Below are 72089 nucleotides of genomic sequence, written 5' to 3' on the forward strand. Positions count from 1 at the left end.
CCATAGACTTCCCATGGGGGTGAAGCTGTAAATGTTATTTAAACATGTAGAGCTCTATCATGAGAATCGGTGCAATATATTTCATGTTTTCTTGTCTTAGGGTTTAGATCACATTTTCCAGCATACAATTTATAGAAAGGGTTCACCCAAAAATACATTGTCATATTCTCATCCTCATGTTCCTCCAAAACCATGTGACCACCTTCTGGTGGAAACAGAAATAAATTGTGAGAAATGTATTAATCACACTTTTGCAAGCAATGATAATTAGCTTTAAAATGGATGATCATTGGACTTTATTCAAAGTATGAAGTGTTCCTTAAGTCAAACAATTGTTTTGTGTGAGAAACACTAAAATTCAATTAGTTTTGGTCTGTTTATCAGATGAGCTATCATATGACTTCAGAATATACTATAGTGCATGAGTCGTATGGGCCACTTTAGAGACATTTCTCGTTTGACCGCCATGGTCCTCTTCACTTCCATTACAACGAAAATAATGACCGACATGTTCTTTCAAAATTCACCCTCTGTTCCATAGAAAGAAGGTCCAACAGGTTTAGCACAACATGAGGATAAGAATTTTCATTTTTGAGTGAACTGTCTTTTTTAAAAGAAAATGAATTTTGTACAATTTTTAAGGTACCATTACAAAGCTTCTGTGGTTTAGCTAGGATGTATTATGACATGATTCTAATGACAAAACTTCCATCTAAAAGCCATTTGGGAATTGTTTGATCGGTATACAGTGCCCTGAATGAATGTGTAGGTCCATGCATTTCAGTGCAAATTCTCCCTTTTCTTTGGCCTCTGTTGTTCAGATCTTTTAACGTGGACGATGCCTCTCTTTGGACGGTGAGTCACTGCTGTATATTGGTATTTGTGAAAACACAAGTATCATATTCACACAAGCTGTTAAAGAAGCATCAATTCCTTCAATATTGCTGTTGTCAAAGATAAAAAGATTAAGAATTAAAAAGGTGTTTTGTGTTTTTTTTTTGCTTAAGTGAAAACTGAAAGAGGGACCCTTGACTAGAAGACAAGTGTTGAGTTCTTCACAGTCAAGACGTCTTTGTTCCAGTCGTTTATTTACAATGTGCTCTGGACGGAGAGGTTAACCCATTCTCGTTTTCACTTCTCTCAGAGCTGTTTTCTCATTCTTATGTTACAAAACAAACCTGAGAAGATGCTAAACGACCAAACATGTGGTCTTCAGCTGTCGAAGAGACTCCACTATGAAAACATTAGCTTTGTTAGGGCCTGGTGATTAAAAAAACAAGACAATCTCATGGCAATTCTTAACCATTTTGCATTTCAGAGAATTGGTCACTATTTTTTGTGTGAATTCGTATGATCTCATTGATACGATGTTGTATGATCTGCTGACACTCCAGTGATGGTTATGTTTAGGGGTGGATTTTCATGCTTACTTTTTTTTTAATCTAAAAATCTTACATTTTCAAATTTTACAAATTGGTATGAATGGCAAACCATTTGATGTAAAAATTCACATCAGATTGTTTGGTTTCAGTCATTTTTTTTTCCTGTGTTGTTGGTAACTAAACTAAAACTATTAAAAATAATATTTGTTAATTGAATTAAGGCTGAAATAAAATATAGCTGAAATATTAGAAGAAAAACAATCTTAAAGGTGCAGTGTGTAATATTTATGAGCATCTATTGACAGAAATGCAATATAATATACATAACTATGTTTTCAGATGTGTATAAAGACCTTACATATTGAATTATTATGTTTTCATTACCTTAGAATGAGCCATTTCTACATACACTGCGGGTCCCCTTACATGTTAGGTCGCCATTTTGCGCCGGCATGTTTCTACAGTAGCCCTAAACAGACAAACTTCTCTACAGAGCGCGTTTGCTTGACTGGCCACTCTCTTCTGTCTCAGATGATGACATGTTTGTCTTGTGTTGGCCACTGTAGCTTCTCTATATTGCAATTCGTAATCTCACCACTAGATGCCGCAGAATAGTTGCCTTGCTAACAAACTGAAATAAAATAAGTACTATTACTAAATTTCTAAAACTGACATAAAAAATAAAGCTAAATAGAACTGTAAAAATCTAATAAAAATGACAAAGCACAATTAAAATGAAAACTGAAAATATAAAAATAAAAACTAAATAAAAAACAATTGTATAGACTTTATGCGCCAGAGAAACAAGCGCGCCGCCATCTTTATAATCTCTGTATATTTCTATGGCATCGCTGTCATAGAATATTTAGCTGGTGAAGTGGATTTACTTGTTGTAGAGTTAATGAAAGTTATCATGAGCATTGTAATGTTTAAAGCAGATGTCTTAACAAATGTCAGTAGACCGGGAAGATTTTAAAATCAGCCGTTCATTCATAAATATGTAAGATCGCTGTGGAAATACAAACCTCAAGACACAAGACAACGAGCGCAGCGCTGAAAAGGGGCGGGGCTACATACGGTCTATATAAATATTAAAACAGACCTCACGTAGCCCCGCCCCTTTCAGCGCTGCGCTTGTTGTGTTCTGTGTTCCGGTTTATATTTCCACATCAAGACGGTTTAATGAATGAACCGCTAGTTTTAAAATCTTCCTGGTCTACTGACATTTGTTATTACATCTGCTTCAAATATTACAATGCTCATGATAATTTTCGTACAGCTGTACAATAAGTAAATCCACTTCACCAGCAAATTACTCTTCGACAGCGATGCCATAGAAATATACAGTACTGTTCAAAGACAAAATTCTAAAGATGGCTGCTTGTTCCTCTGTCACATAAGGTCTATAACACGGCTTGACCATCAATGACAGACCACTTACAGCATATTTAATCTGCACTCCATTCAGGAGCTAAGATATGTGATAACAGCAAACACTGAAAGCACAAAATGATACAATGACTAAAAACTGACACAAATGCCTTACCATTTCGTAATCCGAAACAACTATTAGAGGGCACAGTTCCTGACTGAATATGGTGAATTTATTAGGATTTTTTTCTTAGGAGGCTATGTAAGATATGTGAAGTAAAGATTTTTAAGAAGTTAACCTGATGAGGCCTGTTGTATGAAGCCGGTTTCAGTTAAGTTTGAGAGTAGTTTGAGTAAACTTTCGGGTTTTTTTTGGGTTTTAGCAGTGTTCATCGCAATGGTTTAAAAAGTTTAAAATTACTATTTGTATTCTTATGAAATGAAAAAACTATTTATATTTGATTCATATTTATATATGAATGTAAAGAATTCATAATAAATAATCATAATCATAATAAACTGTTAGATGCAGATATACACACTACACAGGGATTCTCTTTGTGCCGTGAACTTTTCAATGCGCAGCGCAACTGCGCGCTGTGACTCCATATTGGTTTAAGCACATCATTCTGCACCCGGGATGCGCATAAGCGGTTTGTGCTGCTGTTTTGAGACGTTTCATATTATCATGGTTTTGCACACTGAAAGATTATTAAAAGCCTGTTTTATTCTGTTGTATCTATCATATTTTGTTGCCCCATTAAAAAGCTGCACAATATATTTAAAATAAACGTCTTTTAATCTTAGATTATTATAAATTAAAAATACCGATTGGCTCTTATTTAGAAGGCGGCACTTATTCCGCCATATTGCGCGTTGCACTTTCTCCCATTCAAAACAATAGGAGTGACACGTCTTGTGTTATTCTATAGTCTTTGATAAAACACAGCTATTGACCAATCAGAATCAAGGACAGGAACTAACCGTTTTATATATATATATATATATATATATATATATATATATATATATATATATATATATATATATATATACACACAGTTCAACAACACACATGGACTGAGACGGATACTCGCTTCTTATTTGAGGTATTTGCATTTCTCAAAAGCATTTTAGGGACACGTTTAGTTGGAGTGTGCAGCTAAATTGTTGAAGGAATGGATATGCTTAACGTTTGATAAAATCAGTTTGGCTTTATACTTAGAATGGTTATTATTTTAAATACAGAAATTATGTTAATGAATCGTTTGAGCCTATCGTAGGCTACATGGCCTGAGGGAGACGCTAGTATGACTCACTTATACTTACACATAAACCCTTGTGAAAAAGAACTGCACTTATTTGTATTAAAGGATTAGTTTACTTTAAAATGAAAATTACCCCAAGATTTACTCACCCTCAAGCCATTCTAGAGTTATATTAATAAATATCCTGACGCATCCGAGCTTTATAATGGCAGTGAGCGGGATCAACGAGTATGAGCTGAAGAAAGTTCATCCATCCATCATAAACGTACTCCACACGGCTCTGGGGGGTTAATAAAGGCCTTCTGAAGCGAAGTGATGTGTTTGTGTAAAAAAATATCAATATTTAACAAGTTATGAAGTAAAATATCTAGCTTCCACCAGACTGCCTTCCGTATTAAGACATTTTAAACTAAAATGTATATTTTAAACTGTTTTAACTGAAAGCAAATTGTACTGACATATCTTAAAATATGTCAAAGCCATTGTTTTGTCTCAAGATGCACACCAGTAATGTTTTTTATTGAAAATTTATAAAAGCTACTTAAATGTCCTAATTGATCTAAGGCCTAATCCTGGCTTAGTCTAAGCCCTGTCCGTGAAACCAGGCCATAAAGTACTTGATTATAATTTTAATTCTTATTCAATATTTAAAATAAATTGCAACTTAATCAACAAATGTTCAAATATATATTTAAATACATGACATAAGTTTGAGTAGAAATAACATTAAAGTATATTTTAGTTTACTGTAAATGTTTGTCAGTACATTCAGCAGTATCCTTTAATTTCAAAGACAACAGATGTAATTATGAAATTAAGATGTAATTAAGTCCTACATAAGTGTGTCAGAAAAGCACACTAAAATTCAGCTAATTACATTTAATATAAATTTAAATTATAATATATTTTCATTTAATTGTAATTAACATGCAGTTATTTGTCTGAAAACATTAGTTTGCACTTAAGTACAATCTTTATTTCTGTTATTAGTATTCTTGTTAAAAGTACGTGTACTTCTTTTTCACAAATGAAAAGATACACATGCACTATATTTTGTTTGTTTAATTTCTGTAAATGGTGGTAGAGTTGTGAAATGAACCCTTCTTTAAAACGTAATTATCCCTAGTTCTCTATAATCAGGAGTGAGTCTTGATGTAGCATAAAACATTTCTTTACAAGGAATTTCCGTCAAAACCAACGGTCATCATCAAAAATCGTTTATTCCCCAACTTAAAAAGTTTTGCTAACTGAACTTTGCACTTCCTTAATGTTAAGCATTTTCAAAGGTAATGATGACACTTCACAAGTAATTTTGAACAAAGAGAGCGTGTCTGAAACAAACGTTATTATAATCATATGAAAGCATCTGAGACGCAGGCGTTTCTCGGTGCCGCCCTCTCATTCCTCATTACAGAGATGTTCTTCAGAGTCATTAAGCTTGGCACCAAAATACACGTTGGCCCCTAAAACATCTCTAAGTGAAATACAAACTTCTTGGAAGATACAATGAAATGCTACAGAGCCTCATGATGAATTATTCAACGAGTCTATTCAAAAACAGAAGTGATGTACTATGTATACACAAGCCATATACAGACACTAACACACTAGTTTGTTCTCAGTTGGAGGGGTGTCTGCGAAACTGGTTGGATACACTGTGTACCAGCGTTTAAATGCTCTGCTTGTTTGCTTCATGTTTTCTCTTGCAGGCAGTGGCTGAATCATATGATCTGCTCACATGGGCTGTGATAGGAACTGATGAGGCTCATTGCCATGGTAGAAGTTATGTGTGTAGGTTTGTGACTGCTCAAAAGCCAACAATGTTATTTAACTAATACTGTAAAGTTGTTGATAATTTGATACGTCACTGGGGTAGTGAAGCATTAGGCCTTGCTACTAAGTATTCTGCCTACCCTTGTGAAAAAGAAGTGCGCTTAATAGTATTGAATATGCACTTGTAGTGCACTTCAAATCTTAAAAGTAATTTATTTTTTAAAAAACTGTACTTGCAGATAATAAAATATTAATTAAATAAAAGGCCCCTTAAAGGGATAGTTCACCCAAAAATGAAAATTATCCCATGATTTACTCAAAAATATGCATCCATCCATCATAAAAGTAATCCATACAGCTCCAGGGGGTTAATAAAGGCCTTCTGAAGTGAAGCGATGGGTTTTTGTATGAAAAATATCCATATTTAAAACTTTATAATCTAAAGTTACTGTGCAAGTCAACTTGCACCACAAGATTAAACCTTTGACGCAATGGATGTAGGAGTATCGCAGGCTTAGACGCCTCTCGTGGTTCAAACAAATAGGGCTGTGCAACAAATTTAAGCTGCTCTTCTCTTATATCAACATACTCCGACATTTATCTTTAAAATTCTTGTTTTAGACACTAATTTGTGACCGGTGTTTTGTTTTGCTCTATCCTCTACGCTTCCGCGCTCATCATTACACCATGCGTCAGGTCAGAGGTCACTCTTCTGCTGAAAATCGATGTGTACGGCCATCTGCCGGAAGCTAGTTATTATAGTTAATAATGTTTTAAATATGGATATTTTTCTTACAAAAACCCATCGCTTCTTTATTAACCCCCGGGAGCCGTATGGATTATATTTATGATGGATGGATACATTTTTCAAAACACACCCCCCATTCACTCCCATTATAAAGCTTGGAAGAGCCAGGATATTTTTAAATATATCTCTGATTGTGTTCATCTGAAAGAAGATAGTCATATACACCTAGGATGGCTTGAGGGAGAGTAAATCATGGGGTAATTTTCATTTTTGGGTGAACTAACCCTTTAAGTATACTTAAAGAGACTTTCATGACTATGTTTCTCGACACACTTAAGTACTCTTTTAAAAAGGGCGTCTAAGCGGCTTTGTAATAATGACAAATTAAACGTTTTACTTTAAAGTACATTTTAAATCATTATGTTTTAAAAATCTTTTGTTGTGCTTTAAAAGTATCATTTATTTTGATGTGTTGATATACTAAAGTAGTGATTATGGTTTTAACTGTATACTGAGTTATTTGAAATTACAATAAAAGTATTTTAAGTGTGCTAAATTACAACATTACAAATGTGTAATTACAAATATATTTAAATACCTGACATACAAGTTTCAATAGAAATGATATTAAAGTATATTTTAGTTTACCATACATGCCTGTCAGTACATTCGGCAGTACACGTTTACCATATTTCAAAGACAGAAGTAATTATGAAATAACATATAAATATGTATCTGTCTTACTTAAGTGGGTCAAAAAGCACTCTTGATTTTAATACACATTTAATCTATAATACATTTTCTTTTAATTGTGAATAACACGCAATTAAGTGTCTGAAAAAAACATTTAATTTAGTTTGCACTTAAAGTATGTTATTTAAGTGCTCTTTTTAAAAGTATGCTAAAGTGTATTTTTCACAAGTGTGATTCTTTCATCCCTGAACTCATTCTTAACTGCTAAGGAGCACCAATGGGACTGCCATTTTAAAATGTTTAGTGTGTTTGTGTGTGTGTGTGTGTGTGTGTGTGTGTAAGGTGGAGTTAGGAGGACATCTGGTGAAACCCAGATTCCCTGTATCATATAGTCACAGAGTGAGCAGATAAAGTGATAAAGTGAACACTGGTGAATTGGTCTGTAGATCCATTCTGAGAAAAGACGCACCTAAACTATCACACGCTCACAGATGGATCCATCTGGCCAATAATATCTACAGATATCATATGCGAAATGACAATCACAAGAGCTGCAATTAATATCAATGAAATGCTGAATAATTACAGTCTTTCATTTCAGCTTTGTTTAGGAAAGAAAAGATCTGACTCTTGAGCGAATCATTCTGTTGAATTGGTTCTTTTGAATGGTTCTCTCAAGATTCCCTAAATGCCTCAAAACAAACACAGGAAATCTGAAACACATTCATTAAATACAACAACAAAAATCTTGTTAAAACCAGGAATATTTCATTAACATTTATTTCATAATAACAAATGCTGTGTGAGTGAGTACTAATGAGTGAACTTATGAACACTTATGAGTTTTGACTCAAATAAAACAATGAATCATGTTCAACCCATTCACTGAAACGAGCAGTCCGAACAAACTGTTTTTCTAAATTCATTTCGGACTTGCCAAAAGTATTAAAGGGACAGTTAACCCAAAAATGAAAATTCTGTAACCATTTACAGTCAATGGGGCTCATCAACTGTTTGGTATATTCTTGAAAATGTCTTCTTTTGTGATCAACACAACAAAGAAACTCATGCACATTTTCTTGAAAGTGAGAAAATGAATTTTCATTTTGGGTGAACTATCCCTTTAATTCATAAACCTAATCTATGCAGACCTGTTACAAAACAGGATGTGTACTAGTAGAAAACCCTCCTGAAAAGAAGAATCACCAAAAAAAAAACTTTAGCAGATCTTTTTACTGTTCATTGGTAACATCAGCTTTGAGCCCCACCTTCTCTTCACACTTTACCGCTCTCATCGTGTGGCGCGGGACCGCTGCGTCACGGTGACATCACGGCGTCGCTGAGATGACGATGTCAGCGGTGTTGTAGTAATGTGCGCGCTTGAGTTGCCGTTTCACATCTCTGCGTATCAGCCTTGGGTTTAAACCTTTCCAGCGCCGCCCTTCACGCATGGAGTTGCGCACCCAGACGGTCCTGGCGAGTCTGGAGATGTCGGAGGTGAAAAGCGACGGCGGATCATCGGAGGGCGACGAGGATTACGAGAGTTTGCCCGCTCATGCGTCCCTGGGCACGCACATGACAGCGGGCGCCGTGGCCGGAGTGCTGGAGCACACAGTCATGTACCCCGTGGATTCAGTCAAGGTAACTCAACACAGCAGAACATGAAAACATTCACTAACATGGGGCAAATGTGCTGTCCAGCTTACGCAACGTAGCCTTCAAGCTTACTTTTCAAACAAAAGTTAGTCTATATCAGCATTGCAAATCACTTGATGACTCAAACTTTCTCAAATTGGTCAAAAACAACAAACCAAGTTAGACCAGCACAGTCGGCCATGCTTTTTGCTGTTAAAACGCGCGAGAATTACCACTTTACAACATTACATCGCTCCTCCAGACAGCAGTTTAAAGCATGCTCCAGTCGAGGCGTCACTGACAGCTGCTTAAATGACCTTCACTGCTAAACAAGCCAAATATTTCTCTCTAGACTCTGTCATTTCAAGTACAAGTACCATGTGCTACAATAGTGTCTTAACTCTCACTGTAATTGCTGCAAGTCAGTAACAAACTCATGCTTTGTATATACAACAATGCATTAATTCATGCACAAGTCATCTTGGATGTGCATTTATCAACCTAGTAGAGACATTCATTGTGAAAAATAAGTGTGCTTAATGGAATTGACTGCACTTGTAGTTCACTTCAAATCTTAAAAAAGTAAGTTTAAAAAAAAAAAAAAAAAAACTATATAAGTTTACTGAAATAAATGGCCACTTAAAGAGAGTAGGCTACTAGTGATGCGCTGATACGATAACTGATAATTCTTCATATTTGAAAGCCGATAACCGATATATTGGCCGATAAATCTAAATCAAATTTTTTATATAATTTTTGAGAGCCTGATTACAAAAACAAAAGTCTCACCATTAAAAGCCATGTCCCAAGCACACAATTATAATGTTGTCATTATAATTTTATGTAGCTTATATGACAGACTTGCGCTGTACATGTTGCACTTAACTGTATTTTCCTTTTTGAAGTGATTTCAATCATATTTCAAGCATTTCCAAACTATAATGGTGAACAGTGCGCATCTGAAGTGTCTAAGCTGAAGAAAATAATCCATTATTTATCGAATTATTTATGAGCATATATCGGCTGATACCGATATGGTGGCCGATATATCGTTCATCCCTAGAGAGTACACATTAATCACTATGTTTAAGTAAATTTTTATAAAGGGCACTTTGTAATAATGTCAAATTAAAAGTTTTGATAATCTTTTGTTGTTCTTTAATGAAGTAATTGATTGTAATTTTAACTGTAGTGTGTTATTCGATATTACAATTAAAAGTTAATATATTTTAAATGTACTAAATTGCAAATTTGTAATTTTTCTTTTCAAATATATTTAATAGAAATGACACTAAAGTGTATTTTAGTTTATTATAAATGCTTGTCAGTACATTCAGCAGCACAATTTAACTATATATTAACAATAGAAGAAATTATTAATTGTCAAAAACACTCTTAAGTTCAACTAATTGCATTTGATATAAATTTAAACTACAGTACTTTATAATTTAATAGCATGTGTCTGAAAACATTACATTCAGTTCAGACTTAAGTATTTTATTTCCGTATAAGTCCTAAAAGTATGCTAAAGTATACTTCACAAAAGCTTACGTCCTTATTACAGAGACAGTTTACGCTTGAGTAATCTGGGTGTAAGTGTGTCAAGAGCATAATGGTGGTAGTTTATGGATCACCCCTTGCTGGGGTGTGAACTTACAACCTTCTAGTTATCAGACTAGATCTTTGACCACTAGGCCACAGTGTCCTTGAAAAGAGGAAATTGATGAGTTTTAAATTAAAGTGATAGTTCACCAGAAAATAACAACGTTGTCATTATTTCCTCAGCCTTAAGTTGTTTCAAACCTTTATGAGTTTATTTTTTCTGCTGAACACAAAGGAAGATATTTTGAAGAATGTTGGTAATCAAACAGATGCTGGTCCCCAATGATTTCCATAGTATGAAAAAACTTATGGTTTGGTTACAAACTTTCTTCAAAATATCTTCCTTTGTGTTCAGCAGAACAAAGAAACTCATACAGGTTTTGAACAACTTGAGGGTGAGGTAATGATGACAGAATTTTCATTTATCCATGTCAAGTCAGCATGACGTTGCCTTTTCATATTCATTTTTTCAGGAACAAAAGGTAATTTCTGTTTCTGCCTTATTGTACATATGTTATCGGAGGTGAAAGTGTCATCTCATGATGTTGAGTTGAAATGCCAGGGTGTTTTTGTGTGCGAGTGCAGCACTAATCTTCGGACTAGCCTCGCTCCGGCTTTAAAACAACAGTTCATTCAAACGCAAGCCTGCCAGCTAGTTCACTGAACAAAACAGTCCTTTGCTTCCAGTTCCTTATTGTAGGTATTCTAGCTCTCTCTTCACAAACGGGTACTCTTGTTATGGTGACACAAAAGTGTCCTAACTTTGTCTTTTTGGGAAACTTGCAAGTGAAAGTGATCTGTCACTGTGCCAGATTGCTCTCTGCATCTATTCTGTTGGACTTGCGTAGGCTATTGTCATTGTTTCCTTAGTGGCTGCCAGATTTCACTCACTCGCCGCTACGCATTTGAGAGCCGCATACTACGTGTCTGGAGAGCACATAGTCACAGAGACGCTTCTGATGCCTAACGAACCAGAGGCCCGGGACTTTACCTGGAAGGAACTGGGCTGTAATTGGTTTGTGTGTTCATGGGTGTGTGTTAGCCAACGGCAGACACTGAGAAAGAAACTTGGTCAGAGATCACAGAGGGATATGCCGTTAGTAGTACAAAGGGTGAATCTTTCTCATGATGATGTATAAAACAAACCCTGGACTAGAGTTGTACAAATGAGTGAACTTTCTAACCTCTTCGCACAATCTCTCGTCTATGTAGGCCTTCATTGTCGCTGTAGCTTGCATCTGTTCCGGTCTGTTCAGTTTATGCAGCTTTTCTTTGACTACCTTGTGAATTGACACCGCATGTTTGCCACCTTGTGGATAAACTAATTACTGCAAAAAAATTAAATGCACATGTACGACCTGCTCATACAAGTACGTGCGGTTACAAAAACCCGGCGGTGCGTGTACAGTACGCGTCAAAATGTAATTGTCTCTGCATCTGAAATAACCCCTCTCTTCGTTTGATGTAACCATCCTAAACCATGTATGCAAAGAAAAATGTGCTGTTTTTAAGAATAGTAAAAATTGACCAATACGTTTTCAAATAAATGTAAATCCAAACTATTTAACTATTATAACTACCAAAGTATTTAAATATGCATTCCATAAATGCAATAATGCACCTCTTCTATGGTAGCATGATTTTAATTTCTAAATTAAAATCAATTTTGATATTCATATATGGTTAATTAAGTTTGTAAAATGTCATGTGGTGCAACCCCGCTAAAACCTATGATATTTATAAATTAAAAATTCATGACTTAGGAAGCAATATTTAAAACACTATAAATAATGATTATGATGTGTACATTCACATGTATTCAAGGTAGGGCTGTGCGATTTGGAAAAAATAATACTATCATGATTTTATTTTATTCGATTTTAATCATGAGTTTGAAACTATTTCCTTAAACGCTTTAGCTGCGCGATTAATCGTTAAATCATCGCAATGTCAATTCACAACGATTATTATAATTGACAACGATTCACCTGTGTCACCAATCACAGCAAGTATTCAAATCTGCATTGGTGCTGCTGCTGACCCAGAAAAAAGGTGTTGCCAGGTCTGGGGTTTTCCTGTGGAATTGGGCTACACTGACGGCGTGGGTTGTTTTTGTAGTCCGTGGGTTGCAGCGATATTCATATTATCATAGAAGTATTTGAATAAAAGTTTATAGTTCGGATATAAACACTGATGTCGATTGAAATAGAGTAAATTACCTTTTGAAAGTAACTTGTCGCTTCAAATAAAGATTGTATTAAGTACATAGTAACACCAGTAGGTGGCAACAAGTGACTGTTAAAATGTATGTGTCATTGAATCATTCATTCAAGAGATTCTTTAAAAAACGCAGATTCATCCAGTAATGAAACAAGTGAAGTCTTTATGAGCAAGTCATTGAATCATTCATTCAAACTCAAATTCATTTTTTTTTTTTTTTTTTTTTAAAACAGTTCATTCAGATTAATTAAACATTTCAAAATAGACTGCTGCAGTTAACATTTTATTAGAACCTCTAGTAAATTTCATGTAAATGCGCTAGATAGACGTCTTTAACCTTTGGCAGCATCTCGCATTTGACACGGCATGCTCAAGATAAAAGAAGTTCAACTTTTAAAAAGGCATCCCTAGATGTGTTTTTAACCGCAAAAACACGTTTTCTGTGTGAATGGTCCCTACTCTGTTTTGCCACAATGATAGTTTTTACCCGGCTCTATGATACATCGTCCCTCCTGTATCCAAAATATTCCCAAGCCCTGGATGTTGATTATTTTTTTGGTGTCATTTTTCGTGGTCATTTAGTACTGTATTTAAATTTACAGTAGGCTAATATTTCCCCAGAATGCATTGAAAATCTACAGTAACATACTGTACATCACTTATACAATAGGAAACTATTGAGAATACAGCAATATTTAGAAATCGGTTTAGAAATCACGCATGTTCACATCATGATTTTATTATGATTTCGATTCATCAATGGCCCTAATTCGAGGTGCAAATATGTTAATGCCTTTAACTTGATGGTTATACCGCATGACATCTTTAGAGTAATTAAATTGAAACGTTCCTTTAAAATGGCACAAAAGTTTTTCAAAACCAAGTTGAATACAAAGAGTGCATTTCAAGGAAATTGGCATGTTTTAAAATAAATCTTTCCTTCCTTACTTTAGTCTTCCTTTACATTACCGTATACACTTTAATGTGTCATATCATGTTAATCATATCATAGACTGTTTGAGTCAGTCAAATCCAGCTTTACATTATCTACTGTTTAATGTTTAATTTTGCTCAAGAATACAGCACAAGTTAAATGTTGCAAAACACATTCAATGTCTTATTTTTTTGTAAAGATGAATTAAATTAAATTTGAGATCAGACTTATAAAAGTAGATAATATCATCCCTCTAACACTCTAACAGAAGATAAGGTGTAAAGCTTTTAATGATTCGTGCGACAGGCCTGTAAATCATTTGTCAAACATCCAGAAAGAGATTAGCTTAAAATACTTCCTCTAAGCTTTTGTCTGCTGAAAAAAAAAAAAGTGTCTTAAGGGACAAGGGAAACTGAGATTTGTGTTAGCGATGGAAATGTTGATTAGTGACTGCTTATTTTTATTAGCTTATTAGCTTTTATTTTATTAGCACAAAATCAAATGTAATGTTGAAACATCTACCCATACATGATGTTGCAATTCAGTTACCAGAGCACATGTGTTTATAGTAAATCAGGCTGTAGTGTTGTAATGATTCAGGCTGTTCAGTAAAACAGGAATTTCCAGTGTATAAGAAATTCTGAGGGACTTGCCAGCTGTAACAAGGTTTGTCACTTCCTTGAAGCACCTCTGAGGAGCATTTCAGGACACTTGGCTGACACAGTCTTGCTTTTCCATACATGACCTTTACTCACACACACACTCCCTGTGTCTATCTGGTCATTCATGCTCTTGAAAATGAGAATGGTGCTAGGGTTGTCACGATACCATAAAAATGTCTTGCAATACTATACCACTGTAACACAGTTCGTAGATACGGGAAGGAGGAGGCGGGAACCGGCGAACGTTCAAACAAACTTTAAAATATAAAATAAACAAAGAACAAAAGGAAAGTAATGCCACACAAACATTATAAAACACAACATAAAATCCAGGCCTGGTCCTCTCTCGTCCTTCACTGTCGTCGCTCCCCTTTTATGCTTCTGGAGCTCCTCTGTGAGAGAGTCGAGACCGGTGCAACGCGCAGCTGACACTCGTTAACACTCGCGCTTCCGGCCTTGCGGCGTTCCCTTCGCGGCTCTCGCCCACCCTGCTCGTCACAACCATGATACCAAGTAGTAGCGTTATACCATGCAGTACTGTGTTCACTTATAATACAGATCTACAAAATGAACCAAATTAACATTTTAAATAGTGTACTTGCCGCACATACTACCGTACTGATGATACTACCGTTTAAAAAATACAATGGCATCACCAGTATTTTGAAGCTTCAGTATCGTGATACTACCGTAGTACCGGTATACCGTGCAACCCTACATGGTGCTTCTTTTTCACAATTAAAATGAGGTGCCTCTCCATTAAGGCTTTTATTCAACATTACATTTTTCAATAATATTTACTAGGGCTGTACGATATATCATTTTAGCATCAATATCACGTTGTGCGCATCTGTGATAGTCACATCACAGGATATATGATGTCAAGATAGGGATCATAGTTGGTCTGTACGGACCAGGCACCACGGTTCAAAACGCATGTGATTCCATCATAGAGTGAACATTTTCATTCATTTGCACGTGTTTTAGGTCTTATCAGTTTAAACATTGAAGTGATTTTAAACCATTCAAGCATAAGAAGACGCGAAAGAGAACTCAATTCAGTACTCACACACTGTTTCCTGTGTGCGTACAGAGCCGTACAGACATTATGCTAATATCTCTTTAGCATATATTTGTGCTTGAACGGACACATACACGCAAAATTATGTCAAAATGCCTGTCTTGTTGAGTATCCTCGTAAACACAGTCACTTATGGCTTACGTAAACAATTGAGAAAGAAAATGCATATTGGATTCGTGCATTTGGTCTTAAAGTGACAGCAGCCTAATAAACCTGCTGCTGTCTGTGTCTTTAATGTTAAACAACAAAATACAAACATAAAGTCACTTTTGTCGCTTTAACAAAAATTAATTATATTTAATTTATACAGTGAAGACTATGCAGTGTTATTTTACATTTGACTATTCAATTTCTTCCCCTCAATACTGTTAGACTTATCTTAAAAAAAAAAAAAAATTATCTTTGTTTTATTGTATTTATCTATGCTTGTAATTAGTTTATTATTTTCCATGCAGATTCACTCCTCCTCTACAAAATCACCCTAATCATTCTAGAATGATTCATTATTTCCAAATAGGGTGATTCAAGTCCTCTGGTGGAATTGTTTTCATGTTGCAATATAATATTTACTTTGTTTTAGCAAATATATCACACCTTTTTCCTGTTTCAGTGTGTCATGTTCTGCCCAACATTTTTTTCCCCACAGAATATTTTGTTTTAGTCTAAATTAAAATGTCACGTTATGGAAGATTAATGTATTGTGAATACCATTTAATGTAGTCTTTAACACCCACTTAAATGTGTTCGTAATCTGTAGTTTTTCCACATTTAATTATTGAGTGAAACTCAAGAATAGCCTAAATCTCATGCCTCTGAAAGACCTTTCTGGATATTTTCCTTATGGATGTGTGTTTGTGTGTCACTGTGTGACAAAGTTCTTTAAGGGATCACAAGTTTCTGTATGCCAGAGTTTGCTAATATTGTGAATGAGATGCATGTACAGTAAGAGGCAGAGTGTGATTCAGAGAGATGCAGCAATACTAGAGGAGCCAGAATAGAGAAACAAGAGGAATAACAGTGTTTTTTCCTCTCCATACACTGACCCCCCCCAAAAAAAAACATTACAACAACGCAAATGAACCACTTCTTTGTCCGTCTTATGCACAACCCAAGCTTTATGCTCTTTGTGCATTGTATTAAGTGAAGATTGAATTCGTTAATGTTTATATTGATGTTTGAGTTTAACTGCCGGACAGATGTTTAATAGAAGTGGCATTGGTGCCACAAACTTATACAGATCCTAATATTTATTTTATTACTATTATTTTTATAATTGTATTGCATTATTACATGTAATTAGCTATTATATTGCATAATTTATACCATATGTGATCCCAAATTTAATATTTTGATTTAGAGTTCACTATCAGAATTTATAGGCATATGTTGGAATGTTTTAAGGCAAATTAAAACAGCATTTATTTAAATTTTGTATTTTTTATTTTCAATCTAATATCACTAGAACCAAAGGAATTTTACATATCTCGGCCCATAATTCGGACTTTAAAGCTCTTCTTGATTCTACTTTGTACTTTTGAAAATTGTCCATAGTTATTGCTTATTAACCATAGTTTTTGAAAAGTAGCATTGTAAACGTATAGAAACATGATAAAAATGATTTGTATCCCCTTGCTCCACATGAATATTATATATCATTATATATTATATATCAACACTGCTGTTCAGAAGTTTAAGGTCGGTAAATATATTTTTTTAAATCGTCCCTTATACTCACCAAGGCTGCATTTATTTGATCAAAAATACAGTAAACAATATGGTTATGTGTGTATGTATGTCTATTTAGCCCACAAGCTTATTATCTATTTTTTAAAATGGTATATGGCCGATTTGCATATTAAATTATTTATATTTTCTGTATTTGAAAGTAGAATGACTACAAATAAAACATGATTAATCATTATAATCTCTTGACAGCTATTATATATGAATATGTAGGCTATAAACTATAGTTTTAGTTTCAGTGGCAGGTGAAAGTTTAGCTGATTCACCTAAATGTTCAGGCTGATTGTGGTAACTCCAGTAATCAGTGTAGAATGGGTGGGCCGGGGCAGAGGTCGTAATCTCACGCATCCAGAAGGGTGTGAATGTGCAAGAGTGTCTCTTGCATTTGGGACGGGTTGATTAACCGGCAGTTATGTACACACACGCACACATACGTGTACGGTACATACTCACATTCCTCTCAGGACTGTCACCTCTCTGTTACGACAGACGTTTGATAGTGACCAGTTCAGTTTAAGCATTCATATAATGTCACCTTATCTACTGCATAAAGCCAGTAGAAAGAAACTTTGAATGATACAAGAAAAACATTTCTGTATCCAGTGCCATGTTATAAGACCCCTTTTCAAGGAGGGCACTGAATGTTACAGAGCTGCCCTCTTTATTCTCTTTCTCTGGCTCATGGTGTCTTCACTGGTATTTGAAATCTGTTAATTATTCTTAACTATATTTACTTATACCAAGGGCAAACTTTGATTCATTTGAACTGAGCATATGAATTTTAAACCCTTACGTTATTTTTCCATCCATGCAATAAACGCGTGCCTGAATGAGAGGGTTTTCTTGTGTATTCACTTCAGCTTCTCTGGTAAAGTCGGTGGTATGACTCATTTCAGCTGTGAACAAAATTACAATTTAAAAATCAGCATATGAGCATAGCTAATTTACATTCACTTAAAATATTGAAACGCTACAGCGATACCAATACTGACTGTGTCCAAAAACTGGAAAATGCTGCCTTTGGAGGAAGCATTCCAAAGTAGGAAGGCATCAAGGCACGTCCGAGTCCAATGTTAGCTTCACTTCCTGTCTCCTGAGATGCCTTCATCTGATCAATTTTTGAATTGCACAAACTTGTGCTTTCCATTCTGTGACAGTCGAGCTAAAAAATAAAGTTACCATCTGAAAGTTTGTGTAAATGTACGTTTTGATGAACGTTTTACACTTCTGATGTAATTACAATTAACTAAATGTTTGCATAATTATCACCAAAGCTTTCTCTATTTCGCTGTAGATCATTAAACGTTACGCTGTCTCAGAAGTCTGTCTGAAATCAGGTTCTGTGGCATACCTTCATGTGCAAACGCTGCCTGCAGAGTCGTTGCTTGATAAGGCAGAGAGGCAACAAGTCGGCTGCCTAAGTTTTCGGATGCAGCTCCTGTTAAGCACCAGTGAGCACTTTAACTATTTGTTGCCTCGCCCCCGGCTGAACCAGAAGTTTCGATTTGGTTTTGATTGGTCAGAGTCAGGCCTGACTGTGTAGGCCAATCTGCAGTTAGCATCACGCTGGTTCCCTTGAGGAAAAACCCAATAGGATTTTCCCATAGTTTTTGGATTACCCAAAAAATAAGTTCTGTGATCAACAAAAAGTTTATGATACTTACATGTCATCAAGATAATTTTCACAGATGAACACAACTTTTATGAATTTTGAAGCCTAAATGCAGTCACCAGAAACAAAAAGCTAAAGGTAGGCTATAAGTGAACTACACTACAGTCGCACAGTTTCAACAACCTTCTGACAACTCTTTTAGTCTTTATCTAAAGACATTTTCCCTGAAAGTTTGAATTTGAATAATTTTTAAGAAGCATAACTTAAAAGTAGACTAAGCTTACCTGTTCGCTGTGATGACGTTTAATGTCGCCAACAGCCTCTATTGTCCGATTTAGCCACTTGTTAGCAACCGTCATTTTCAAGAGATGTAACAGCTTAAAAAAATCATGGGTAGGTTAATTCTGATGTATTATGTCGTAGAATAAAAGGTGAAAATATCTTGAGCTTGTTACCACAGACCTTATTTCAGCCATTTAGCCATTCAAAAAACCCATTGACTTTTGGATGATGGAACCAGAAGTGCTAAAATGCTAAATCGCTTCTGGGTTTTGGCCTACAAAAATGTGTCATAGTTTCACCACTCTGTTGTCTAAAGTGCTGGGGCATCGCTCCAGTAGTTTGGAAAGTGCCGGTCAAATGGCAGCTTTTTTAATAAAATGCAGCGCCCCATTCGTTGACAACCATGTAAACATCGACCGCACTAGATAGCTTGCTGCCGATTCTGGAATTTCAGGCAAAAACATGCTATTTTTGTGGTATATAAAACATACAATATGCTTCAAGTGGTTATTCATATATGTAAACATGCACTACTTTAACAACAAGACAAGGCAATGTAGCTGTTGTGGAAAAAAGCTAATGTCCCAAAAGCTAAATGCCCAACTGGGAAACTCGGGTATTAAAATTATCTCTGACTTTCCCAGTAGTACTAATACTTGAGAGGGCATTCATGTCTAATTTCCGAATCCTATTTTCGATAATTCCAATAGCACGAAGGCAGTGTGAGTCCCTATTTGAGTCTCTTTTTTTCAATGAAGGAAGTTTTTGTCTCAGAGGAAGTGTAACCCACTGAGGTTGGACTTTCAAACATATATTTTTGTGGCATTATGTGTCTTTCTTAACTCAATTTGAGGAAACTACACAGGCTTAGTGTTTTCTGTGGCACATTTAGCCGTTCTTCTGCTTTTCATTTGCTAAAGCCCTTCAGAATGCACTTAAAAATATTCATAAAACAGATTAGTAATTAAGATGCTTTTATTGTTGTTATAATCAAGCATGTGCTCAGATTTCTTTTACAGAACCGTTTGAAATGGATCAGAATTTTCCACACAGCTCATCTACCCTGATGTTTTCTGAGAGATCTCTGTTATCCAGCTAGCAGCTGAGGTTTGATGACAGGGGTTTAATATTGAATCGTTTAGGGCTAATTAAAACTTATCTGGGTGTTTGTCTAGTTTTCTTGTTGAAGAAGCACTAATTAAACCCTTTTGATTAGCTGTAATAATATCTTGTTCAAAGTAAGCCATAACCAGTCACATTGCTGTGTCTAGGGTTTAGATTTAAGTGGCAGAATTAGAAGGATAATGGGGAAAAAAGAATGGTTGAAAAAGACTGTTTTGGGTTATTTACAAGATTAAACTTGTTTTACATGAACTATATACTTAAATGACTCTCACTTCATCATCATGCATCACATGCGTGTTCCAATCTAGATCTCTTTTTTTTGTGAAATGGTTTAAAATATTTCAAAGGTTATATATTGCAGTTGTACAAATATGCTCAAGCCATATACTGTACGTGATTTGTGAAAGTGAATCGCTCAGTTAAGCGACCTCCTTTCAGTGTTTCACAAATGATGTTCTGAATCATTCATTAGCAAATTGTTCTGAATCCAAATGATTTTTGAAATGCTTACATCAAAAATGTGGGAGGCCTATACTCCCTCCAGTAGTATTGACTGCAAAAAAAACTGGGTGGTAAATTTTTACTTTGTTGCTCAGGCGGTCTTGTCATGTCTGAGCAGGCGTTTTTCGGCCAGAATAAGCTGCAGTGTGTGAATCAGGCTTCATTCTGATAATCAGAAGTCTGGCTCAGCTAAACCAAGCCCTGTGCCCCTCAGTCTGTGTGTGTTATGATGATTCGTGCCAATTCATTCACATTAAACAAAGCATGTTTTTATAACCGAGCTGAATGCTGGGTAAGCAGAAGGATGGACGGCTTCTATCTCTGCCTACATATTGTTGCTATTTCCTTCCCTTTTTTGTTAACAATTTAACTATCCTTTTTGTTTCTGTCACAAAATATCTAATTTAGGGGTCTCTATAAATTATCTGTTTTTTGTGGAATTTGTTAAAACATTATATCATCAGAATACAAGAAACAAGAACTGATCTTCATGATTTGGTCTTGTTCCTGTTTGTAAACATATTTCTTTGCATATCAGATATTATTATTTTTATGTTTGATATCCCTAAATGCTGCTCTCTTTCTGTCCTTAGACACGTATGCAGAGTTTACAGCCGGACCCAAAGGCTCAGTACCGTAGCGTGTACGGAGCGCTGAAGAGGATTGCGCGGACCGAGGGCGTCCTTCGGCCCTTGAGGGGCCTCAATATCACTGTGCTGGGGGCCGGCCCCGCCCACGCACTCTATTTCGCCTGCTACGAGCGAATCAAGCGCAGCCTTAGTGACATCATACAGAATGGTGGCAACAGCCACATTGCTAACGGTAGGAGAAGGGGTTAATTTCCTGAAATCTTAATGAATGTCCATTTAATGTCCATAGATTGCTGATTTTAGATCCTAAGAGCAAGGGATTGAGGGTTTACAATTTGAAATTTTTCCAGAACGGGGCCGATACAGATATTTTTTTGGTATTTCCCGATACCTGAATTTTCACTGCATTAGTAATTTTTAAATATGGTACGTAGAGCAGTAGTTCCCAAACTGGAGTACGTGACGTGACAGAGGGGGTACGCAAACAAAATTCTGAGTTTTTTCGTTCATTTAACAGCACTGTCTTAAAATAACATTAAAACCGAGCATGTATTTCATGGCACAATGCCGAAAATACATGACATCCAATCAAAATACCATATCTTTTGGGCATAGTCAGAGTCTGCTGCCTTAGCAGATTGCGCTACATTACTGCCGTTATCGACAGTGTATCTGTAGATTTAGCACTTACTAGCATGAAAAACAAATAGCCTGGCACAAACGGTGCATATAGAGATCAATTTAAGATTTAAACTCTTGATACAAACATACCTTTTGTGATCTCTTATTTTTATTGTTGATAAATATTATACGAGCAAGAATGCAAATCCGATCCACACGTTTGCAAATGTGACATTGATTTTGGGAAGGATGGTAAATGCCTCAGGGGGTACTCTACTCTAAAAGGTTTGGGAACCACTGAGGTAGAGAAACCAAAAGAATATGAATCATATTTGTTGATTTAATTTGTTGGTTTAACAAATACATATATTTCCATCAGTTATTTTCATGCTTAATTATGCGTGTGAATATGTATTGTACAAGCATGTTATTTTCACTGTTCGTTCTATTGGCGCGTCCTGTGAGTATTAAACTAAGTTCTCTTTCAAGTGTTATTGTGCTTAAACTGTCAAATACACACAATGTTATGTAAAAACACACAAAGTTCACATAAACACAGTCGGTTATGTCTGTGAATGTAAACAGCAGAGAAAGAATTCGCGTGTATATTAGATCTGTGTATTAAAGTGACAGATGCGTAATATACAGTGTCTACTGCTATGTATGCTGTTAATATGATTCAAACAACAAAAGAAAAACAGAAAATCACTCACTGCTCTTGACTGAATAACTTTAGTAGCTTTAATAAGAATACATTTCTTACGTGAATGCTGCTGTTAAATGCTCTGGCGAGGAGATAAACATGGCAGACTGTGTACAGCTTACTCAGGGCGGGGTCTGTTGGCAGTTGTGGGCGGGGCCTAAGCATTTATGACTTCACAAACGCTACAATCTGTAAACGGCTTGTTCTGAGACACTGCTTATGATTTATGGGGATTAAAATAAGAGGAGTGAGTGAATTTTTACCATTATAGGGTGGTTGTGTACACACTGCTGACACACATTTATGTTTAAACACCATGTAAAGTGAATTTTGCATAATAGGTCCCCTTTAATAGCACATCACATATTTAGAGCTGCTTCAGCAGGGCTCAATGCTTACTACTGGTCCAGCTGGGTCAGTGGTTCAGATGTTTAGATACCAGTGAAATATCACAATTCTCTATTACAATTTTGATACTACAACTAAAACTATAGCCTAATTAATGTAAATTTAAAACATTAAAGACAAGTAAGCAGTAAAATGAGAACAAATAATCCAATACAAATAGCACAAATACAATAGAACAAAGATACAAATGAAATAAACAGTGGTTTTCAGGTACAGAATGTGAATAAAGTAATCAAAAGTAAAATAACACTGGATAGTCTTCAATGTTTAAATATAATTGGATCTTTATTAAAGTTACAAACGTCATTCAGTCAAGAGCAGTGAGTGATTTCTTGGGCCTTTGTTGTTGATTAACATTAAAAAAAAAAAAGACAGCAGCAGGTTTATTAGGCTGCTGTCACTTTAAGACCAAATACACGGATCCAATATACTGTTACACATGCGTTTTATTTCTCAACTATTTATGTTCACTCAAGACATAACCAACTATGTTTACTAGGATACTCGCAAAGACGGGCGTTTTTTAACAATTTTGTGTGAATTTGTCAGTTTAAGTGCAAGAAGACGTGAAAGAGAATTCAATACAGTATTCAAGCGCTGTCTGAGACGCGGCTTTCTGGGTGCGCGCTTCGAATGTTTGCTCACAGTAAACTTCTTGTAGGGAACCACCCGTTGTAACGTCTCTCTCCTTTTACCGTCAGATAACGTTATTAATATATGCCTTGCTTGCATGTCTGTGGTGCTGTGCGCTCAGTCCACTCCGCGTTTTGTTTATCAGTTCACACACAGCAGCTATATAGGTGTAAATATTTAATTTGTTTAACATTCTATTAATTCTTTACTAGTTTATAGACATCCTCTGATATATCCATTCTGCTCTCTGTTTGCTCTGTTGTCGGTGTTTCTTTGTCACAAGCACTGTACTGTACACGCGGCGTGGTATTGGTTGTTGGTATCGGAGCGTTTTAATGAGCGAGTATGAGTACACGAGCGCAGTATCAGTGCATCCCTATTGAAAGGTTCAGGGTTGTTTTTGGGAAATGGAAGGGAAAGTAGAGTGCCCTCTTGTCTGGAAAATAGGACATTGTAAATGTAGCTTATGAGTTTCTGTTCCTCTGTTTTTTCTCATGTTGATATGGTGATGTACATAATGTTTTTTCTTTCCTCCACTTCAGGTGTGGCAGGAAGTGTTGCCACTGTCCTCCATGATGCAGTCATGAACCCAGCAGAAGGTATTCTTCTTCCACTGTCAATACTATTAATAATAAATCTTATATATTTTTAAACTGTTATGAGTATACTGTAATTCAAGAAAACTTGTTGCAAACTATGCCCAAGAAATTCCACTTTCATCAATAATAATTTTAGATTTTATCCAAGGATTCCCAAACTTTTTTTTTTTCATCAGGCCAAACTGTTTCGACCTAAAGTATTTACCAGAAGAACTTGAGTTAATATTTCAATAATTTAATGACACATTTCATGTTCACGATCCTCTGATGTCCATTAATTTTTTTTTTTTTTTTTTTTTTTTTTTTTTCTCCACAAACCCCCTGCAGTTCAGTTCCCTAATGAACCCCAGTTTGGGAAACCCTGGTCTAGACATTAGAAACAAAAATATGCAATTAAAATACAATTTTTTGTTTATTATTATAATTATTGTTGTTGTTGTATAAGTAATTAATAATGCAGTTCATTTGCATTTTAATGAGCATGGAAAAAGTCAAACGTTTGTAGGAAGTTGAAAATTTAACTACAATAATTAAATTTAAACAGTCTGGCTAAAACGGCTGTGTGGTCTTTGTGAAGAAACTCTTTTAATGATGATGTGTGTTGCTGACTTTTCATAGATCACTGCAGTGATGATGTATTTTTGTAGGCCAATCTGGAATCTCTGTAGTCCCATTTAGACACTTGTTAGCTACCGCTTTTTTCGAGACAAGTAAAAGCTTAAAAAATCATGAGTGGGTATTACTGTATTGTACTGTATATGAGTGGGTATTATGTATTTTATGTCATAAAAAAAAACAAAAAACATGAAAAACAGGAAGTGTCGGGTTTTGGCCACAAATTATGTAATCCCTACAGCACTCTACGGTTGACTAATGTGAGTTTTTAATGGCTGATTTCAGTATAATACTAGTAGATATGATACAAACATAATTCCAAATTTCACAAAATATTTAAAAACACAAAATGTGCATCCTTTGACAAGGCTGTCAGTAGAGGCCACTTCTGTGAACCAGCCAACCAGAACGGTTCATATAATATAACAATAGCCAAGCACTAGTGTCTGTGGAGTTACCACCCATCACAGTGACAACACAGACCTGTCTGCAGGTTTACCTGGGCTTGACCTTTACTTTTTTCCCCAAGGAGCACCTGTGAATTGAATTGAAAAATTTAGGAGCGCATAAAGAACTTTAGAGGTGCAATGAAAGGGTATTCATTTTTTTTTTTCTTAATAAAGAGATACAAGGAGACATTTACAAGCAAAATGATTTAATTTATTTGAATACAAAATGTAAACTTTTTTTTTTTTTTTTTTCTGCTACAAACTATTATTTAAAAATGATGGAATATGTATATTATATAATATATTATGTATATTCTAAACATTGAATCAAATGACTGGTAAAGATTATTTTGTAACCAATAATCAGACAAAAATATGCATAATGCAGGACTTTTAATTATAAACAAGCCCAAAATACATAGGGACTCTTATTTTGAAATTTAATTTGATATGAATGAAAATGAGGCTGTGAGGGATAGAAGTACAGTGTGTTCAATGCATTTTACTGCTGTTTAACAATCCAGTTGTTTAGCTGATTAAACGTCTTCCTGAAAATAAAAACATTCAGTTGACAAAAACACAATTTTATAAATTTTTATATTTGTAAAATCCATAATTTACTCACCCTCAAGCCATCCTTATTTTAGCCGAACACAATCAGAGTTTAAATAATAAATAATATCCTTGCCCCTCCCAGTTTTGTAATGGGATTGAATGGTGCCCAAGTTTTTGAAGCTCCAAAAAGCGCATCCATCATAAAAGTCCATACATCATAAAATCCATACGACTCCTGTGGGTTAAAGAGATAGTTCACCCAAAAATGAAAATTACCCCATAATTTACTCACCCTCAAGTCATCCTAGGTGTATATGACTATCTTCTTTCAGCCAAACACAATCAGAGTTGTATTAAAAATATCCTGGCTCATCCTAGCTTTATAATGGGAGTGAATGGAGTTTTTGAAGTCCAAAAAAGTGCATCCATCGATCCTAAAATGTATTCCACACGGCTCCGGGGGGGTTAATAAAGGCCTTCTGAAACAAATCAATGCACGAGCTTCCGGCGCAATAGCCATATGCATTCGACGCATTTCCAAAAAGAGTTAACTTACGCGACGTAGTACGCAATCATGGCATTGTGTACTACGTTGCGGAAGTTAACTCTTTTTGGACGTATGTCAAATGCGTATGGCTGTCACGCCAGAAGCTCGTTATTTTACTTAATAAAGTTTTAAATAAGGATTACCCTTTAATAAATGCCTTTTGAAGTGAAGCGATGTGTTCTTGTAAGAAAAATATCTATATTTAAAACTTTACAAACTATAATCACTGGCTTCCGGCAACCGCCGTACGCATGTTCAAGAGAGTGTCGAGTTCCGCTGGACGGGTGACCTCTGACCCAATGTATGACGTAGCGTAAGCTCACACGAGAATAGACGCCTCTCACGAAAACCACATAACTCTCCTATGAACGCGTGTATGGCCGTTGCCGGAAGCCAGTGATGATAGTTTGTAAAGTTTTAAATATGGATATTTTTCATACAAAAACCAATCGCTTCGCTTCAGAAGGCCTTTATTAACTCCCTGGAGCTGTATGGATTACTTTTATGATTGATGGATGTGCTTTTTGGAGCTTCAAAAACTTGGGCACTATTCAATGACATTACAAAGCTAGGAAGAGCCAGGATATTATTAATAAGCATACAGTCAGCATAGACTCACCCGTTTGCATTCTTCAGAGAGTTATTTAAACGATGAGTGTTTTAAGTTATAACGTTTATATACAGTCTTTTTCTTTTCTGTTAGTGGTGAAGCAGAGGATGCAGATGTATAACTCTCCATACCGCAGCCTGTACGACTGTGTACTGACGATCAGTCGCAAGGAAGGACTGGCTGCCTTTTACCGCAGCTACAGCACTCAGCTGACCATGAACATCCCCTTCCAGGCCGTTCACTTCATCACTTATGAATTCATGCAGGAACATTTTAACCCAGAGCGCCAGTACCGGCCTGAAACGCACATCCTGTCCGGAGCGGCGGCCGGAGCCGTGTCCGCTGCCGTCACCACTCCGTTAGACGTGTGTAAGACCTTGCTAAACACGCAGGAGAACGTGGCGCTCAGCTCTGCGCACGTTAGCGGACATCTCTCCGGCATGGTCAACGCGTTCAGGACGGTTTACCGGCTGGGTGGCGTGCCGGCGTTCTTTAAAGGCATCCGAGCTCGGGTCATTTATCAGATGCCGTCTACGGCCATCGCCTGGTCCGTCTATGAGTTCTTCAAGTACTTTTTGACCCAACACGAGCCGCACATCCAGGAACTGGGGAGGGACTCTCACAAGGCCAGTTCCACATGAGGTCCGTTCAGCCGATCCAAAGAGTGAGTATGAAGATCAGCGGATGTTGGAAGAGGCCTTTGGCTCGAGGGGGAATGTAGATACTCATTTCATATGCAGTAGACACTCCAGCAGCTTCTTTGTTTGTCGCTAACCTATTAATTTATTGGAAGGGTTTAATGTTGTTACAAGAATGTATGGACGCTGCACACTACAGAACGTTTCTTGTAAACATGACGGGAATGGAAAGGTAAAGATGTGTAGATGTTTTGTTTGTATTCTCACCCATGTAACATATTTATGATTGAGTGTGATGGCATATGGATGCGCATTTATATTTATATATGCACTCAAACTGTCTTCTCAATATGGAAGGTTGTTTCTGCCGCTGAATAAAAATAAAAAAAGATAATTGCTACTTTTTTATCTCAGTTCTCACTTCATAACTTGTAATTCTGACTGTGTAACACACAATTGCAACTTTATATCAAGCAATTCTAACTTTACATCTCGCAAATCTGACTTTATAACACGCAATTGCGACTTTATATCACGCAATTCTGACGTCAGAATTGTGAGATGTAAACTCGCAATTGCGAGAAAAAATCTGAATTGTGAGATAAAGTAGCAATTACCTTTTTTATATTTTATTTAGTGGTGGAAACAAGCTTTTAGATCTCAATGATAAAACAAACTCATGAGGCCTTTTTTTATTTTTATTTTTTTATTGGCTTTTCTGGACTTTCCCATTTTTCAGGGGTTCAGGAGAGTTTTTATTATGTTTTTATTTTAATTATTTTTAATAATTCAAGGCATTTGACTCAAAAAAAATTGCGGCTGTTAAGAATGGAAGTACATAGGTACTTTTCACAGCCCGAGTTTTCAGAGGTTTTGGCCACTACAATTTTTACGACATAATGAACAAACATTATTTTCATTCACATTCAGTTAAATGTCTCTCATTCTGAAAAAAGTCCGTTTTCGTGTATTTAGCTTATCCAAATGTGATTTTACACTTAACATTTTTAAGATAGACTATTTAAATTTGATTTCCAAAGAATAATTTGGATACTAATTGAATCAAATTGCCTGATTTCATCACACTAAAGCACTTCTGAAACATGGTGTATGGATTCCTCTGCTAATGTATTCTAAATCACTTTAGCAGTGGTATTTGAAAGTTGAAATGAATGAGTTTTTTGTGTGATAACATTTTCTTTCGTTGTTTTAGGGCATAACCGCCATCAATGTATTTATATATATTTGTATATAATTATGAGACGTGACTATGCAGTGGGTTCTGCGGCTTTGGAAGTTTTTCTGCTCGTAAGACCATGCACTAAAGCTGCAGAATCCCAAACCCAGAATTGAATTTTTAATGAATTACATAGGAGGTTTTACAGCTGACAATCTATTTCAGTCTGGGACCAGGTTTATTCTGTTTCTGAGCTGTTTGTGAATATTTTTTGTGTTCTGCCTCTGTATGAATCTCCAGATTCAGTCACCCATTCAGAAAAGAGCTTGCCTTGTTTGCCAGAAATCGACCTTACTCAGAGTAGATGGCATATTTCATTTGTTACGAATGGAAACAAGGTTGAAGTCAAGACATTGAAGGTGTAGTTTCTGCATATCGGGCCTCCTCCGTGAAATTCGAAATTAAAGCTATATTTAAAGGGATAGTTTATCCAAAAATGTACTCATTTACTCAACCTCATGTCAATCCAAACCCATAAGACTTTTGTTCATCTTCGAAACACAAATCAAGATATTTTTAACAATCTCTCATCCTTTTTGTCCATCCATTGAAAGTCCACACAAGCAACATTTTCAGGCTTTAAAAACTTCATTAAGACATCATCAAAGTAATACATATGAATCAAGAGGTTTAATCCAAGATAGGCTTTTATTCACATCTAAACACTGAACGCGCACACATAGAGCACGTCAAATATGGTCAACGGAAGCTCAAACTAATGAGGTTTGTTCCGTTTACCATTGATCAGAAGATTTGGATTAAAATGCTTGATTCATATGGATGACTTTAAAGATGTCTTTATGAAATTTTGGTTGTGGACTTTAAACGGATGGACAAAAAATGAAACTCTTGGGGGTTTAGAATGACATGTGGGTGAGGTAAATGACAGAATTTTCATTTTTTGGGTAAACCATTTAAATTGACTTTCAGTCTGAAATTGACCATTTTCGTAAGGCTTTACTCAAAAAAAAAAAAATTTCTTGAGTTTCTTGAATGAAGCCCAATATGTCGGTTTTATAGTTTTCGTTCCCAGCAAATGACATGCTCTTAAGGTCTGTGAGGGATTTGCACTGGAATCACGCACAATAGTCAAGCGAGTGGAGGAATAGATTTGTATTGTATTTGTAAGAGTTGATCGTTTTGACAACTCTGATTTGAATTTGAATATATTTTATTTGACTTTTAGCTCTTGATTGAGATGATGCATGTATGCAGGACGTCCTGTTATTGGAGCCACAGATGAAACGCACACCAAAAGCATCCTGCAGCCTTAGATGTCACAGCGCCAGTGTTTTATTGGCCTCTTCATGTTAGCATTCATCAGCTAGCGTTCATAAAAGGATTCGCCGCATCTCTGTAACCTGTGCAGATTCCCATCAGCGGACGGGACGGTGTGTGAGAGGGTTTCTGGTTTTACTATGAGCTGACTGGTTCAGCTAGCTGTGTTCTGTGTGGTCTGTGCCTTTCCTGTGTCCCCTCTCTCTCACTTCCTGTTCCCTTGGACTTTTGTCCCCGGCCTTCTGTTTGTTTCAGCTCTGAAGGGTTGGACATTCCATAATGTCGGTCCAATGAGATTTTTGTTTGTTTGCCTTTGATTAAATGCTTATTGGTTTAGTGCTTCAGTTGCTTGTTTGTTTCCAGACCACTTTTTCAACTAGCATCTAGAAACCAAAGAAATTGACTCACTACATTACCATTACAGTATAGCTTTATATATATATATATAACTAACTAACTTAGACATTTCATTAGTCACCCTTTTAATATGTCGCATTGGGGAACAATGATGTTAGCATTTGAGGTGTTGAGATTTATATAGAGATATGTTTAAGTTTTTTTTTTTTTTAGGATGCGTAGTTGGTTCGTTACGACAGATGATGGATGTGGTGATATTAGTCATAATGGGCCACACAAAGCAGATCGCCTGTTTGGCCTTTTGTTTGATTGACCAAGGACGAATTTCCGTTAACCTTTGGCTCCATGTTGTACGGTGGAAACCCCATGGGTTTGTTTCCTCTGGGACCAGCATTTTTGAATGCTTCGTATCTGTAATTGCTCTGCAAAACTAGCTGTTTTAAAATACACATTGTATTTGACTCAGTTTTGAATCGTATTTCATTTTTCTCATGTTAAAGGTTTTGCATTTGGGTCGAATATTAACAACATTCCGTTCGGTCTGTGTATGTTGATCTTGCCTGTCTTACTGATGATCATCACTACATACCATGCTTTGAGAAAACAGATGTATTGATGTCTTTTCCTGATGTCTGCCACATTAAAGAAGTGCTGCAGTATTGCCGCTCTCAATATGCAACATGAACACATTCATGTCTTGGCCGCTTTATGCGCACATTGTAGAAGAAGTGGGAGGATTTTAATAAAGATAGTGCCATCTAGTGTACGCAAGTTTTTTTTTTTTTGTTTTTTTTTTTGTTTGTTTTTTACTGCAATGAAAATGACAAATGTAGACTCAAAAACTGATTGGTGGAAATGCTGCTACAGTTTGGAACACTGGAGCTGAAATAAAATGCACAATGATTAAATGATGTGTCTTTATTCAGTAAAATGAAGTTTGTACCATTGTATGAATGTATTATGTTGATTGTAAAGCTCATTTTATGACCTGTTAATAAACAACAAATAAATTCAGAAATACAAAAATATTAATAACATATTGTATATTTAAATTATCTAGTTTTTTCTATTTTAATGAATTTCTTTGGCTGACGTTTTAAAAATTCAATATCATAACCCTTGGCCCCTTATGACATGATTTTATAGTAGGTGATTCTGTCATATTTGGGGGTAATTGCCACAGTGGGAACCTATTTTGAAATATAAAATATTAAAGTCCCCCTGTAGTCAATCATTTTATCCCTTAAAACTCATCTTTGATCACCAAAAAGACATTTAAACGTTTTTTTTTTCCTGTGAAATTTTTTTTTATTCATGCCTTAGTCCTAAAAGGGGCAACATATCCTGGGGGATACAAACATTTGAGAGGCTGTGGGGAGAGGCAGGGAAGAAGTGTTTGTTGTGAATATTTAGATCTGGTGACTTTGTTGATAATTTTTTTGTTTAGCTCACGGGCAGCATTTAAAAACATGACCACCTGTAGTCGGAAATCTACTTAGCTTATTTCACATATTTACAATATTTGGAGGGGACTTACATGTTTAAAAAGTTGTTGTTCAGTGTTAGCTTATTACGTTTGTTGAAATTTTATGAATTTAATTTTTACAATTTTCATAATTTGTCTGTAAATGTTTGTATCTTCCAGGATACATCGCTCATTTGGGGGTATAAATCAGTTGAAAACAGAATGCTTGTTTGGTAATGCGTATTATTACATTACATTATTCTCTCATAACTTAAAGCAAACATTCTTTGTAAAATTTTGTTGAACAAGAAGTATAATGCCTATTTATGAATATATTGTATAATACTGTATAATATTTAATATGCAAATTTCTAGGCCCTATAAATTATTAATACGACCTAAACTTTGCTGAAAAACTTGTTTTACACAATCTACTTCATGTCTTCTGTCCTCTGATTGATAGTTTATACTTTTTTTTTTTTTTATTAAGTCTTTTTATGAAGTAAATTTAAGATAAACATTTACTGGACTGAAGCATCATTTTTTATGTTAAAAATTAAAAATTCATGTAAATGTCAAATATAACACAACAGACTTTTGGGGAACATTTTCCATCTCTCAATTATCATTGATTTGCAATGAATTGCATGCATGAGCCATAAAAGCCTGATGTATAAATGTGTGTGTGTGTGTGTGTGTGTGTGTGTGTGTGTGTGTGTGTGATATGATACTCAAACACATGCAAACTTGTATATATACTGTATGCATGCATATGTGGGTTTTTTTTTGTTTTTTTGTTGAATATCATATTTATACATCAGGCTTTTATGGCTCATATATGCAATTCATTGCAAATGAATAATAATTGGGAGATGGACAAATAAATGTTCCCCAAACACCTGTTGTGTCATATTTGACATTAACATTAATATGAAAAACATGTCAAAAGAATTTTTAATTTTTAACATTAAAAAAATTATGCATGAATAATAAACACAAGTTTCTTCAGTACAATAAATGTTTATATTACATTTACTTTATAAAAATCATTAAAGATTTCTGAGCAAAAAAGACTTTACTTAATAAAAAAAAAAGTATGAACTATCAATCAGAGGACAAAAGGCATGAAGTAGATTGTGTACAACAGTTTTTTTGAGCCAAGTTTTGGTCATATTGATAATTTATAGGCCCTAGAAATTTGTGTATTAACTATTATACAGCATTATACAATATATTCTGTGTTGTCATCATTCAGGTTGGATTTCAGCTTTAATGTATGTTTTTTTTTTTTTTTTTTTTTTTTTTAACAAAGCAGCTGATATTGCCATAGAAACTAGTGGATTGCCGACTCGCTTTCACCACAAAATGGCGGAAACGCAGGGCCGCTGCTGGGCGCCGGTGTTGCACTGGAACGTTCTATTGAGTGTCGCTTCTTGTCAGTGTATATTCTTTGGTTACGTCCCCAGTTACTCCATTCACAAATCCTCTCCAGTGGCCTCATGGGATAGTAAAATGTCCATCATGTGCACACATCGGAATCTCGCCAGAAGTAGTAAGTCATCCGGGTACTTTTCGCCTACTGTTTTTCGAATACAATAAATTCGGACATACTACTCTTTTCGCATACTGCTTTTTGTGTACTACAGGTGCTGGTCATATAATTAGAATATCATCAAAAAGTTCATTTTTTTATTATAAATTATTTTTAAAAATGAAACTTTCATATATTCTAGATTCCCTACATGTAAAGTAAAACATTTCAAAAGTTTTTTTTTTTTAAATTTTGATGATTAGAGCGTACAGCTCATGAAAGTCCGAAATCCAGTATTTCAAAATATTAGAATATTTCCTAAGATCAATCAAAAAATGGATTTGCAAAACAGAAAAGTTCAAGTTCTTTAAAGTATGTTCTTTTGTGCACTCAATACTTGATCGGCAGGACATATTACAGCAAATGACTTGCTCCTAGCACAAATTACTGCATCAGTGAAGTGTGGCATGGAAGTGATCAGCCTGTGGCACTGCTGGGGCACTATTGAGCCTTCAGATCATCTGTATATTGTTGGATCGACTGTTTCTCATCTTTCTCTTGAAAATATCCCATAGATTCAGGTCAGGCATATTGGCTGGCCAATAAAGCACAGTAATATCATGGTCAGCAAACCACTTGGAAGTGGTTTTTGCACTGTGGGCAGGTGCTAAAGTCCTGCTGGAAAAGGAAATCAGCATCTCCATAAAGCTTGTCAGCAGATGGAAGCATAAAGTGCTCCAAAATCTCCTGGAAGATGGCTGCATTGACTTTGCACTTGATAAAACACAATGGACCAACACCAGCAGACGTCACGGCCCCCCCAAATCATTATTGACTTCAGAAACTTCACACTAGACTTCAAGCAGCTTGGATTCTGTGCCTCTCCAGTCTTCCTTCAGACTCTGGGACCATGATTTCAACATGAAATGCAAAATTTACTTTTATCTGAAAACAGGACTTTCGACCACTGTTCACTGTCCAGTTCTTTTTCTCCTTAGCCCAGGTAAGATGCTTCTGACATTGTTTCTGTTTCAGAAGTGGCTTGGTAGTCCTTTTCCTGAAGATGTCTGAGTGTGGTGACTCTTGATGCGCTGACTCCGGCTTCATTCTACTCATTGTGAAGCTCTCCCAAGTGTTTGAATCGGCTTTACTTGACAGTATTCTCAAGCTTGGGTTCATCCCTGTTGCTTGTGCACCTTTGCCTACCCAATTTCTTCCTTCCAGTCAACTTTGCATTTAATATGCTTTGATACATCACTCTGTAAACAGCCACCCCATTCAGTAATGACCTTCTGTGACTTACTCTCTTTGTGGAGGGTGTCAATGATTGTCTCCTGGACCATTGCCAAGTCAGCAGTCTTCCCCATTAGTGTGGTTTCAAAGAACAAAAGATACCCAGAATTTATACTGTAGGGATGGTCATATAATGAAACACAAATGTAAATATTCTAATATTTTGAGATACTGGATTTTGGACTTTCATTAGCTGTACGCTCTAATCAACAAATTTAAAAAAAAAAAACCTTTTGAAATGTTTTACTTTACATGTAGGGAATCTAGAATATATGAAAGTTTCATTTTTTAAAATAATTTACAATAAAAAAATGAACTTTTTTACGATATTCTAATTATATGACCAGCACCTGTATATAGTAGAGAAGTATTCGATTTCGGACGCAGCGTCAGTAATGGTGTTGACTTATGAATTTGCACATGGTTTGTGTTGAAGCATAATTATTTAAAAACACCACATAGACATATAAACAACATTATAAAACGAATAGTTCCGGCCATTGATTCTGATTGGTTGAGTCGCGTTCGAAGCCGTTGTAAAATTCCCGAAAACATACAGCTGACCGCATTACATAAGTATCGCTGCGCCACTGAATGTGTATGTTGCTGCATCTGTCTTAGCAACCACTCTTAGCAACGTAAACATGTTTGTTCTCTATTGATTTTGTTCATTGAAGCTTACTGCATTATGAAGAGTATTGTGAGAGAGAGATATCGAGTGACCGAGTTTATTACCTGCATTCAGATTTAGCATTTTCCTTCAGGTCAATCCTATGTTCATAATAAAAAAAAATCCGTTTGAATATGCACTGCGATCTTGCCCTTTTAACATTTAATGGGTTTTCCCGTGCCCTGCTGACACTGACAGCATTTGTCATTTACGTCTTGTTCCGTGTTCACAACAAGTTTCAGTATAAAAGTCTTATAAAAGACTCGCTCATAAAGACAATTTTTGCCGCCATCTAGAGGCGTAATAAATGTAACTTCTGTTGCTGTTCACAGTCAGGGACTATTTTTTTTTTTTTCAGCGGAAGGAAGCCTTTTAATGATTTTACTTTATGGAAGTTGCATTGATACATATTTTTTGGCTTTAATATTTGTATACAAATTATGTGGTAACCCTTTTATAAAAGCAATAAGTCCCGTGAAGCCATGGTTTACAGTGAATTTATACTAAGGGGGTTTTAGGCACTTCGCTCCACATCGTGCCTAACAACGCCCCTTAGCTGTAATAAATTCACTGTAAACCACGGCTTCATGGGGCTTATTGCTTTATTAAAAACTTGATTTTCACCACAGGGTGTACACTATGTAACTTGTTTTTGTTCAGAATTATTAAAATTGAAATAATGAGTCAATACATCATCACTTCTTCCAAAACATGTTTTTGTCTTACTCTAATTTACCATGGTAAACATATCATAAATGTTTATATGTTAGACTTGCTGGGATGGTTTTTTGTGTACATACGTCACTTGCCCGTGCGTGTCTCGTCATATCCGTAAATAGAGAAAAGCTGCTCCGGCTACTTTGGCGCGTGTCTGGTGTGGGAGTGGCAGAGGTTTTGTCACAACGAGTGAGAAAGATTGACATGGAGCCGCTAAATCTCCAACCTCCGGGGAATCACACGTTTTAAACGCCGAACAGAGGAGAGTCTGCTGGACAAAAAGAGAACGAGACAGAGCTCGTAATAAAACAAGAATCAAGCTTAACGAGAACTGAGGGACTTAAAATGTAAAGGTGATGTGGAGATGGTGTTTTATTACTCAACAGGTGAGTAAGATGTTTTATTGAACTGATTAATAGTCATATGTAGCTCTCTAACAGAGTTCGTTGTAAAGCATTATCTATTGTGAAGGATCATATTCATCCGCACAGTCATGCAGAGCTGAAGCACAACCAAAACAACGTTCTTCTGTGAAATCCATGCAGTTTTTTTTTTTTAAACACTAGAGGGCAAAAAGTTAAACAGTGAACCTTAAATTAAATAAAACAAAGAAAACATATGAATTAACAATTTTTCCAAAACCATGATCAAACAATTATCAAAAATAGCAAAGATGACAAGTATAAACTAGACTATAAAATAGCCTAAAAATAATATTCCAAGAACACAGTTAAATTCTGTTGACATTTTCAGAATGTTTGTCAGTGTGGATTTATTGTGTTCACTTCATCCAAAAGCTGTTACATGATGATATTGAAATTATTGTTTGGAGACAGAAATCCAATGAAAATTATTCTGGTTTAAATTTCCAATGAAAATTATTATAATTTAAAAGTTGGTGTGATTAGAACTTGAATCCAATTGCTGCTATAAAAAATGCACATTTGTATAATTGGACTTTAGAGGTATAGTTACTGGCCCATGTGACAACTACAACCCCTGACAAAAATGATGGAATCAACACACATGGAGGAAATTCACTCAGATTTTTACATTACAGCAAACAAAAAAGGATTTGTTCAATAGCTTAACATTATGGCTTCATGAAACATACCTCAAAAAAATTCACTGACATTTCTTTTATTAACGGCATGACTTTTTCCTGATCAAGTAGAGGAAAAAAGTTTGGAATTATCTTTTAATTTCCATTTCTAAAACTAATACCGGGACATCTAAAAATGCTTACTAGCCATCAGTTAAAAGGGCTTACACACCTTAACGAGCTAATTGAAAGGAAACATGGCTCCAATGAAAGAGTTGTCAGTTGAACAGTGGAAAGGATTATAAAACTCATTTAACAAGGAATTTCAACACAGAGTGTGGCCAAAACAGTTGGTTGCTCCCAGTCAGCTGAAGTCTAAAATTTGGTGCAAGTATAAACTGAAAGGGAAGGTTATAAAAGGAAAACATACAGGCAGACCAAGGAAGACATCAAAGCGTCAGGATAGAAAACTCAAAGCAATATGCCATGAAAACAGAAAATGCACAAAAAACAAATGGGCGGAAACAGGAGTCAATATTTTTGACAGAACTGTAAGAAACCGGCTGAATGAAATGGGATTTACATACAGAAAAGCCAAACGAAAACCAGCACTAACACCAAAACAGAAGAAAACAAGGTTACAGTGGGCTAAGAAGAAGCAATCATGGAGTGTGGATATTGGATGAATTCACTGATGAATCACAAATCTGCTTTGGCTAAGGAGATGACGCTGGAACTTTTTCATATAAAGATGACTGCCTGAAGAAAACAATCAAATTTCCCAACTCATTTATGACATGGGAGTGCATGTCAGGTAAAGGACCAGGGGAGATGACAATCATTACATCAACGGTCAATGCACAGGTGTACATTGAAATTGTGGACACTTTTCTCATCCCATCCATAGAAAATAGGTTTGGTTTGAAGTAATTTTTTTCAGGATGATAATGCATCTTGGCACAGAGCAAAGAGTGTTAAAGGAAAGGCACATCAACTCAATGACATGGCCAGCAAACAGTCCGGATCTCAAGTCCATGCCTCAAAAAAATCAGGCAGTCATAAAAGCCAGAGGAGGAGCAACAAAGTTCCTTAATTTTTTCCTCAACATTGAGTGATTCCATACTTTTTCCCTCTACTTCATCTGTAAAGAGACGCCATTAAAGGGTTAGTTCACCCAAAAGTGAAAATTCTGTCATTTATTACTCACCCTCATGTCGTTCCACACCCGTAAGACCTTCGTTTATCTTCAGAACACAAATGAAGATATTTTTGATAAAATCCGATGGCTCAGTGAGGCCTGCATTGCCAGCAAGATAATTAACACTTTCAGATGCCTAGAAAGCTACTAAAGACATATTTAAAACAGTTAATGTGACTACAGTGGTTCAACCTTAATGTTATGAAGCGACGAGAATACTTTTTGTGCGCCAAAAAAAATTCAACAATATCTAGTGATGGGTGATTTCAAAACACTGCTTCATGTAGCTTTGAAGCTTTATGAATCTTTTGTTTTGAATCAGTGGTTCGGAGCATGTATCAAACTGCCAAAGTTATGTAACGAAGCCTTGTTTACTGAAATCACGTGACTTTGCCGCTCTGAACCACTGACTCAAAACAAAAGATTTGTAAAGCTTCGAAGCTTCATGAAGCAGTGTTTTGAAATCGCCCATCACTAGATATTGTTGAATAAAGTCGCTATTTAGTTTTTTTTTTGGCGCACAAAAAGTATTCTCGTCGCTTCATAACATTAAGGTTGAACCACTGTAGTTACATGAACTGTTTTAAATATGTCTTTAGTAGCTTTCTGGGTGTTTGAAAGTGTTAGTTAACTTGCTGGTGATGGAGGCCTCACTGAGCCAGTAATAATAATAATCAGTAATAAATGACATAATTTTCATTTTTTATAATATAATAAAAAAATGTAAGTGATTTTGTTGAAGGCATGTTTATTGAAGCCTGAATGTTAAGCTATTTAACAAAACTTTTTTTGTGTCATATCTGTGATTTGTTTGTTTGTTATTAATTAAAAAAGCTTGATGACATCATCTAAGTGTTGTGATTCCATAATTTTTGCCAGGGGTTGTACACCAGCCCCAAGTAAAATGAGCAGAGGCTATTTGCCACCCCCAAAGCCACCCTTGTTTTCGGTTAAAGAGTAACTAAAGCCGAAAATGCTATAGCATAAGATTGTCACATATTAAATGGAAACAAGTTAAACTAAATCGGTTTTGATTTCTCATGTTATAAACAATCTGTTGTCTTCATTGTTCAATACGACGATTTATTAAAAAAGGGTAATGGCACTGTGTAGACATAATTTTTTTTATTCTTTTTCATCTTTCTGCTCACAACTTTTTGCTTCATGGCTGATCACAAAAGCAAGCAGTTGTTATAATGGTTTAAAAAACATTTTCCCCTGTAAAATAGTTACATTTATATCCATTTAAGAATTACTGATTCCAATAATTCAACATTTGGAGACGCGCTGCAGTACTTGTGTAGGATTCATATGGTGAAAAATTAAAGGACTAATGGAGATGAAAGGATTTAAAGGCCAGAATTGTCTTTGTCCAATTCTGATAGTCGCCTGACTTTTTCTTTGTCTGTCTGTTTTCTGTATGTTAACATCTGCTTTTATTATGTGCATATTGGCTTCCATATAATGGTAGTGGTGGAGAAAAGGGGAGATGTCTGTGATCCCCCTGTTTTTCCTTTACCTAAAGCAGGCTGCCCCGGAGATTGTGGAACCTGTAGCCAGAAACTGGCCAAATACACAGTTGCAAGAAAAAGTATGTGAACCACTTGCAGAATCTGTGAAAATTCTGTGAGGGACTCAAACACAACTATTAAAAAAGGTTCAAACATTCACTGATGCTCCAGAAGGAAAGAAGGAAGACCCGGGGGGGTGAAAACTTTTGAACAGGATGAAGATGTCCAAATTTTTCTTATTTCGTTTAAATATACATTTTTTGCATTTAGTACTGCCCTTCGGAAGCGACAGAAGATTATTGCATGTTTCCCTGAAGACAAATAAGTACAATTTACCTTGACCTTCGAATTCAAAAAGTTTTCACCCCCCGGGTCTTCCTTCTTTCCTTCTGAAGCATCAGTGAATGTTTGAACCTTTTTTAATAGTTGTGTTTGAGTCCCTCAGTTGTCCTCAGTGTGAAAAGATGGATCTCAAAATCATTCAGTCACTGCTGGAAAGGGTTCAAATATGCAAAAAATGCTGGAAAACTGAAGAATCTGCAGGACCTGGAGATTTTTTCTGAAGAACAGAGCTCAGTTTAACTGCTCAGGACAAACAAGAGACTCATGAAGAACCATCACACAACAAAAAAACAGTCGTAGATCATCCAGGTAACCACACACAGTATTAAGAATCAATGGTTCACATACTTATGAATGGGGTTATTTTAATAAATTCAGCTATTTTTTATCTCTATCTTGTGGATTCATCTTTTATGTAAAATATCTTATTCAGGACAGTACTAAATAAAAAATAACATGCATTTTGTATGATCTCTCTTATTTTGTTAAAATTATTCACATTTTCACAGATTGTGCAAGTGGTTCACATACTTTTTCTTGCAACTGTATATAGATTTGTTATTCTATCTATTTCTTTATGATGTAATGTATATATACACATTACATCATATAGAAATAATATAATCTAACAGGAGATTAATGGAGAAATTGTTCTCTCTTGGCTCTGTGAACATTGTTTGCTGTTTGTCTCTCCATTGAATTTCAGAATGTATTGTTTATAACCATTTGTGGTGGATTGATTTTTTTTTTAATACCAGTTCTGGAAACAAGACACAAAATCAACCACTTAAAGTGTCTTGATTGGAAGAACACCCAATAAATGTGTTTATGAGCAGGTGTGGAGTGAGTAAATTCTTGATAATGGAAAAACTCAGAATGATCAAATGCCGCCATCAAGAACTCAGAGATATGTGAAACTCTTGAAATCAGTAATGAGTAAAAATTATCAGTAGGAGTGGAAAGGTTTAGTCCTGGTCAGAAATGACCAAATAAGGACAAGCAAACAATGGCAGCATGTTACAAGGAAGGCAGCAGTGCATTTCAAGTAAAATTTTATTTATATGGTACGTTTAACACTACAATGCACAAAGGGCATCATTAAAATACATTCATGAAGAGCTATACACATTATATATGAAGCAAAATATAATATAAAATACCGAAACCCAAAATACACAAAAGACATCACAAAATACTAAAAGCACAAGTAAGTTTTCAAATGACATTTAAAAACAGACACACATTCAGATAATCGAATGTCCACTGGCAAACTATTCCATAGTTTTGAAGCCCTCACTGCAAATGCTCTATCTCCTTTAGTTTTATATATAGTTCAATCATGACAACTCTCGGAAGATTGTTAGCATGGTAATGGATATGACAATGTTAATGTATTTGGTCTTGGTGGAATAGATCTGTTACGCTGCTGCTGAATTACTGCTGCTGTAGATTATTGCTGCTGCTGCAGAGCAAGTACAGGAACTTGCTACTGCCAATACATACACCGATACGCTGCTGTGAGTAAGACATAGTGCTGCTGCACAAATAGCATATATCAATAACCCATAGCAGATCTATACAGGTGGAGCTGGGGAAGGTGGAGGGTTTTAGAGGAACTCTGAAGCACGCTGCAAACTGCTATAGTGAATGTAACCAGCCATTTAAATGTGTGAGCAACAAGCTCATTGGCTGCAGAAGTGACATGGACCAATCAGCTTGTGCCAGTTAACGCTGTAATGATCATCAGCTTGCATTAAGGACCCATCAGCCTGCGCCATCTAGAGTTTCATGACTGAACTATGTATATCTTGGAACAGCCAGCAGTTTGTTAAAAGAATATCATCTCCCTGTTTTGTAAGGTCTCAGAAGCTCAGCTAAATACATAGGTGAAATAAAATCTTAAAAATCAATCCTTAAATAAACAGGTAACCAATGTAAAGAAGCTAAAACAGGTGTAATATGATGAAATAACGTTGTTCGTGTCAATAGTCTGGCTGCAGCTTTCTGCACTAATTGTAAATGTGATAAAGTACGATGATTCAAAGAAGAAAACAAAGCATTACAATAATCAAGACAGGAAGAAATAAAAGCATGAATAAGCTTCTCTGTATCATTAAAATAAAATAAAATAAAAAAAACGCCTCATATATTTAACGGATAAAACAACACTGAACCAACTTCTTGACATGAAATTCAAAATTTAAATTGGTATCAAAATAAACACCCTAATTTCTTACTACCTGCTTAATATTCTGAAAAATTAAGAGCAAGCTCAATCTGATTTTTACTCGAGCTCTGACCACCACAACTTCAGTTTTTTCAGTATTTAACTGCAAAAAGTTTAAGGCCATCCAATTTTTCATCCAACATCCAGATCCTTAGAACTCAGTGATAAGTATAACTGTAGGTCATCTGCATAACAGTAAAAATTTATATGATATATTTATATGAATTAGAGCATATCTACAATAACAATAACAATATCTCCAGGCACAGTAGAGTTATTGATCGACAAAGATGAATTTGAAGGTGGCATTGAAAAACTCAAACATCTACTCACAGAATGATAGCAGGTGGGAAAAACTAGTTGTGGCGGAGATTCCCTTCGATTTTTCTGGCACCGTTAAAAAAAAATCCAAGAACCTTGAGCTGAGGAAGCAGGTGTAAAAGAAATCTGAGCCGTCCTCTTCCTAAGACTGGCCACACACTTGAAGATTTTAAGCCCGATTTGCTCCCCCGAATGATCTGGCAGTGTGGCCTGATTCGCGGCTTGTCCAAAAAATCCTCTATTGTGTGGTGTCAAAAAATGGTCTCTAACAGTTTTAAAATCGGTTAAGATTTGAAAATCATGTAGTGTGTTCTAGGCCTCACCCCGGCTCGCTAAAGTGGCACAGCAGCTTGCCGTCATTAGGGCCTCGAACAGGTGTACTAAACCCTGCAGCGTTTTCTCAACCACGCTCTAGTAGTTTTTTTCCTTTCTAGTCGACTGCCTCTTCAACAACTCATGAATTTGATTTTCTAGTTGTAAACATTGCGCTCTCCGCCATTGAGTCAGGGCATCTTATTAATCTTTTATATTAATATTAATCTTTATAGGTACAAAGCAGACTTTGGTAGTTCAAGTAGATAAGTATATTAACGTTCCATTTCTTAAATATACAGTAATGAGTTGGAAAACATAAAGGCACCAATATGCTGTCCTGTATCCAGCCTGTATTATTATTACTTTCCAAAACTGATTGTCCTGTCTGTAATTCGCAGTGCAAACGGGTTTTGTTTTACTGTATACCTGGAATGATAATGGCTGCATTCCACTCCAATTTTAGATGCACTCGCAAACTTCCCGCACTTCCCCTCAGGGGAATAAAGTGCGTTCCACTTCATGCAGTGGACGAGGGAAGTTTATATGAACAGACCCTCACTCCCTCGATTTTAACCGAAGGATGCGAATCTACTCTGATGTACACTTCAAGCAGCTCTATATCCCACAATTCAATTTGATTGTGACGTCACAGCAGATCGCACTTAACTGAAGGGTATGATATATTGATTATTTTGGGAATTAATCGCATAATAGTGTAAAATACATTAATTATGTTGAGATTTAATCGCATAAAAATTGTAGCTACCTTGTTCACAAGCAAATATACTATTGATATTTTGTTTCGTTTGTGTAATTTTATTTTTCTTCAAAAGCTCATATACCTATAGGATTTTATATATTTTCTCCAACAACTTCTAAGCATATAGAATGTTGCATAAAACAAATTCATAAGTACAAAAGAGGTTTAAATAATAAATCAGCTCCATAGTGAATTCTAAGTGATCAAGGGCTTAGTGCGTTTCATTTAAACCTTATGCACGAGTTCCACTAGCAGTGGGCACTCGTGCAACATAAGCAATGACGCACATCTGAGTCCACGAGGCGAAGGGAAGTTAGTGAGTGAAGGGCCTAAAAATGTAAAGTGGAACGCAGCCAATAAGCCAAATGAAACCCCTCTACCCAGAATGCTCCAATTCTTCAACAAGGAAGGACTCATGTTTTTTAAGACTTTGGTAAAGTTTCTCTTTCAGTGTAGCTACGGTCAAAAAGTTCAGAAGCTTTCTCATTTGTTCCTGAGTTGTTTCTGATTTTAAGATGATTTGGTATTTTGCATCGCCAATCAGAGGTTTCATGTCATCTGCAATGGGCTCCACCAGTGAGACCCCACTGATCAACTCTGTCCTGTGCTTGTCCACAAACTCAGCACCTATATGAACACAATAAAACAGTTGTGAATAGACACTGGAAACTAGCAGAAATGTGTAGTATTACATTGAACAAAAACACACAATTTTTAAGATTTTTTAATGTCATAAATATCGCTCACTACCAAGTAGGGGTTGCACAGACTAATCGACTAGTCGACTTTAATGCGCTTCCAAGAAGCTTTAAGCATGACTAGTCACTGGTCATGGCCTAAAGAGGGCACAACAGGAAAAGAAATCTTTGAAGTCCACATTTACGCTCCGTATCCAACAGGATGATGACACATAAATGCATACTCCGAGAACGCCATGTCATGCGCAAGACGTGAGTGCAATGGATATATCTAGTGCGTATTTACATAAAAAACCAATGGAAAAGGAGTGCATTGGAATGGAAATGCGTTCTGTGTGAACGGCCCCTTATTTGTTCATTAAAGACGTCATCATTAACTAGTCGACGTTAACTCGACTTTAATCACATAAATGTCGACTTTAAAAAAATCTGATGTCGTTCAACCCCTACTACCAAGCACGATCACAGATTATAACACACACACACACACTTTCTTTCTTATGTATTTATTTGTTATTATTTATTTATACCTGATTTGCATCCCTCTTGTTTCTGTGATGTTCCAGCTTCAGTATTATGTTTGGACTGCAGGGTATCCATACCATGACCTGGGTGGAGGCGGCAAATATTTTTACTTACAGGATGCACATAATTTAGAATACTTTGTATGCAAATAATTAGGAAAATTGCAGAAGGCAATTCCTTACTTGTTTATTCACTGAGATTACAGAAGTGGAAGAATACTGATAATATTGGGGGGGGGGCTCCACTGCAATCTTGAAGCCCAAAGTATACCTCGGTTGTTCGCGTTCGTGCACCGTCCGCATGACGTAATTTTCGTCATCTGGAGCGCTCGCGGATGTCCGCACACCCCGTCCGTGTGCAGCCCAAATTTCGGGACTGCGCGGACGGTACGCGTGCAACAACGCATGTGCAAGCAGGACAGAAGAGTCCACTAGGTGGCAATATACACAGTACTGAGCACAGTGTGCAGTCGTCAAAGAAGAGTGTGGAAAGAGCGATTCAAAAACAAGACGAGTAAACTTAGACGCATATCCTTCACCATCGTTTTTGATTCTTGTTTTCTTGGTGTATCTTCTGAACTATGTTGCAATGGTGGATGCACTATTTTTCTCCTCCGATCCTGCCCAGCGAATGTCCCTTTGATTCCGGGCGCGGAAAGTGAAGTATACCCGGGCCTTCAGTTTACTCGTCTTGTTTTTGAATCGCTCATTCCACACTCTTCTTCGACGACTGCACAGTATGCTCAGTACTGTGCGTATTGCCGCCTAGAGGACCCTTCTGTCCTGCTTGCGCATGCGCTGTTGCACGCGGTCTCGAAATTTGGGCTGCACGCGGACTTGGCCTTACGGATGACGAAAATTATTATACTTTGGCTTAAGACGCAGTAGTCCAGCACGTGGCGGCTACACAATGTCATGTTGTAAAGAAGACAATCTGTTTTACAAAACCCTCCATCGTGCGGTTGTTGTTGTTTTTGGCGTATGCATACCAACGCAAAATCATTGCATAGAAACCAATGCAGATATTCCGGAAAACGAAAGAGCGGCATGGACACACAAATCCGATCTGAACAGTTGCGATATACAATGTGGACGTTTTAGATCAGATTCCAATCGGATAGCCTACACAAATAATTGGATTTGGATTGACAGTCTGAACGTAACCTTTGAACGCAGTTTATCCCTTCACAGTAGCGGACGGGCACGCAGGGCTATTAAATTGTTCTTATTATAGGCTACTACTTTTGTTAAATTAGTATTGCAAATCGCATAACCGACGCGCTGTGAGGACAATAAAATATTAATTAGCTTACTCCTCATTTAAAAAAACAACTTGTTTAACACGAAATTCTTCCCGATTCACGAACATTTTTTTCTCACTATCGGCCACAAGAGAAATATTAAGAAAATTAATTAGATCCATCTCTCATCATCTCTAAGAGAATATGCGCCGTTTATGCAGCGTGCCAAAAAGTTTTTACTTTCATTTTCTGCAGTGAATAATTGACTGGAGTTAGACTTCTTCACCCGCATAACTCTCACGCAAAGTTTGCACATTGTTTGTGTGATATCCACTAGCTCGCCTTTATTGTTTAAAATGGAAATATTTTCAATATTGCAACATGGCATTTCTTCTGTATCACCAGTTGATCGCAAAATGATGCAATGATTCACAAGTCGTGATCATCATATCCCGTGATAATAAAATTAAGTAGGCTAAATTACTAAATAAATGAGTAAATAAACAAGTAACAAGCAAACCGTGTGTTTTCTAAGTACTATATTTATTATATGTCATTTAGGCCTACCTAGATTCTTTCGCAGCTTTTCTGCAAGATCCATCTTCTTCATCTTTTCCAAAATGAGCAGAGTGAGATTCCCAGCACCATTAGAAAGATAATGTTGAATCATACATCCCACAACCTCACACCTTGATTTATTCTCCAATCGACTTATGGGAATTTTGAAGCTGTCTATGCCTACAGTTAAGTACCATTTAAATAAATCCAGTTCCTCAGAGACCAGTTCATCCAAACACTGTAGGAGGATTTCATGCACAGCCATGCTGGACCACGTGGAAATGAATGAAAATATAAAATCAAAAATAAAGTACAGAATCATTCATTTGAAGATCAGCAACCCACCGCTAGGTCTAGTTTAAGCTATACATTTTACTGTCTGTGATACAAATTCAACTTCCTACTTTCGATTTGTTCGTTTCTGCTGGTATTTCCGGTGAAGGAGACATATAACCATATAGGGTGAATAAATAATGACTAACACCTGTGTCGCTGGAGTTTTTTTTTTTTTTTTCTCTCTAGGGAATTCCACATGGGCACTCACATAAGAGTAAAAAAGCCTTTATTATAAGACTGGGCTACATAGTAAAAGACACCAACGTGTATCGGCCCAAACAGGCCTTCATCAGGGTGCTAAACAATACTAGCAAACAGAAAGTAACTAAATAGATAAACCTTACTTAAGATTATAAGATGCCTGATACATAGTATACATCGTCCCCATGTATGTCGCCTTTAAAAGCATTTAAATGTTTGCATTAGATGTATTTGTTATTTGTTATTTCTATATATATATATATATAAAACATGAAAAAATTCTATAGTAATTTATAGTAAATACTATAATGTTTTTTAACCATACTATAGTAAAGTACTTGAATTAATTTGTTGTGGTAATTCTACAGTTGCTGTGGTAATATAACAACTATAGTAACATAAACAAATTACTGTACTAAGTTTTCTACAACTATAGGGTATATTTAACTGTAGTAAGTAGCCTAAACTGCACAGTAAACTGTAGTGTATTGTAGTACAAACTAAAGTATATTACAGTATTTATTACAGTTTATTAGTTCACTATAATACCACAATACTACATGTGTTGATTACTATGCAGTAGTCAACATTTGAAGTGGATCAAAACCTTTTATCAAAGTTATCCTAAAACCTTCTTCTTAGGACAACTTTGATGAACTTTTGTGATCCACTTCAAATGTTGACTACTATATACAGTGGGTACGGAAAGTATTCAGACTAGAGCTTAGATTCTCTGCCCGATATTTCCCGCCACCGTCCTCGGGCAGGGTCGGGTCGGGCCCTTGATAAAGCACGTCACGTGTCATGCGCAGCGTCTCGTCCACTCGCACTCGCAGTCTCGCACGCGTGACGCAGAGGAGGACCGCTCTGAAACCAGAAACTGTGGACGCAATCTTGTTCTTGCATGACAACATGTAGAACCATGTAAGTAGGCTATAGCTTTGTGATTAATATGGTATTATATAATGATTACATATATAGCAGGCAGCCTTGCTTGGCCTAATCAATTTCTCACACTTCATCTACAGGCTCATGCACAGGCAGGAGGCTACCAGAATGGAGCAGCGTTTTTTGCACTATAGGCTTACGTTTTATAATAGGCTTTACAAATATTTATTTTGTTTAAATATTATATGTTCTAAAACATTGTTTAATTATATTAAAATAGTAGGCCTATAGTCTTAGGCCATCATTTTCTGTGTTCATCATTGTTCACGGTTTATTTTTTTATTTTTTTTAATTTTTTTTACGTTTCTTCATTCGGAATTTCAGATCCATTTACGATCCATTCAGTTATTTCTGAATAAACAAACAACGCAGTTTACATGCTTCTTCCTTGTCGTATTATTCATTAAGATAATAATTAATAAATGCACGCACAATTATGAACTTGATAAATGTTACAGATATGTTTTACTATGCACAAACAAATACCTTTTAACTTACATGTGCAAAATTCAGAATTAAATGAATGTGCTGCAATTTGTACAAAAAGAGAGTCTGTAGTAGCCTACATGTTTTAGCCATTAAATAAGCACATTTAGTTTCAAGTTTAAGTTTTGTTTTGAAGAAAGATTTTCTTTAAAGTGAATTTCGTTTAGTATAAATTGTATCTTAATTTTAATGCATTTTTCATCAACCAATTGCCTGGATTTAATACATAAAAAGCAATATAGCAGACAATATAATAATGATATGGAGGCGCCGGCGCGCCGCGGTCACACACATATTATGTTGAAATAACAATATGTTGAAGTAACATTATTAATAATAATTAATCTTTAAGAATATTTGATTGAATGCTGAATGTTGTGCTTGTTCAATTTAATAAAATTAAAACTTTAATTATGATAATTAAAATAATTGAATATTTAATATTGAGTGACCAATTTTTGCTCATTTATTAATAGTATTTATATATATATATAACTGCGCAGCTCCCCCCTGTAGCCTAAATGATCTAGCACAGTAGCACCTGCGTTAAAAAAAAAAAAATCTGGCGCCGCCCCTGGTTATAACGGCCCACATATTAAAAATGGTCGGGTTTAAATCGGGCTCGGGCTCATAATTACAGTGAACGTGTCGGGCCGGGCCGGGCTCGGACACAACGGGTTTGTTGGGCCCGATCTAAGCTCTAATTCAGACCCCCTTAAATTTTTCACTCTTTGTTATATTGCAGCAATTTGCTAAATTCATTTAAGTTCATTTTTTTCCCTCATTAATGTACACACAGCACCTCATATTGACAGAAAAACACAGAATTGTTGACATTTTTGCAGATTTATTAAAAAATAAAAACTGAAATATCACATGGTCCTAAGTATTCAGACCCTTTGCTGTGACACTCATATATTTAACTCAGGTGCTGTCCATTTCTTCTGATCATCCTTGAGATGGTTCTACACCTTCATTTGAGTCCAGCTGTGTTTGATTGTACTGATTGGACTTGATTAGGAAAGCCACACACCTGTCTATATAAGACCTTCAGCTCACAGTGCATGTCAGAGCAAATGAGAATCATGAGGTCAAAGGAACTGCCTGAAGAGCTCAGAGACAGAATTGTGGCAAGGCACAGATCTGGCCAAGGTTACAAAAAAATGTCTGCTGCACTTAAGGTTCCTAAGAGCACAGTGGCCTCCATAATCCTTAAATGGAAGACGTTTGGGACGACCAGAACCCTTCCTAGAGCTGGCCGTCCGGCCAAACTGAGCTATCGGGGGAGAAGAGCCTTGGTGAGAGAGGTAAAGAAGAACCCAAAGATCACTGTGGCTGAGCTCCAGAGATGCAGTCGGGAGATGGGAGAAAGTTGTAGAAAGTCAACCATCACTGCAGCCCTCCACCAGTCGGGGTTTTATGGCAGAGTGGCCCGACGGAAGCCTCTCCTCAGTGCAAGACACATGAAAGCCCGCATGGAGGACTCCAAGATGGACAATAAGATTCTCTGGTCTGATGAGACCAAGATAGAACTTTTTGGCCTTAATTCTAAGCGGTATGTGTGGAGAAAACCAGGCACTGCTCATCACCTGTCCAATACAGTCCCAACAGTGAAGCATGGTGGTGGCAGCATCATGCTGTGGGGGTGTTTTTCAGCTGCAGGGACAGGACGACTGGTTGCAATCGAGGGAAAGATGAATGCGGCCAAGTACAGGGATATCCTGGACGAAAACCTTCTCCAGGGTGCTCAGGACCTCAGACTGGGCCGAAGGTTTACCTTCCAACAAGACAATGACCCTAAGCACACAGCTAAAATAACGAACGAGTGGCTTCACAACAACTCCGTGACTGTTCTTGAATGGCCCAGCCAGAGCCCTGACTTAAAACCAAGGCATTGTTAGAACCAAGCAAAGACTCAGAGAGCTGTATTGGTGGCCGGGTATGGATTCCCAGGTTGAGACAGCCATCAAATCATGCATTACGTGTCAAACTCATGACAAGTCAGCAGTCGTTCGCACTCCGCCACTCCAGCCTGTACCCCTCCCAAATGGAGCATGGGAGAAACTCGCTATAGACATTGTGGGGCCCTTTGACAAAGCTCCAGCAGAATGTCGTTTTGCTGTAACTTTAGTGGACTACTTTAGTAAGTGGCCAGAGATTGCTTTTTAATGCCTCAGGTAACCTTTTCAGCGGTTATTCAATTTCTGTCGACTGTGTTCAGCCGTGAAGGTAACCCGAAGGAGCTGATCTCAGATCACGGCTCTCAATTCATGTCATGTGAGTTTGAAATGTTTCTTCAAAACCGAGGAATTATGCATCGAACTTCATCTGTGTATTATCCTCGTGCCAATGGAGAGGTCGAACGTTTTAACCGTACTTTGAAGCACGCATTGCTAACTGCTTCCCTGGAAGGCAAAGGATGGAAAGAATTCACAAGGGAATTCTTACAAGCATACCGTGCTACACCTAATTCGACTACTCAGCGTTCACCTGCTGAATTGTTACATGCAAGGCCGATGCGCACTAAACTTCACATCTCAGGAGTACAGAAACTGCAGCATCTTCAGCAACCATGTGTGCAGAACATTGTGGATCGAGTGAAATACATGCAGAAGAGCTCCAAAACATACACTGATCGCAAGCGTGGGGCGACGGAAGTGTCATTCAAACAAGGATCTTTTGTTCGAGTGAAGCGACCAGGTATCCTTCCTAAGCTCCAATCTGCATTTTCCAAACCATTGAAAGTACTGCAAAAGACTGGTCCTTACACTTACAAACTGTCTGATGGGCGTACTTGGAATGCTTCTCACCTCACACCTTTCTCTTATGGGAAGGAGGAGAGTGGGGTACAGGAACTGGCTAACTTTGATTATGACTGTAAAATGCAAACTGTACCAGTGACTCAGCCGGAAAGACAGGTTAGAGTTAGACGAGCACCAGTATGGGCTCGGGACTATGTTATGAACTAAAGGTGGTTCATTGATTCCATGTGAATAGTATTTTACATGGGGATATGTGATAAGGCAACAAATACATATAGAGTGTTGTTCTGTAATGCACGTTGTGTGTTTGTGAAATTCAAGGGAAAATGTTAAGTTCATGTTTAAAATGTTGGTACTGTTATGCAAAGTCATTGTTAAAAAACAACAACAACATTTGGTCACTGTACGGACATAAGTGAATACTAGGTACAATTGTTAAAAGAGAGCGAGATGTAGTGTCACCACTTGTCCTGTTGGGTGGCACTAGTAGATTTGAAATGCATATGAGTGTACCAGGAGAGTGAGATGAGTTAGTCTGAGTAAAAAGCATGTTCATAAGCGATCTCTGTGTTGCTTGCGTCTTTACAAAGACATAACACTAATCTATAAATCTCAGGGTTAAATCAGAAGATTTATTGTAAAAACAAACAAACTTTTCAAAACATCCCCGCTCTGTTTTTTTTCACACATAGCGCCCTGTATTTATTTATTTATTTATTTATTATTTATTTAGCCACCCCAAGATTTGCTGTGGCCTTGTCTGGCCACCCCTATTAAAATTTTCTGGGGGCGCCACTGATGATAAATCGTCTGTGCTGTTTTGCCTGATTGATTACAGGCACAGCAGAGCAAACAATTAGCGAATAACCCATGCTCGTCTGGCTAGTACAGTTTATTACCATTTGATGTCTTTTCATTCTATTTATTTATTTTTTTATTTCAGTTGTGAGGTTTTCGATTTAATTTGAATATTATGGTTAGTAGCCTGTGCTATACCTTTTTGCCATTCGGTGACAGCAAAGTGTTAACAACAATGCCTGAATTAAACATCTGTGCCCTAATAAAATGTATATCAGCTAGCCTGGTGTGAGTATTTGTGTAATTCTTAATTTATTTTATAGCCAGTGTTTCCCAGCCTCCACAGCCATGTCAGTAAGGATCAAACTTCCTTTATCAACACCAAACTACACATTTTTCCTGTTTTCTCATATTATACTGGATATTATGTAAAATTGTAATTAAAGTAACACAATTGCACATTTACTTGTATCTGTCACAAATTTTTATTTTATTTTTTTAACAAAGCAACATCAAAATCTTTCCACACCTATTTGGGAATCACTAGTCTCCAAGTACTAATCGATTATAATAGATTAAAGGTATAGTCCATCCAAAAATGAAAATTTTGTCATCATTTACTCACCCGTATGTTTTCTTTTCTTCTGTGAAGAAGATATTCTGAAGAACATTGGGAACCAGTAGAACTAATTTTGGTGCCCATTGACTTCCATTGTATGAAAAATACACTGATACATTTTTCAAAATATGTCCCACGAAAAAATTTGTCATACAACCTTGAAATAAGATGAGGGCATCAGAATTTTTATTTTTAATGAACGATCCCTTTAACATGGACCCTCAAAAGAGTACAACCTGTTTTCATTAACAAAAACAGGTTGTATTTAGTTAAGAGTAAAATACAGTTCAGAGAAATAACTACTACTAATAAATATTATATTACTAAATATTTCTTACACACACACACTTATATTTATATAAAGCATACATCGTGTCTGTTCTTTGACCATACGTTGCACTGAAAAACAACCTACTTTCATGTCATGTGTTTTATAATGGTAAGTGAAATCATCCAAAATATAATAATCCATAATGCTGTGTTATAATCGTGTTTAAGATTTGAAAATATTATTCAAAAGTATTTCTTCTCATTTTACATGTATACATACAATTATACCATTTCTGATCTTCAACATTATAGGGCAGGGATTCCCAAACGTTTTTGTTAGCCAAACTCTGCTGAACTAAAATATTTACTTGAACTCCCCCTGAGATTAATAAAGTTAATATTTCAATAATTCAACAACACACTTTCATGTTCACTGTTCTCTGATGCTGGTTAATGGTGACGTGCATGTAAACAAATGAAATATGTCATCTTTTATAGTGTTTTATTTGGATTGTTTTTACAGTTGTGTGCTTTTCATCAACTCTAACAAAGCAAAATTAAGTGAATGTCTGAGATGATTAAAACAGGGCCTTGGCACTCAATGAGAACAGCCTCCATGTGTGTCCAGATCACACACTGCCAGAGCTACAGGGACTTCAGCACTCACATCCAGTCTGAAACAGACACTTTACATGATGATGATATGCATCACAAAAGCAAAATGAAGCTTCTGAAAAACAATAGAATAATATTCTTGAAGTAACTGCTGGCCTATATAAGAAAGACTGGGCCATCAGAACAATGCTTTAAAGGTTTATGAACTGTATTATATAATAAATTACAAATTGCAATGTTTATGATGACTGCAAGATTAATAAAACATTCTCCTCAGGTATGTTGTAGTTAAGAGCAGAAACATTGGCTATGCGACAAAAACAAGAAATTAAGGATGACTCACAACAGGCTAGCTTATATACTTTTTAATAGGGCACAAGTGATAAATTGTACTATCCCAGATTAGAACAGGTTATTCGCTCATTGTTTGCTCTGCCGTGTCCTTACCTAAATCCGAATGTCTGTAATCAATCAGGCAAAACAGCACAGACGATTTATCATATTACACAATATATTCATTGTTTTGAAAATGTCAACTGTTGCAGTTAATGGTTAACATTGAATCTTCATTACCGTTTCGAAATAATCCATTAAACGAGTTCGATTTGAGCACTAATATTTTCAGTTCCATTCGTCTGCGCGTTGTCTCAAGGCCACGCCCACAATAGGGGAAATATCATGAATATTCATGTATACTCCACCCACTGGAACAGTTTTTCACAGGAATCGAATATTACGCAACACCGGAGCAGGTTTTATTCTGGGTTAGAGATCGCAAACCCAAACTGGACCAATCAGCTGTGAGTAAAGTGACAAGTATCTGATGCAATAAAGCCACTCCCCCTGTATCTCTCACTCCAAATCAAAGCAGTTTATAGTGAAAACATTTTAGAGACAAAATCGCTAATCTTTTGCAGCTAATTATTTATTATATTTATATTATATTAATTATGTATAATTCATATAATAATATATTCATATAACTATTATATTATTTGACAATTAATATTTAAATATTTAAATATGTGTATTCATTTGAGCTCTTTGTGAATCTAATATGAATTATTACATTATAAATTATTAGGCATATTTCTTTGATTCACATGCATTGACGTAGTCAGATATTTTCTTTCAGCTGCCTTCTCAAACTTTCACTGCAGCAGTTTTTATTCCTGCCTTGAAAAAGCATTTAATTTCCTGATATTTTTCATAACGATCTCTTAATCTTCAGAAGAGAAGTGAATTGCGCGGCTCTCTCGTGAGAAGTGAATCAAACGGACGTTCTGCATGTTTCACTTTCAGGTGCACGCGCTTCAGAGTTAATCGCAAACTCTGGATTAAACCTGAGTCGACAGAGAAAGTTTATACCGAGCGTTGTGCAACATTTGATCCTGATCTTAACCAGTTTGGATTTATCTGGATTTGTCAACTCTAAACCTACTCTGAAACTCAGAGTTTGTTCAACTAGCTTCATGCAACAGGCCACAGGAGAAAGTGAGTGATTTTTTTAACTATTTTTTTTTTATGCTTGTAAACAGTACAGAGATTACATTAATGACATATAACTTTGTATATACAATACACAATATGTATCAAGAATATAGCCTATTTAATGTCATCAGAACACATAGGAAAGTAAAAGTAAAAAGTTACCAATGATTGATAAGAAAGATAACAAAGGAAAGATAAGACAAGCTAGAAAAAACACATGAGGTATTTATTGTGGCAGCGACTTTCTGTGATGCGATGTACCTCTTCTCTTACTTAAAAGTACACAACTGTCTCCTTTTGTAGGTTATCCATGGCACGATTGACTTGCCATAAACCTGGAGCAGATAAATCTCCAACCTCCGGAGAATCACCTGTTTTAAACAAACGCCGAACAGAGGAGAGTCTGCTGGCAAAAAGAGAACGAGACAGAGCTCGTAATAAAACAAGAATCAACATTGGCTTGGCTTTTCAGAGATGACGAGAAAAGAACTGAGGGATTTGAAATGTAAAAGCGACACGGAGATGATGTTTTTATTACTCAACATGCTGCGTTCATGTGGTCAACATGTGAACGTGACGTATTGTGACCGGAACGCACTGAGGTCTGAAGTGGGACATTTAATTTGGGATATTCTCACGTCCAACCTCGTCTGGAACGCAGCATAAGATAGACCGTGTACCTTTAAGCAAATAAATAGCAAAACATAAAAATACATCCAAATAAAAATGAATTAACAATTATTGCAAAACAATTATCAACAATTATGTTATATTCTGTTGGCTCTTTTCAGAATGTTTGTCAGTGTGGATTTATTGTGTTCACTTCATCCAAAAGCTGTTACATGATGATATTGAAATTTTTGTTTGGAGACAGAAATCCAATGAAAAATATTTTAGTTTAAATTTCCAATGAAAATTATTCTTATTAAAACATGTATGATCAGAACTAGATGTTAAAAACATCCAATTGCTGCTATAGAAAAAAAAACAAACATAGTTTTTAGTATAGTTACTGACATATCATGTGATTTACTGAGGTGTGCAGTGAGGGCTCCTCTGTGTTGTCAAAAGAGGGCGCTGTTGTCCAGAGTATACAACTGTATGTTCACCAAGTCTAATACATGTATTACAACTTGTCCTGTTGTATCTGTTCTGTTAAAACTAAATAAAAAGGACTGGCTTTTGTGAGAATCAGTGGGAGTGAAACTGATTTTATCAAACACACTAGATACAATCAAACAATGTTTGTCATGTGTCTAATGCATTATTAAAACATGTCTTTCATTATGTAATCTGGGCCTAAAGTCAATTCAAGCCATTCTACATTCTCTATATCCAGGAAGTTATCATAAATCTTTAATGATTATTTTAGGCTAAGTATTACATTACTTTCAATTTATTTATTAAATGTTGCTCTGGGATCTTCAGGCTGCGAATCCCATAGAACTGAATGATAAATAAATACTGAAATAAATTCTTTTGATCTCTTTGATTAAGATTTCTTTTTTCTTCCTTATCTCTCGTTTCATGCGGAGTGAAATCATTGCTATGACTCTCAGACCAGTGTTATTTTAGTAACATTAATATACTCTATTATAGTTTTTGATGATATTTTAAAATAGATTTTACTTTTATTTTTTCTGTTTTAATTTTAATTTTAAAGTTTTACTAATTTTGTTGTGTTTTTTTTGTTATTTTTTTTCGTTTTAGGGTAACACTTTACAATAAGGCACATTAGTTAAACACTTAATACATTAACTAACATGAATTAACAATTAGCAATACATTTGTAAAATACACCTGTTCGTTGTTAGTTCATGTTAGTTTAGGATCATTAAATAATATTAACACATACAAATTTTGATTTTAATAATGTATTAATATGTTTAAATTAACTAAGATTAATAAATGCTTTAGAAGTATTGTTTATTGTTAGTTCATGATAAATAATGTAACTAATGTTATCAAATTAACCTTATTATTAAGTGTTAACAGTTTTTTTATATGCCTATATACAGGCTACACTTTAATTAAGGTGTAGTTTTTATTTTTAGCGTATTTAGTTTTATTTTAGTACTTCAAATTTAAACATAAAGAACAAGAAATGTCGCCTTGGTTTTTTAGTAGTGCTGTCAAATCGATTAATCGCAATTAATCGTGATATGTACAAACTTTTATGTTAGATGTGATTAATCATGATTAATCAATTTGACAGCACTATTTTTTATATATATATATATTATTGTATTTCAAGTAATGACTTTTTTTTAATAGTTTACTTAGTTAAAGGTGCAATATGTAAGAATTTTGCAGTAAAATATCCAGTGTTATATATTTTATTCACTTGAGTACTTACAATATCCCAAATGTTTGCAACTCTTTGTAAATCGTGAGAAAATTGCAATTTTAACCAAGGCTCCGGGATGTGTGAGGAGTCGCCTGTCAACTGCGTCATACCCGCGTTACCCTTAGTTTCCGGTTTTATTTTGTAGAAACCATGGAAACACCAAAGACGCTTTAATATATTACATTTTTTAATAGACAAGGGAACAACTGTTTTGATATATTTATAGACAGAAAACTAACTATTGTTATGTAGCTCAACACGTTTAGTCTTATTGTTTAAATCTCATTTTCTTGATTTTTTGCGAGTACCATGCTTTACCATGCCTCAGAAAAAAACACTATTTTGTGAAGTAGCTAACATAGCATAATCAGATGCAGCTTTATTTTTAGTAACAGTAATACAGAATTTTTCCATCATAAAATACGTTTTAAAATGAATTGTATGCCATTTATCAACACAAGCCATCCAGTATTTAATATGATATTCAAAATCGATCTAGCTTACTGCAGTGTGCAACAAGTGTCTCACAGCAGCCGCCGAGCGAACGCACAGAGTACCGTTATAACATAATTTTCAACACACTCAAATGTATCTAATATGATAAACAGAGCTGTGTTACCTCATACTCATGACCAGAAAAGCGGAAGCGGCGCCGGCGACTGTGTCATAATAAAAGTTCCGCTGCTCGTGAGGCGTGTGTTGCGCAATCGCTCCAGCGGCCTCGTTCAGCTCCACAACACTCGGTCCTGCTCTGCTTCATACTACAGTAACGTTAATATCCGCATCCATGAACATGATTTCTTCCCGAGTCCTATCCCAATTGTTTTCCACTGGCTGTGAGGTGAAGAGCACATGTCCCAAGATTCCGCGCTCAAACTTGGCGTCATCGAGCTACGTCTTTGTTTTGAATAGGCCTCTAGCGACCTCTAGCGGACAGAAATTTTTACATATTGTACCTTTAATGTTAATGTTAATAACCCTGTTATTAAACCCATCTATCTATTAGAGGGGTTGGCATTTTGGATCATGCCAAAACATCTTTTTGATTTTTTTTTTTGAAACATTGATGATTTTTCATCAATATTAAACAAAATAAAAATATAAATGTGACTTTACATCTCCCAAATGTGACTTTATTTCTCATAATGTGACGTTTATTTATTTATTTTTTAAACCTATCTTTTTTTTTTCACTCTGAGGTGGAAACAGGCCTCCAGAAAATTGGGTAAATCAGCTTAAAACTTCCTGATAATTTGGCATAAATCTTTTATTTTTTAAAGGTATTCTAGTCTAAAACTCACACTTGGCCAATGAATAAATTGTCAGGCAGTCTAGCCGCATCTCTTCAGCAGCAGTTTTTGAGCGATCCTGTTGGAAACAACATCCCCTGTTCTCATGTCTGAGGACACGTACACACTCCCCACACACGGCTCTGTCCTTGTTTATCCTTTTTGTTTTCTCTTGTCTGAGATGAGGGTTTATCTGGGAGGTATAAAAAGATAGTCCTCCATCATCCTGTGCTGAAATGTCCTCATAACTCTCCCCAATCGCTTCATCTGCACACAGTTGTCCCTACATCTCAGATAAGGCTGGTCAAGGGTCCAGGTCTTAAGTGTATGTACATTCCCACACAAAACAAAGACTCTCCAGTCTCCAACCATCAAAATACACGAGCTATATACTATATTGTTACATCCTTTCCTGAGGTTTTAGTCATTACTACACTGTGGATATGGGGAAAAAAATCTAAAGTTAACATCTACCATGATACTTACTGCTAAGATAGGACAGTTAGGATGTTTCTGTAAGACGGCCTGTGGTTTCTATGTGGTTTCAGTGGCAGAATAACTTTGAGGATGTGCTGTTGAGCATTGTCTTATCAGTTTGGGCAAATTTGTCACGGCATATTGGAGCTCTGACAATGGCTGTCTTTGTGGAGGAGTTGAACGTGCCCATCACTGCAGATTCGGTTTGTTTTGCCAAGCCTCAATGGAGGTCATAATGGTCCTGCGACCACACTGTGCGCTCAATCTTAAGAGCCAATCAGATCACGAAATGATTATGATAGAATTCAGACAAAATTTCACTTTAGTCACAATAAATTTATTTTAAAATTAGGAACAGAGCTCTATAGTGGCGATAAAAAGTTTGGAATAATAAAGATTTTTTAATGTTTTTGAAAGAAGTCTCTTCTGCTCACCAAGGCTGCATTTATTTGATCAAAAATATAGAAAAAAAAACAGTAATATTGTGAAATATTTTTCCATTTAAAATAATAGGTTTTCTATTTTAATATACTTTAAAATGTCATTTATTCCTGTGATCAAAGCTGAATTTTCAGCATCATTACTCCAGTCTTCAATGATCCTTCAGAAATCATTCTAATATAATGATTTGTTATCAATGTTGGAAACAGTTGTGCTGCTTAATATTTTCTTTTTTATAACCTGTGATACTTTTATCAGGATTCTTTGATGAATACAAAGTAAAAAAAGAACAGCATTTATTTAAAATAGAAATCTACTGTTCAAAAGTTTGGGGTCAGTGATATTTTTTCTTTCTTTTTTAAAAAGAAATTAATATTTTTATTCAGCAAGGAATGTGTTAAATTGATAAAACGTGATAGTAAAGATTTATATTGTTAGAAATGTTTTTGATTTTGAATAAATGTTGTTCTTTTTAACTTTTTATTCATTATCAGTGAATCCTGAAAAAAGTATCACAGGTTCCCAAAAGATATTAAGCAGCTATTTCAAACATTAATAATAAGAGAGTGTCAAATCATCATATTAGAATGATTTCTGAAGGATCATGTGACACTGAAGACTGGAGTAATGATGCTGAAAATTCAGCTTTGATCACAGGAATAAATTATATTTTAAAATATATTAAAATAAAATAACATTATTTTAAATTGTAATAATATTTCACAATATTTTTATCACATAAATGCAGCCTTGGTGAGCATAAAAGCTTTCAAAAATATTAAAAATAGTAATGTTTCCAAATTTTTGACCAGTAGGGCCTACTGTGTATATAATATATTAAAAAATATACTATTGCAGAGTTAAATTATATTTAGAAAGTACAAATATTGAGAGACTAAACTTAAAAACGTTTTTTCACATAAAGTAAAATAAATGTTTGTATTTTATTTATATACTGTTTCAGTGGTTCACTTTAGACATTCTACTAACTATAAGTAACTTTTCAACTCCATCTTAATTAACTCAGAGTATTAGTAAACTGTTAAGTTAGGGTTAGGTGTGAGGGTTAGGGTTAGTAGAATAAATTGACATATAGTTGCAAAGTTACCTATAGTCTTTTGGGGGATATTGAGCAGACAGTCTACTAATACTCTAATGAGAGTTAGTTGACATGGAGTTGCACAGTTATAGTTAGTAGATCTAAAGTGGACTATGGTAACACATGGTAAAGTGTTACGTGGTATTTTTATATATGTATGTTTTACATCTAAAATTAATTTATCATGCTTATTTTTAAATGGTCAGTATATAATGTGTAACAAGTTTTTGAATAAATACAAGCCATGAATTTCTAAAATCAACATTTTTTTTTTCCTAAAATGGAAGCTGTGGGATTTAAAAACATGTATCCGATGCTTCAGGGTAAGCTGTGCCAGTAGCTCTGCTGATAGTGAATGTTGAAAATGTTAAATATTGTTTCACTACATTCAAAAATATTAAAATATAGATATTAAAATTCAGAATAAAACCTTTTCACAGCTGGTTTATGAAAAAGGCAGAAAAATAAGACTTTGGAATGGTAGTGAACATTAATAAACATTTGTTTTTTTTGTAATTTATGTTTATATTTATATGACATATTTGAAATCATATTCACCAGTGATTGAACATATACCTTGACATGGCACAACTTACCCTGAATGGGTGAAATTTATGTCACTTTAAAAAGATGGCATCCTTATAAACAATTATTAATTTGAACTCCTTTCTCTTGCCTATAAGAAGAAACTTTGGTAACACTTTAGTTTTAGGGTCCAATTCTCACTATTAAGTTGCTTATTAGCATGAATATTACTAGGATATTGGCTGTTTATTAGTACTTTTAAAGCACATATTAATGCCTTATTCTGCATGACCATATTCTACATCCCTTAATACTCAATACCTAAACTAATTATACCTAAACTATTAATAAGCAGTAATTAGGAGTTTATTGAGGCAAAAGTCATAGGTAACACTTAGTTAATAGTGAGAATTGGACCCTAATCTAAAGTGTGACTGAAACTTTAAATAAAAAGTGTCAGAGTTTTCCTCACTCCGCTATTTAATACAATACAGAAAGTATTTGCAGTCTCACATTGTTTTTGAATCTCATCCACTTGTGAATAGCATCTAATAAATCACTGATCCGACTCTGTATTTTGAAGAGCCGGTTTGACGACGTGTTTGCGGACGACACTCCTACTGTCAGTTTACAAGACAATGAGTGATCTTCTGTCACTTGGGCTTTGTTATTATTCTTTGTGTGTTGGTTGGGCAAGATCAGTGTCTAAGTGTGTTCACCAATAAAGCATTCAGTCTTACGTACATTTACACAGAGACAAGGGTGGAGTGAAACAAATTCAGGGAGTTGTATGAGTGCTCATTGTAGTTTCAAAAGCACTCTGAACAACAGGTGTCAGAAGGGTTGATGGGTAATTACTGCTTCTGATCTGATCTGATGACATCAGTCCTCCACATACACAATACAAATTTGCTATAGAAAATAGGTTTTTGTGGAGTTTGGCAACAGCTGTGTTGACATCTGAATACCTAATGCATGGATCATACAGTATTGCTTAAAATATTTGTTTAATGACTCTGTTCACTGATCATTAAATAATGTTATTCAATAAAATATTAAAAATGAATGGCATAAATTTATTTTTCTTGATGTACAGTATAATGGTTATATTACTACTGTGCATATTATACACATTGCATGTTACTCTAATATTATTTGTTTATATTAATATTACTAAAAATAACAATGTGGAAACTGCTCCAGGTGATAATTATTAAACCCATTGTAACGATGGGTCGGCAGAGCGGGGATCCATTTGCTAGCTTTATTATAAAAGAACGTGGTCATACAGGCAGGGTCAAAGCAGGGGCAAATAGGAACAGCAGGGACAGGCAGAATCGTAGTCAGGATACAGGCAATAGTCAGGGCAGGCAGAAAACACTCACAGAACAGTATAACAGGCAAGGATCAAAGGTAGGCAGCAACGGGTCGATAACGGGTAACAGACAGGATCGGAAACAAACAGGCAGACAGGAAATAAACGCTCAGAATTGCAACAAGGGTTAACAAGACTTCGCAATGAGGTGGTGTGTGTGTGAGTCTTTTATAGTCCAGGTAATGATTTGCAGGTGTGTGTGGCAATTGGTGATTGGAGTGGAGTGTGCATGTGATTGGAAGGGAGGATTGTGGGAAATGGAGTCCAGGAACTGACAGGAACAGACGGTGATCGTGACATAACGTCCCCCTTCCGGAAGGCGCGTCCTCGCGGCGTAAATGGCACAGATAGGGAGGGGGGGTGGGTGCATTGGAGACGTAGACAGGAACAGGGTCTCCAATGCAGATCCAGGAACTCAGGCAGCCACGGTGGGTCATGTGCCACGGGCAGCCATGGCGGGTCAGGTGCCACGGGCAGCCATGGCGGGTCAGGTGCCACGGGCAGCCATGGCGGGTCAGGTGCCACGGGCAGCCATGGCGGGTCAGGTGCCACGGGCAGCCATGGCGGGTCAGGAGTGTCGGGAGGCCACGGCAGGTCAGGTGGCTCGGGCAACCACGGCAGGTCATGTGGCTTAGGCGGCCACGGCAGATCAGGTGGCTCGGGCAGCCACGGCAGGTCAGAGTCCGAAGACGACCACGGCGGGTCAGAGTCCATTAATGGCCATAGCAGGTCAAAGGCGGTTGAAGGCCGTGGTCGTGTAAGGTCCCCACCCACAAGCTCAAGCAGTTCGGAGGCCGCTGATGATCGCAGCCGTGCAGGGTCCCCACCCACAAGCTCCCCACCCTCAAGCTCCCCACCCTCAAGCTCCCCACCCTCAGGTACATGGCCCCCCCCCAAAAAGTTCTTGGGGAATTCAACGGAGTCCGTGGTGGTTTCTTGGATAAGGAGCTCAGGTGGCGCCGGCAGGGCAAGGCACTTGGGTAACGCCGGCAGGGCAAGACGCTCGGGTGGCGCCGGCAGGGCAAGACGCTCGGGCGGCGCCGGCAGGGCAAGACGCTCGGGCGGCGCCGGCAGTGCAAGGTGCTCGGTGACGGCCTCCGTGGCCGTATCAGGAAGAGCGGACTGCTCTGGGGCGGCAGCGGGCTGCTCTGGGACTGACTCACGGGCTGGAGCGGGCTCTGGAGCGGACTCACTGGCTGGAACGACCCCTATGTTCACAGACACTGGAGGGGCGGCCATCTTGCCCGTGGGCACTGGCAAAGCGGCCATCTTGTCCATAGCATCCAGAGAGTTTGAGTGCGTAGCAACCGGCGAGCTTGAGTGCGTTGTCACCGGCGGGCTTGAGTGCGTTGCAACCGATGAACTTGAGGGCGTTGCAACAGACGAACTTGATGGCGTAGCGGCCGGCGGAGGCTTAGGAATGCCAGCCGCTCGTACTGAAGTCAGCGGTGGATCAGCCACACTGGAACGCAACCCACTCCGCTCCCAAACAGATCCAGAGACGTGATGTGATTCTAGAAGATCAGCGGAGATGGGACGTGACTCAGGAAGTTTAACTTGGACTTGACTTGGCTCACGAAGATCAGCGGAGACTTGACTTGGTGTTGTAGTACTGGTGGCCGCCATTTTATGCGTGTTCTCTGGCGCGGCGGCCATTACATGATTCGGCGAGGTGTCGTATTTCTCCGCGACACCCACAGTAAATAGAGAGCCCACAGTCATTAAAGCAAACTCCAAAAAATGACTAAGAGAGGAACGAGGTCCCTCACGAATCAATTGTGTCTTAAGTGGCTGATTAACACCCTCACAGAAAAAGTCTATCAGTACACAGTCTGGCAGATCTGAACCATATGCAACATCCAAATATTCTCTGATGTATTCCTCCAACGACCGGGTGCCCTGCTTGAGCCATAATAATAATTGTGCAATGTTCATACCGGGCCAGTGTTCTCCAGGAAAGCCGCTGGATCCATGTGTTGGCGAAGTCTTCTGTAACGATGGGTCAGCAGAGCGGGGATCCATTTGCTAGCTTTATTATAAAAGAACGTGGTCGTACAGGCAGGGTCAAAGCAGGGGCAAACAGGAACAGCAGGGACAGGCAGAATCGTAGTCAGGATACAGGCAATAGTCAGGGCAGGCAGAAAACACTCACAGAACAGTATACCAGGCAAGGATCAAAGGTAGGCAGCAACGGGTCGATAACGGGTAACAGACAGGATCGGAAACAAACAGGCAGACAGGAAATAAACGCTCAGAATTGCAACAAGGGTTAACAAGACTTCGCAATGAGGTGGTGTGTGTGTGAGTCTTTTATAGTCCAGGTAATGATTTGCAGGTGTGTGTGGCAATTGGTGATTGGAGTAGAGTGTGCATGTGATTGGAAGGGAGGATTGTGGGAAATGGAGTCCAGGAACTGACAGGAACAGACGGTGATCGTGACACCCATATTATTCATTAGTTTACTCACTAATGACACTGTAATGTAAAACACTAATTATAGACTACTAAAAAATCTAATTATTATCTTTTTGTATTTAATACTATATTTTCACTATTTTACATGCTTGTAGATCAAGGAAATTCACTGTGGACATTGAATATGTAGTCAATATGTAGCTATTTAATATTCAGCAATTAACAATTATTATAACTAAGTAATTTATTTGTGAAGATTCTCATCTCAGGACTGAGAACCCTTGTGAAAAAGAAGTACACCTTAGCATACTTTTAAAAAGTGTACTTATTAGGGAAATAATATACTTTATAATGATGCAAACCGAATGTAATGCTTTTACACATTAATTGCATGTTTTTTACAATTAAATAAAAATGCATTATAATTTAAATTTATGTTAAATGCAATTATCTGAACTTTAGAGTACTTTTTGACCCACTTAAGTTTATAGTTAAATTTTTATATTTAATTTCATAATTGCATCTATTGTCTTTAGTGTACTGCCGAATGTACTGACAAACATTTATTATGGTAAACTAAAATATACTTTAATGTCATTTCGATGCTCTTAAAAAGTGCTCTTAATTAAGTGAGTTGAGAAACAGTCATGTTTAAGTACACTTAAGTGGCCTTTTCATTAATATTTTATTATCTAAGTACAGGTTTTTTTTAAAAATATATACTTTAAGATTTGCAGTATACTACAATTGTACATTTGATACAATTAAAGGGATAGTTAATCCAAAAATGAAAAATATGTCATTAATTACTCACCCTCATGTCGTTCCACCACTGTAAGACCTTCGTTCATCTTCAGAACACAAATTAAGATATTTTTGATGAAATCTGAGAGGTATATGATGCCTGCATAGACAGCAATTTAACCACCACTTTCAAGGTCCAGAAAGGTACTAAAGACATTGTTAAAACAGTCGACGTGACTACAGTGATTCAACCTTAATGTTATGAAGAGACGAGAATACTTTTTGTGCGCAAAAATAACAAAAATAACGACTTTATTCAACAATCTCTTCTCTTCTGTGTCATTCTCTCACGTTGTTTACGTTCATGTGATCAGCTTTGGCCAATACTGAGCCGGCATTCGGACGTAAACATGGAATGCTGCACTGAGTTCACTTCGTCAACTGTGTATAACAACAGTACAAATTGTTAAATAAAGTCGTTATTTTTATTTTGTTTTTGCACACAAAAAGTATTTTCGTCGCTTCATAACATTAAAGGCCCCGATATACTTCAAACGAAATCAAAGGACGAAGTGATGTGACATAATTTCGAACAAAATCAGGCCAAAACAAAGTTCGTTTTGTGTTGTTTTGGAAGTTCGAAACGGCTTGCCAAAGCGAACTCCCAGGAAAAGTTCGCTCCGGCTGCAAAACACCTTTGTACTACCATTGGTCTGTGATGATAAAGTAATAAGAGGTGTGTGCCGAGGCTCCGCCTTCTTTCACGTGGAACTCTTCTCTGACTCATTTCATCTGTTGAGTTTGTTGAGGTAAGATCCAGTGTTGCCAAGTGTGCGTTTTTTCCGGTAATTGGGCTACTTTTACACTGTTGTTGCGGGTTGTTTATTTATTCTGCGGGTTAAAGCGACCCCATATAACATGATATTTAGCCTCTGGAATGCGACTTTTACCTGGGGAGCCCCGCCAAAAACATGGATTTTAGCCCCCTGAATGTGATTGGGCTAGTTTTGAGTAGCAATTGGGCGGGTTTTGTTGTTAAAACCTGGCAACCCTGGTAAGATCTCCACGGGTGAAAACATGAACACACTGGATAGCCGCTTTATAGTACAAAATGAAGTTGTGCTTGATGAAATGAGGCACTGACACTGTTTTTCATGTTTGATACTGTAAAGCTGCTTGCTTTTAAGCAATCTATTGAGTAAAATGGCATATAAATAAACGTGACTTTACTGGAGTGCTAATTTGCAGAGCTCGTGCTAACACACCCATGTTATTATGATCAGATGCTTTTCTTATGCTTTCTATAAAAAAATGCTGTTTTTGTTGTGTTTATTTTGTTACTGAGAGGAAAGTGCGCAGCAAATATTTACATATTGATTTAAACGTCACTGTCAGCAGTTTTACCCCTAAACGAAGAGCGAAAAAGAACTTCGCCATAAGTATATCAGGGCCTTTAGGTCACGTTGGCAATTTTAACGATGTCTTTAGTACCTTTCTGGACCTTAAAAGTGTTGATTATATTGCTGTCTATGGACAAGTCAGATAGCTCTTGGATTTTATCAAAAATATCTTAATTTGTGTTCTGAAGATGACGAAGGTCTTATGGGTGTGGAATGACATGAGGGTGAGTAATTAATGACAGAAATTTTATTTTTTGGGTGAACTAACCCTTTAAGAGTACTTCTATTTCACAAGGGAAGGTTAAAGGAATATGGGGACTAGGCTCCAAAAAGGACAAAATTAATCATAAAACCATAATAAACGTAGGTGTATATTAAAGCAATAAGCTCCAAGAAGCTGGTTAGTCCATAAAAATATTTATTTTACTAATGTAATGGGGTCACAGTACTTTACAGCGGTTTTGAACGGGGCTCAACCAATCAGAATCAAGGACTGGAACTATCTGTTTTATAATATGACAAGGAAAAGAGTTGCTAACATTCTGCTAGAACTGCTTTTGTGTTCCATGGTAGAAAGAAAGTCATATAAAGGGTGAATAAATGATGAGCAAATGTTCACTTTTGGAGGAGCTGATGATAATGCAATACAAATGACTTTCTACACTGTTGTTAAAGAATTGAAATGCCTAATTAAAAAGCTTAGACTTTGGGAAACTGTAACTATTTCTTGAGATGGCAATTTTGTATGAATTCGTATGGAATTTTTAAAAAGATTTTTAGAAAAAAGTAATCCAGAAGGTCCCCCACTAACCTCACAGGAAAACATGAATGAGATCATACCAATTCGCCAAAATGTAAAACGGTTACAAATTGCCATGAGAGTGTGTTACCATCACCGCTGCATTCATTTGGTGGCTCCTAAGTCCTTTATAAATGATTTGAATCCCAAACCCAACTGAAATCTCTCCTACTTAAACTTCCTGGTGAGCATCCATATCGGTCATGCGTCTGATTAATACTCATGTCTGTTCCACGCTGCTAAATGGCCTGTAACAGGATTGCTGGTTGGAGCAATACGTGAATCAGTCATGATAAAGCCGACAGTCAGAGACCCATGTCTGTGTTCCCCTGGCTCTCTGACCCTGCCTGGGCATGATTGGTCACTCCTGATGGGGTCAAAGGTCAGGGCTGGTGTGATCCTGTGACTGCTCTTCCCTGAGAGGGTCAGTCAGGGCACATACAATCACACACCAACACAGAGTCTCATGCTCAGACATTTAAACATAAAGACACAGAGTCATGTATCTGCTATGTTTAACATCGGCAGGCTGTAAACTATCTTTTATCAGTATTAAGCTGGAATTCTACCCATTTTGTCTGTCTTAAGTTGAAGAATTATACAAGCATGTGCTCCTCATGCTTGGTTGTACTCTAATGCATCCATTGTACACAAGCTCTCTTAGTGAACAAAGATAGTAAAGTATAGCTGTCATAGCTTAGGGTTCATGAAGCATGTGTTACAAAGGGGAATTCTTCCATGTAGGCTATGAATGTCTCACCTGATAGCATTTCCGTTGAGATAAACATCATCTTGTCAATCACCAACCACTTGTTCAATGAAAATTATTTTGTTTTTTTTAAAAAATGCAACCTGAAAGTAGAGCCTAATGTGAGATTATTTTTGGTATTTGCTTAGGTGACTAACTATTACTGCTGTTAGGTGACAACACTATGACTATTGTTCATACTGCAAGTTTGGAATTTGAACAAACTCTTAAGTATTGAACTTTTTGGCCTAAACTTGCCTAAAACATTGGGTGGTTTTAGAGGCTGGGAGACCAGCGTAAACCAGCTAAGAGAACCCGCTAGCAACCACCTAGAATATCGTAGGAACATCCCTAACAACAGCGCAGAACACCATAGGAACCCCCTAGCAACCACTTAGAAATCCCTAGGAACCCCCTAGCAACCAGCCATAACACCCTAGAAGGTGCCAGTAAGCAATCCCCTAGCAACCACCCAAAACACCATAGAAACCTCCTAACAACCACCCAGAACACCCTAAGAACCCCCTAGCAACCACCAATAACTCCCTAGAAACCCCCTAGCAACCAGCCATTACACCCTAGAAGGTAGGGCTGGGACAATACTGTTGATGCATCGTGATTCGTGGATCATTTCTGATATTTTCCAAATGCATCACAAATCGATTCTGAGATTAATTTTTAATAGCAGATGGCGCTCTTTTTAACCGCATGCTCAAATGCTCAGGAAGAAGAGCGCTCGTGCATTCGGCTGAGCCTGACAATGTATTTGCACCTCAGAATGCTTTTATGAGGCAAGATTAATATAAACAGCCCACTGCAAACACCCGCTTCAAACTTTTCGAACTTTATGAATGATTATTTTATAGAAGGTTTAAGTAGTGTGTAAGGAATTGGAAGAAATTGGAAGAAAGCAGAGTATGTCTGTTTCTAAAGCACGCAGTGCCATCTGTGTTGAAAACTAAGCTCAGAATCGATTTAAGAGAGAATTGTGATACATTTTCACCCGAGATTTGGAGCCAATTTACAGGGGGTAAAAATTACTTTAAAAAAATGGCAGCGTCATTATTTTATTTTTACACAGAGATTGGTTGGTCTATGAGTAAAATCTGTTGACTTTCGCAACGTTTGTTTCATTATATGCCAACAGTGTCAGTTCAAATATGGCAAAAAGCCATATTTTTTGCTTCGAGTTTGCATGCCTGTAACTCAAGAAGTATTAGAGATATCTTAATATCCTTTTAGATTCTGGTTCTTAACAAACTTTCCTTTTTGGTGTCTTCATTTTAAAGGCCTGCGATGGTTCAGTCCCATAGATATGGGGATCTCAGTGCAGCTCCATGTTCAAAATGGTTGAATTTTATCCATTTTCAGTGATCAAATTCACTTTGCACACAGCTGATACTTAAGAGGAATGTCTGAAGAATAAATAATATTTAAACTAGAAATGTGTCTTGTTTCCCTCTATATCAAAAGAACTGCATAAAACATAACACAACACCTTAGAAACCCCCTAACATTCTGGTGCTGAGTTTTACATGTGCAAGCACCACTTTCATGTCGCAGAGATGGCCAAGATGCAAGAAGTCATCAGTCAGTTCTGTCAAGTGTCTGCTTTAAGCAAACATGACTTTCTAATATTCAAATAAGCATCAGATTTTCTCTCTGAGCATGAGCTCCGTCAGGACAGGTGATAATGGATGTGTACGCAATGTTGACAGTCAGGTCAGGTGTGGTTACCTGGAATGATATCTAATAATCATCATTGGAAAGAATGATGCCTCACCCAATCACTGAATAGAGCTTCATAAGAGAGGTGAGGATGCCCTGCTGCTTGTGAATCTGGTGGAGTGTTTTCATAGAGGGTGTGTGTCAAAAATAATGTATAATAACAATGAGGCTCATCAAATTTTGGTGGTCACATGACATGTTTCTTGAATGTCTTTGGAGGTGTGATCAAAGAACACAACATAACAAACAAAAGAATGTTGATTATCCAAAATCAGATGGGAAATTTCCATCAATAAAATAACCATAAATCTAAGAAAACTCACTAAGGTTTGTTCATTGATTGCTGGCCCAACACCCTCTCCAAAACCTGTATCATCCTCTCCTCCCACAACCAGACCCAACACCTTACGCTGCCAACTCTTATCAGTTTGTTTACAGGTTTCTGTCTTCATCTTTCAGACTCAACATGCAGGCTCTGTCACAAAACACAAAAAACCTATATAAAAAAGAAAAGTTTGTTAGCTGATCAGTGACCAATGGTCAAAGTCTTAGGCACATCTGATGCTTCACAGAAACTTTTGTTTTAAGACAGTTGTTGAACTTTTTGGCATAAACTTGTCTATCGATTTGTTGGGTGGTTTTAGAGGGATGTTGGACATTTTTCAGCAGGCTGGGAGACATAAACCAGCTAAGAACACCCTAGGAACCCGTTAGACCTAGAATACCATAGGAACCACCAACAACTGCGAAAAACACCCTAGGAACCCCCTAGCAACCACCAAGAACATCCTAGGAACCCCTTAGCAACCACCCAGAAATCCCTAGAAGGTGCCAGTAAGCAACCCCCTAGCAACCACCCAAAGCACCCTAGGAACCCCCTAGCAACCAGCCATAACACCATAGAAGTTGCCAGTAAGCAACCCCCTAGCAACCCCACAAAACACCATAGAAACCCCCTAGCAACCACCCTTAGCACCCTAGAAACCCCTAGCAACCCCACAAAACACCATATAAACCCCCTAGCAACCACCCATAACACCCTAGAAGCCCCCTAGCAACCATCCATAACACCCTAGAAACCCCCTAGCAACCAGCCATAACACCCTAGAAGGTGCCAGTTGTAATAGTGTGTGGCTGATATGAAGCGCACGACGAAGGAAATCTTCAAAGAGAACTTTTAATTCATTAATCAAGGTAAACAGGAGAATAACTAGGAGAAATTGCCAACCAAAATCACCATACATCAATGGAAGACAAGGGACTAACTGAAACCGAGGGCTTAAATACAAGG

The 72089-nt window shown here is 36.7% G+C and overlaps 1 protein-coding gene and 1 long non-coding RNA gene across 2 annotated transcripts; one reads left to right on the forward strand and one right to left on the reverse strand.

Moving 5' to 3' along the window:
* The first annotated feature begins 8463 nt into the window (after window positions 1-8463).
* slc25a37 (solute carrier family 25 member 37) lies at window positions 8464-31507 on the forward strand. Its single transcript, XM_051902947.1, has 4 exons — window positions 8464-8876; window positions 21226-21454; window positions 24130-24186; window positions 27056-31507. The coding sequence occupies exons 1-4, from the start codon at window positions 8685-8687 to the stop codon at window positions 27601-27603; spliced, it is 1026 nt and encodes a 341-aa protein (XP_051758907.1). The 5' UTR covers window positions 8464-8684; the 3' UTR covers window positions 27604-31507.
* A 12820-nt stretch (window positions 31508-44327) lies between these two features.
* LOC127517980 (uncharacterized) lies at window positions 44328-47323 on the reverse strand. The gene is made up of 3 exons (XR_007931414.1): window positions 46895-47323; window positions 45093-45170; window positions 44328-44491 (listed from the first exon to the last, which is right to left on the reverse strand). It is a non-coding gene; the product is annotated as an uncharacterized LOC127517980 (long non-coding RNA).
* Window positions 47324-72089: the final 24766 nt, after the last annotated feature.

The sequence above is a fragment of the Ctenopharyngodon idella genome, chromosome 8 (genome assembly GCF_019924925.1).
Source record: "Ctenopharyngodon idella isolate HZGC_01 chromosome 8, HZGC01, whole genome shotgun sequence".
NCBI classification, from domain to species: Eukaryota; Metazoa; Chordata; class Actinopteri; order Cypriniformes; family Xenocyprididae; genus Ctenopharyngodon; species Ctenopharyngodon idella.

Coding starts and splice junctions, on each gene's coding strand:
- slc25a37 (XM_051902947.1), top strand. CDS start 8,685: ATGGAGTTGCGCACCCAGACGGTCCTGGCGAGTCTGGAGATGTCGGAG. Junction 21,455..24,129: donor CAACAGCCACATTGCTAACG/GTAGGAGAAGGG, acceptor CCTCCACTTCAG/GTGTGGCAGGAAGTGTTGCC. Junction 24,187..27,055: donor AGTCATGAACCCAGCAGAAG/GTATTCTTCTTC, acceptor CTTTTCTGTTAG/TGGTGAAGCAGAGGATGCAG.